The sequence below is a fragment of the Gorilla gorilla genome, chromosome 21 (assembly GCF_029281585.2).
Source record: "Gorilla gorilla gorilla isolate KB3781 chromosome 21, NHGRI_mGorGor1-v2.1_pri, whole genome shotgun sequence".
NCBI classification, from domain to species: Eukaryota; Metazoa; Chordata; class Mammalia; order Primates; family Hominidae; genus Gorilla; species Gorilla gorilla.
The window spans coordinates 64,805,223-64,877,311 of record NC_073245.2 but is presented as its reverse complement, the minus strand read 5'-3'; the positions used below and the strand labels follow the sequence as shown (position 1 = coordinate 64,877,311).

The 72,089-nt window shown below is 40.1% G+C and overlaps 1 long non-coding RNA gene across 1 annotated transcript; it reads right to left on the bottom strand.

Annotated features, from left to right (window-relative positions):
- Positions 1-11,960: 11,960 nt before the first annotated feature.
- Positions 11,961-64,498, bottom strand: LOC134757804 (uncharacterized). The gene is made up of 3 exons (XR_010132297.1): positions 64,339-64,498; positions 55,194-55,290; positions 11,961-12,133 (listed from the first exon to the last, which is right to left on the bottom strand). It is a non-coding gene; the product is annotated as an uncharacterized lncRNA (long non-coding RNA).
- Between the last annotated feature and the right edge of the window lie 7,591 nt (positions 64,499-72,089).

Below are 72,089 nucleotides of genomic sequence, written 5' to 3'. Positions count from 1 at the left end.
GAAGACATGCTGCTGGCTGAGTTCAGTTGATGTATGGCCCTGGAGACCTCATGGAACATTTCATAATACTGTTTTGTTCTGACTCCCTGTGAATAGGTACATCTGGAGACATATATATTTATGGAAAATGCTAAATATTCTTTCTCCCCTACCTTATGTCTAAGTAGGTCATGTTAGCAATATTTTGAGTAGTCATTACATTGTAGCCCATGTATTTCCAAGAACATATTGAATGTAGCTGTAGGACGCCCATGGGTGGTGACAGTGAATGCCTCCTACTTCAAAGTCCCTTAAATATGATTGTTCTCTGGGAAACCACAGCATCATGTATAAAAGCAGAAAAATGCAAAGTCAACTTAGAAATAAAAAGTTAAAAGTCATCTGATGTCCTTGGTAGATGCAAAATGGATAAAATTTAATAATTTTAAATGATTTTTTACAATAATAGGGAATTAGCAACATAGCACTGGAAAGAAGAAATTTTAGTAGGAAAAGCCCCAATAACAAACATCATTTTAAGTGGTGATCTTAGTGTGTTCAGGTTGCTACAACGAACTGTCATAGATTGGGTGACTGATAAACTACAAATGTTTATTTCTCACAGTTCTGGAGGCTGGGAAGTCCCAGATCAAGGTTCAGACAGATTTGGTGCCTGGTGAGGACCTGCATCTCTTTTGTAGATGATCATCTTCTCACATGTCCTCACATGGTGAAACGGGAAGGGAAGCTCTGGATTTTTTTTTTCTTTTTAGACGGGGTCTCCTCTGTTACCCCAAGCTGAAGTGCAGTGGTGCAACTTCAGCTCACTGCAGCCTCCACCTCCTGGGTTCAAGCAATTCTCCCACCTCAGCCTCTCTAGTAGCTGCGACCACAGGCACACACCACCGCAAGCGGCTAATTTTTTTTTTTTTTTTTTTTTTTTTTTTTGGTAGAAATGGGGCTTCACCATGTTGGCCAGGCTGGTCTCAAACTGCTGGGCTCAAGTGATCTGCCCACCTCAGCCTCCCAAAGTACTGGGATTACAGGCATGAGCCACCATGCCCAGCCTGGATCTCTTTTTTAAAGGCACTGTTCTCATTCAGGAAAGCTCTGCTCTCATGACCTAATCACCTACCACGTCTCCACCTCCTAATACCATCACCTTGGGGGTTAGGATTTCAACATATGAACTTTTGAGAGACATAAATATTCAGTTTGTAACAATTGTGAAAATTTAGAAGATTTGCTGTCAAAGCTAACAATAAAACAAGCATGCACATCACTGTTACTTTACAACACTGTTCTGAAGGTCCCAGCCAATACATCAAAAAAAGAAAAGCTAATTAGAGGGCTAAGGATTTGAAAGGAAATAAATATATCATCATTTGCAGCTGAAAAGATTATCAATAAGGAAAATAGAGTCAACAAATGACTGCAACCAAAGGGAATGTTTACCAAAGTTGATACACATGAGATGGGTGTTAAAAAAATGTTCTAGAAGCTAGATGTAATCAATTACGATATGTAAAGAAGCATCAATGTGATTCCTAAACCATCAAAGCTGCAGGTAACCAGATTGAAGGTATTAACACAGATAAGCAAATATGTAAATTTGTAGGGGACTAGGTGAGCCACGAATTCAGGGACAGTGAGAATCACAGAGGAAAATATCAGCAACACCCAGGCAAAGAGTCCTGTGACATGGATAGGTCAATACTGTGAAACCGTTAGTACCTGAAGCCATTATATTTCCTAATCTTATATAAATAGATCACCTAAGGTCACCCCATTTCTTAAGATTTTTATTAAATTTGCTTTGTGCCCCTTTAACAGTCCTTGGAAATTCAAGGTTGCCAAATGATTTATCAAGTTTAATCAAGGATGGTTCATAGTCTGGTCAGAATTTTTGAGCCCACCTTTGCAGAAAGGCAGCCTAATCCAGGGCACAAAACCTCTCCCTTCCTGAAAGTCAAGAGCAAGCTGTTCATGGATTCCCAGTGTATTTCTGGTTGCAAATCTTTCTGAGATAATTTGACTGTTTGAACCATATCCCCCTTCCCAGAAAAAAAAAATGCACATTGATGGAAATACTGCATTTATTTCCAGGGGGGTCAAAGACCTCTGGAATCCTATCCAAGAGACCTCAGTTAGAGGATCCTCGCTCTGCAGTATATGGCACATCTGTTTCTAGATGCATCAGTGCTCATCACAGCGGTTCAAAATAAAGAAGCCCTTCCCATTTGGCTGCCTGGGATTGGATCTCAGCTTAGTCCTTAATCAGCTGTGTGACCTTAGTTACATAATTTAACTTATTTGGGCCACAGTTTTATCATTTGCAAGGGGGATCATAATAGTTCCTACCTTATAGGGTAATTATGAGAATCAAATAAGGCAAAGAAGGGAAAACTGTTGGCACGGTGCCTGCTACATGACAAATGCCAAATACATTTGAGCTATTATTGTTTTATTATTAACTATCCTTATGCTTGCGTTGTGTTTTAGTTCTATTTTAGCTTTTTAAGATAAATACACTTTCTAATCTATACCAGAGTTTTTCAACCTTAGCATTATTGGCATTTGAATATTCCTTTGTTGTGGGGCTGTACTGGGCTTTGGAGTATTGTTCCGCAGCATCCCTGGCCTCTCACCACCAGAAGACAGAAGGACCCCCACCAGTTGTGACAACTATAAATGTCTCTTAGTGGGCAAAATCACCCCTCCCTGACTGAGAATCAGTGTTCTATACTGATCATATGGATGTTTTGGGAGATTTTTATGGCAGAGAGAAAAGTAATCATAATATTTAAAATATTAGCATTGCCGATGAAAGCTCCTTAAGGCCAAGAATTTTTACTCAACACGGAGAATGAATGGCTCAGAGTGAGGAAGAGAAAGTGATCAGGAGTGCAGATGGAGAATCGCAAGGCTCAGGACACATATAAAGGTGATAGATGTGCAACACAGGGGTTGTGAAGGATACAGAGGGAAAAAGACATTTTGGCAGTGGAAGAAATAAATGGGAAACTCAGCGCAGGGAAATGACTTAGCCTACAGAATACATCACATGAGTAACACCTGGGAAGGGTCAACAGAGGTTGAATATGAAAAACAGGGAGAGGAAATGAGGGGAATGGTTCTGTGATTCCATGTGAGGTCAACACCGCTGATTCGGGGTAAGACTGCCGAAGAGAACGATTTGATGTGGAATTAAAGGGTAGAGCCAGGGGATAAGAAAGAGAGGCTTAGAAACCCTGGATTCAGATCAAGGCTGAGGTTAGGCTGAAACCAGAGTATCAACCTTTTAAGAGACTCACACAGTATACTCATTCCTGCAACAAATAAAATTGGTACCTGATGTGTATTTAGTTGATATACTATGGTAAATTTGTTTTACATTCTGAGTAAATAAGCTTGTTGGGGCAGGCTTATAAAACACGAGAGAGAGAGAGAGAGAGAGAGAGAGAGAGAGAGAGAGAGAGAGAGAGAGAGAGAGACTCAGAGAAGTTAAAAAAGGCAGCCCTGGTCATAAACTGCATGGTATACAGATGAGACACATGACGTTCCCCTGAGCACTTTTGAACACTTCCCATATGTCTGGTTAAATTCTTCACTGGTCTTATCTCACTTCATCTCACAAAATCTTCTGGGGTAGTAACAGTAACGATCCCCATTTTACAGATAAGAAAACTAGGGGTTTGAGAGGTTAAATGCTTGCCCCAAGGCTGCACAGCTACAGAGTGAGGACTTAAAACCCGGTGGTCAGTCTTGAAGACTTGCTCTCTTGGATCCTCTGCTGCCTTCTCTCGAGGCTTCCGCTGCCTGGGAGGGTTGGAGTGCTGAATTCACCTCATCTCAGTGTGCTCAAGCCAGGACGAAACAGACTAAGAACTCTTGAGTAATGTGGCTCTCCTCTGCCTTGCATTTATTTTTATTGCATAAATATAACCACTTTGCAACTGAATGGTGCCTTAGCATGTTAGCTGTATCACTGAAGGTGACAGAAGGTGGAAAGAGAGGGGGTATAATCTAAGTGAGGGAGAAGTGTTGTGGTTTTCTGCATCATCAGTTTACCTCAAAATGATTTAAACCAAACTATAACAGAATATGTATTGAATAACAACTTTGTGCTGCATTATATGCTAGGTATTCCCACGTAAATTATTTTACTTACACTGACATTTAAAAAAAATCTTCCAAAATTGGCCTCATTATCCTCATTGTTCAAAGAGAAAACCAAGGAGAGGGAGCTGATACTCAAACCAAGCTAGATCTGACCCCAAATCTAAGGATTTTTTTTATCAGACCGAAACAAACATGTTAAAACCAAGGATCCTGTGTTCTGACATCTTTTCCTTCTCTCCAAAATTTTTGCCATGTGTGACCAATTAGCAAGCACAGTTGGCTAGAACATGGTGCTAATAAGGCCACGGTCAGGGGTTCAATTCCCTTATGGGCTGAAACTTGATGCTTCCTTCCTACAGACACAGACCATCTAGACCACATCTGGGCCCCTCCCAAGAGCATCATATTGGTCATAAGTGCAGTTGAGAAAGTCTTGCTAAATCACAGTAACTCCATCCGCACTATTGGAACAATTCAAACATATGCCATACTGATGGTGTGACTATAGACATAAATAAAAAACAACATTGTTATTAGTTAAATAAATTAGTAATTTTTTGCACTCCAGCCTGGGCGACAGAGCGAGACTCCATCTCAAATAAATAAATAAATAAATAAATTAGTAATTTTTGCTGACATTGTAAATTTTAAGTGTATTCTTTGTGGCCCAATAGAGCCATGACTTTATTTTTAAAAGCTCATGCATGTAGAGATACTAAAATTTCAAGATGTTGAATGACATGTGCAATAATACCTCAATTACTGAAACTTATCAGGAAATGAGTTATTTTGTATATGCAAGTTATGTTCAGATAATGGAAGTGTCTGCTTAGCACCAAGACATGTCCACATTAGAAATTTTGATGAAAACATTTCTAAATAAAATTCACATTTTTACACCTCTCAAATAGGAGAAACGAAACATAATTTACCTTAGATATTTGTTATTCTGTTATTTACCAAAAAACACAATTTTAACAAACTAATTTTTTGCAAAAATTGGGAAATAAAGATATGGGCAAAGATATACAACACAGGAAATCAATGTTAACATCAAACAAGATAGAATTTAGAATTAAATAAAAGAATAAGGAGGAATATAATGTAACAGTAAAAGACATATTTTCCAAAGAAGACACTATAATCATAAACCTACCTGCACCAAATAATATAACATCATCATTGAACTGCAACTATTTTGGACTTCTTGATATTCCTTAAATAAGTCAAAATAGTTCCAGACTCAGGGCCTTTGTGGCTATAGTCTCCTCTGCCTGAAACTCACTTCCTCTAAGTTTGCTTTCTCATCTTATTTGGTTCTCCACCCAAACATCACTTCCCCAACCCCACTCACCGTAATGAAGACTGAACATTCTATCTGATTTGTCACCTATGATCCTAAAATTTGGAGTTGTTCAATAACTGACTCTCTATATGCAGGAGATCTTATTGATATGGGAGACATTAAAGATACCCAGGGCCCTGAATCCACCTACCCTAAATTTTATTAGGTTCTCAAGTAGTGATTACCAGCATCAGAATCCTCTAAGCAAATGTACTCTTTATTCAAGAGTTTAGACCCAAAACCCCACAGGAAGATAAGTCCACAGCTTCTCTCAATCCCTTTCCTCAATAGCCAATCCTAATCTAGACCATTAATTTCTTACCATCATAAGAGTGAGAAGAATCACAGAGAAATACATGCGATGAAAAAGATATGAATTCTTTCTGTATTTGTCGCCTGTGGCTGCTGTAACAATTTCCCACACACTTCGTGTCTTAAACTAAAATAAATTTATTCTCCCATAGTTCTGAAGGAAAAGGCTGACCTGAAGGTGTTGGCAGGGTCACACTCCCTCCAGAGGCCTCAGGTAAGTATATATTCCCTACCTGCTGCAGTTCCAGAGTTTGTGACCAGATAACAAATCTCTGCCTCCATCTTCACATTGCCTTCTCGTGTGTGTGTGTGTGTGTGTGTGTGTGTGTGTGTGTGTGTGTGAAATTCCCTCTATCACTCTCTCATAAAGACACTTGCGATGGCATTTAGGGCACACCTGGGTAATCCACGGTTATCTCCCCATCTCATGATTCTTAATCACATCTGCAAAGACTCTTTTTCCAAATAAGGCAACATCTACAGGTCCCATATATTAGGATCTGGTATCTTTGGGTCAACCTCCTTAGTCTTCTCAGGCAGCCATAAAAAAAAATAACAATCACTGTGAAGGTTACACAACAGAAATGTATTTTCTGAAGGCTGGAAAGCTGAAGATCAAGGCTCCAAAAGAAGTCTGTTTCAGGTGAGGGTTGCCTTCCAGATGGTCACCTTCTTGCTCTGTCTTCACAGGGTAAAGAGAGAGAGACAGAGAGGGATCTTTGGTGTCTCTATCTCTGTCCCCAGGCTGGAGTGCAGTGGCGCGATCTCGACTCACTGCAAGCTCCGCCTCCCAGGTTCACGCCATTCTCCTGCCTCAGTCTCCCGAGTAGCTGGGACTACAGGCGCCCGCCACCACACCCGGCTAATTTTTTTGTATTTTTAGTAGAGATGGGGTTTCACCGTGTTAGCCAGGATGGTCTCGATCTCCTGACTTCGTGATCTGCCCACCTCAGCCTCCCAAAATACTGGGATTACAGGCGTGAGCCACCGCGCCCAGCCTCTATCTCTTCTTACATTGGCACCAGCCCTATCAGATTAGAGACCCACACTTACAACCTTTTTTAAACTTTATTATCTCCTGGATGAGGCAGGGGGAGTTTATGATAAGACTGACTTTGGACATACTGAGTTTGGAGATGTCTCTGAGGTATCCCAGAGCTGATGTCAAGGTGATTTAATATGAGTCTAACACTCAAAGGAGCTTGCAGGAAAGGTCTACTCCAGTGATCACAGTGTGTGAGTCATCCAGAGGATACCGGTCTGCAGCTCCTGGAGCTTATACAATTTGGAACCTCTAATTAAGCACCATAACACAAGAATATAAAATTCAGTACAGAAGTGTACATGTATTTAGAGTTAAAATAAAATCTCAACAAATTGCAAGTACTAAAAACTGAAAATACCACTAGCATCACAAGATTCAAAAAAAACCACAACAGTTTGTATTAGTTAACTGCCTGATATAACTCCATAATAGATCTCTTTTCCACATTTTAGTCCAGCTACAACTTGATAATCTTTTCTTATGATACTTTTTTATATTTTTCATAAGAAATAGTAATGAAATTCAGACCTTCCTCTAACATGGTTAATTAAAATTGGTTTCATATTATTGATAATTGGTATACGTAGAACACGTAACTTCATAGACAGATGTACTTGCCTTCCCACTGCTGCCACAGGTTCATGCCCTACGATTCAGGAATTCTGGCACATTTTCTTCGGCTTATTTTTTAAAAAACAGAAAAATATGTGGTGCTTTCATAATTGTATACACTGTACTATCAACTGTATTTCAGACAGGAAAGAAATCTTTTTTTTTACTTTTAAGTTCAGGGGTACATGTGCAGCTTTGTTATATAGGTAAACTCATGTCACAGGGGTTTATTGTACAGATGATTTCATCACTCAGGCATTACGCCTCGTACCCATTAATTATTTTTCCCGATCCTCTCCCTCCTCCCACTCTTCACGCTCTGGTAGACCCCAGTGTCTGCTGTTCCCTTGCATGTGTCCATGTGTTCTCACAGGAAAGAAATTCTATTTCGCCATGGCATCAATGGGAAATCCATCCGTCGCTTCAGTTTACACATTTGGTGAATGGAAAAACTTCCCACAAACTAGCTTCTGGCTCCATATAGTTTATTTATTATTTATTTATTTATTTATTTATTTTGAAACTGAGTCTCCCTCTGTCGCCCAGGCTGGAGTGCAGTGGCATGATCTCAGCTCACTGCAACCTCCCCCTTCTGGGTTCAAGCGATTCACCTGCACCTGCCTCCCGAGTAGCTTGGATTACAGGTGCCCACCACCACACCCAGCCAATTTTTGTATGTAGAGATAGGGTTTCACCATATTGGCCAGGCTGGTCTCGAACTCCTGACCTCAGGTGATCCACCCACCTCAGTCTTCCCAAAGTGCTGGGATTACAGGTGTGAGCCACTGTGCCCAGCCTGGCTCCCTATATTTTTAACTTTGTGTCTCCTCCACTACCCACTTACATTGAGTGTTAAGTGCCTAGAAAACACACGTAGCCCTACAGAGCCTCTGGCCTTCACCTTTGTATCACCATCCGCTGGGAGAGATGGCAAAGTGAGCATTAAGAATATTCTGGAAGTCATTCCTACACCAGTAAAGTGAGCAGTAACTTTACTGTACATAAAGTCACCTAAAACCCCATATGTGTGTTCCACATGAGACAAACCAAATAAATTCTAGGGCATCCCCTTAGACATGTCCAAAAGCTTCCTGTAGCCACCTACATTTGCAAATTGGGCAAAATCATATGGCCCCTCCCAGAGCTTTAGAAGGGCTGATGCCAATGGGTGAGACCCTAATGTTTTATGAGTGTCACAGGAAATTCATCTCCCATTTTGGGTGTGTATTAGATACCTCTAGAGCAGGCTTTCTCTTTCGGCGCTATTGACATTTGGATTTGGGGTGGGATAATTCTTTGCATGAAGGACTGTCTTGTGTACTGTAGGATGTTTAGCAACATCCCTGGCCTCCACCTACTGGATGCCACCAGTACCCCACCCCCACCTCAGCCAAAGGTCTTCAGACATTGCTAGATAACCCCTGAGGACAACACCACCGCTGTTGAAAACCACTGCTCTAGAAACACAGTTCAGAGAGAGAACAACACATTCACTTAGTGAAGGTTTATTGAATGCCTACTATGTTTAAAGCCCTAAGGAAGGTCACTTTGCAAAAGGTCACAGTGCTGTTGGGAAAGCACACAATAAATACTAAATTTCGGTATAATGCAGTAGGTACCGTAACAAAGCTATCCAAGACGCTGTGGGAATCCAAGACACACCTCTTTCCTACTTCACAGGGCTATTGGGGGCATCAGAACGATGGAGACTGTAAAGCGTGAGATGACTGCATCTAGTCCACAAAGGTATTTCTTTATGTTGGCTCGTATAAGCTGACATGAGAAAACTGCAAGGAATACTCCAATTAGCCACAACAGTCACTATTTGCAAATGTTGGCCAAGAATGACTGAGAAAGTGTGTTAATCATGACAAGGTGGAAAATTCATCTCCTTTTCTCTTTATTCTGACAGCTATGTCCTTCTACTATAGTAGTCACACTTATATTTGAAATCCACAAATACACAGATTGACTCATTCCTAGGAAAGATGGACAATTTCATTCATAGAAGATTGGCCACAGGGGTTTATTCCAGCTAAATGGAACAGAGAAGAGAGAGGTTAAATCAGTGAGAATTTAGCTTGTGAATGGCACTGTATATAATTGGAAAAATAAAAAATAAAAAAAGAAAACTACCCACCTAATTTGACACAAATCATTCCTCCAGAACTCTTGAGATAACCCTGGTATTTTTCTTACCCTATTGTGTTTTCCCCACAATCAATTATTAAACCTATTGACAACAAGATAAAAGAATTCAAGGGTATATTGAAAATCAGGGCCTATTTCATACAGGGTGTTGTCTCAAATATCAAATGTATTTGTTCACGGAAAGCCTTGGAACAGACAATGTGTTCCCTTTGCTGAGCTGTTTGCGTTTCTGTAAAATTAGTAATTGGAGAGGGAATGCCGCTAATTCCCATTTCTCCATTTGAAAGCTACTGCAGGGTCCTTTATCAAACTGAGCGCTATGTAACTGCGCTCGGCAGAAATGAGTTAACCCATTAGTTCTCCTTCGATTGCATTTAATCACGGGAGCTCCTTAGAAGTATTTTCCTTTAATCTTTTTTCTTTATCAGCACTCTTTATTTTGCTGATCTTACCTTAATTTGGCCACTCAGAACTTCTTCTAGAGAGTACTTTGCGGCCCTCACGTGGATTAACTAATCAATTATTACAATAATTTCCACTTATATAGTGCTTGATCATTAAAAACCCATTTTGAAATAGGCGAGGGGTGGCTTAACATTGTGGTGTTAAAGCAGTGATTCCTCAAAATTTATTAGAAATATAAAGTATGCTAGGGTGCTGAACCCATGATTCCAGGCCATTACTGTTGAGAGTAAGGTTAAATTTATTTAAATTTTTAAAAATCAGAAAAATAATAATGCAGGTATCTCATGGATACGCAAAAATCATTGAAGAGGGTGTGGAATAAGTGATAGTTCAGAGATCCTAGCTAAGAGGATGGGCTTTGGGGCTGAGACAGCCTAGACTGAGATATGTCTCTCTCACCTACCAGGGCTCATGTTATCTTTGACAAGTTACTGATCTTTAAACCACAGGTTATCATCTTTGAATGGGGTTAATCCCACTTACAATGTTGTAGTGAGATTAAGCCAGATCATCCACTTACAGTCAGTCCAACCTTATGCCTGATATATAAACATGCAGGACATTTCAGGATAAGGAAAAGAAGTGATTACTTTGCCATACACTATCACTGTACACATGCACACATACACACACAGGCATGCACGCTTCATGCATAAACAAACTAAACAAAGAGGCCAACTTTATAAAATGTGGTTATTTTACTCATCAATTGACTAGTTATTAATTGGGAAAAAACGAGTCAATTCAGTCAAAAGAGATCCATATCATTAATTAGTTGGTTAGTTAACTGATGAGTTGTTTATGTAACTGGCTAATTAGTTACTTAGTGTAAGGCTTATTTCTGTGAGTTCTCTGGTTCAGGATCTAAAAACCTCAACATTATTGATGTTTGGGGCCAGCTAACTCTCTGTCGTGGGCCTTCCCTGAGCATTGTAGGATGTTTAGCAGCAACCCTGACCTCAACCCACTAGTGCCAGTAGCACCCTCCTTCCCTAGTTTTGATGACCAAAAATGTGTCCAGACATTGCCATGTGTCCTCTGGGTTGAGAATCACTGCTTGGGTCCAACATACTAAACATTTATATTAACAGTCATATCATTTTCTCCCATCTGCTATTTATTTTTAATCTCGTTTTGCTCCAAGCCTGAACTTCATGACCAAACTGAGTATGAAATTTTGAGCCTGGCTAATAATTTTTTAAAATAGAATTGCCAGTTGTTCCTCATTATAATTGTTATTTTAAAATTACTACCTCAATTTCAAAATATTTGGCCGGGGAGGGGTCCCAATTGGGCTGAAAATTGAAAAATTATAAATTAGTCTCTGCCATCAAATCTCTTATGCTTTAGTTTGGGAAATGATACATAAAACTGAAAAATTTTAAACGGGGGTGATCAGTGGAGAATTAATTCTCCAGAATTCTGCATGTCTGTGTGAAGGAGGTTGTAGTGAACTCTAGCAGTGTCTACAAAAACATTCATAGTAGAAACTAGCCCACACCAGTTTAGGGTGCGCACGTAGTCAGGGGTAGGGTTTCCAGGGTTTAAAGAGTGTTAGGCCGGGGACAGAGTGAAAAACAGAGCAGCAGGACGGTGAGGGTAATGGGAGGTTCAGGGTGAGAGACAGCAACATTTTAGGGAAAATGACTTTTAGGAATCTTTGGGTATGGCACACCGTGTCATTTTGGCTGCTAGATTAGCTCCCTCAGGGAAATCTGCAGTAAGGATTTTCATAATCCCTCATGGTTTGTAGTCACATTTATGCTCTGTTTTGTTTTGAGTTGATCTGTGGATAGTGATCAGGGCTGCAGGGCCTCCCTGTTATATCAGGGTTACAGCAGAATCTAGAATTCTAAGATCCGTAACAGTAGAAACCTGTAGTGGATTTACCACGAAGCTAATGAAGCTTAGGTTTCAGAACCCCTCACTTGCAAGACCTCCTCCCTGGCCCTGAATCTAACTGTGTGTATGTAATTTAATGTTCTTTTCCTAAAGAGGACCCCCCAAATAAAGGTTTAAGTCGCCTTGAAGTTTGGCTCTTCCCTTAGTGAATACCAAGTCTCTTCAGTTCTCCTCTGTACCCTCAGAATCTCCCACAGTGCCTGGAATATAATAGACACACAATTATGTTTGCTGAGTGACTGGGTGACCAAATCAATGAACAAACAAAGGTAATAGTGATTTAAACACTTCAGGAAAGCATGGGAGGCCATAATGAACTAGAGGCCATGATTTATTACCTACTGATTTAGATAGACAGTAAAAGCCATTGAAGTTCGAAAGAGAGAGTGATCATTCCAGGTGTGATGAAATGGAAAGACATTTACAAGCCAATGGTAGACTCATCGAATTTAATGACAACACGATGAGCCACAGCAGCTGGCAAAATCGCTGACTCAGAGCTTGGATTCTGAGCTTGAGCTCCAACTCCATTGCTTACCAGATGGAAACCACCCAGCTACTCTCTCCAAAATGAGGGCAGACATGGCACCGTCAGCACAGGACACTGCTGAGGATTAGAGAGATGCCACCTGCAGAGCATGCAATGTGGAGCCAAGCACATTGTAGGTACCAGTAAACGGTTAGCTAATATTATTAGTGACTGGTATCTCTGTGCCACATACTGTGCTAAATGCTTTCCAAGCCTTAAAAAGAAAAGTGTCCATAAGTAATGGAGAAAAGTCAACATTTATTGAGCATCACTGTAATTCATCAGTGTTCAAGGTACTTCACTATGTTCCCCATTTAATAGTCACTGCAACTCAGTAAGTTTGGTGTTGTTATTATTTCAGTTTTCTAAGTGTAAACTCGAACTGAGAGAGTTACATGCAAAGATATTAAGTGAGCGAGCAGAGATGGATCACAGACTATCAGATGTCAACACCAATATTTCTATTGATTGGCTTGCTTTGATTCCATCTTGTTGGCTAAGAGCTCAGGTTTGGGGGTAGGCATAAGAGTTCAAATCTTGAGTCAGCCCTTCTTTGACCTCTGCAATGTATTTGAGTTGCAGTTGCAGTATCTGCAGAACAGCGAAGACAACAGTACTTACAGGGCCACAGAGAGAATTAAATTAGATGACACAAGTGAACTACTTGACTCAGTGTCTATTACATGATACATGTTCAGTGCATCTTCAGGTTACTATTGGCCAAAATTACAAACAAGTAGAAAGTTCTATATTGACTCACCTTCAAACCCCAACTTAATGAGTGTGATGTCTTCAAGGAGTGCCCTAAGAAAAATTTATATATTTCAAATTCAAATTATGCCCACCCAATTAACTGAAAATGTCTGCTTCCGTCACACATTAGCATGATTTACTGAGAACATTCTCATGGAGAAATTGGGAAAAGTAAGAGAAGTGAATCTGAGGAGAGAAGTGAATCTCACGGAGGTTGGAGGGAGATGCAATTCCTGTGCCACAGAGTCACGTGACCTTAGATCTTTGAGGAGAAAATTGTGGTTTTGGCATAGGCGGTTCAGGATCATGTAGAGGACAGAAAGCTCCCTGGAATAGCAACAGTGACCTCTAAGATGGCAGCCAAATCTTTAGTTTTAAAAGTTATTAATCTTTACATGAAATTCCTTGTCAGTAGCAGGAGGAATATTAGTATTATTTAATTTCATTCAAATTACACTACAAAAAAACAATTAAGGTGAATAATTATGAAAGTGAGGTCAACTCAATTTTCCATAATAATGTTTTTTTGTTCCCAGGCTCATTATTGCTAATTCCTTTCATAATCTTTGCCATCTAACCTCATTTGTTTCATTTATAAGTGGCAAGAAACGCACATCACAAAACAGCAATGAAATCAAGACAGCAGCATGTCACTTTGGTGATCTCTGGAGAAAGTAATTATTGTCTCTAGTTAACCTTTTAGGGAAAAACTTGTCTGCATATTCCCAATGTAGGTATTATATTTGTCAAAGTAAAATTTTCCTTTTTTGATTTTTTTTAGTCAAGCAGCCTAGCTGGAGAGGGTAGAGGCTTCCCTAAACCTGAGGCTTTATTCTGATGTTCTGAATACTTATAAACTAAATGAAAAAGCACTCAAGTAGGTTTTAAATGGGCTTTTAGTGGAACACAAAACACATACACACACTCGTTTTTAAACTTTCAAAATCATCTTGCTTATGCAGCTTCAAAAAAAAAGGATTTTTCATGTTCATTACCAGGGCCCTCATATTTGAGATCCTCAGAATTTAATTTGATGCCATGCCTGCACTTTAAACCTGTACTGTTTGGGTTTATGAAGATTCTCGAAAATGTAACTAACAAAGGCATGCCCTGCTTTAAAAGCATTGTGTCTTAGACACAGCAATTTTACTTCCAGAAACTTACCACAAAGCAGGATGGGTGAACTTTTGGATGATTGACAACCCTGCCCTTCAGGTGCTTAAATACTTTGATTATCACCTTTTTGCTGATCACTAAAGAAACACTCAAGAACACTCAAAGAAACACTCAGGAACATTCAAACATCGCTCTGTTCCCTTAGACCCTACAAATAGGTATGTATTAATTTAGCAAATACACAAATACATAGTGGCTCATGCCTGTAATCCCAGCACTTTGGGAGGCTGAGGTAGAAGAACTGCTTGAGCCTGGGAGTCCCAGACCAGCCTGCACAACATAACGAGACCTTGTCTCTACAAAAAATATAAAAAATCAGCCAGGTATGGTGGGGTATACCTGTAGTCCTAGCTACTTGGGAGGCTGATGTGGGAGGATCACCTGAGCCCAGGAGGTTGAGGCTGCAGTGACCTATGATTGCACCATTGCACTCCAGCCTGGGGAACAGAGTGAGACCCTGTCTCAAAAAACAAACAAACAAAAACAGCATCAACAAAATAAATTTAAAAAAATACACAAACCAAGAAGGGTATGATTCACAATTGTAGTAAGTGCTTTCAAGGCCATGGACAGGATGAAGGAACAGAGATCAATGGAGGACTCTAGAGGACAGTCAGCTCCCTGCACATATTCCCTTGTCACACCCATGGCGCCCAAGTGGCACCCTGCTGGACAGTTCCCTTGCGCTTCGAGAGCTTCCTACCCCTAGCACCTGCATCTCTCTGCCATAGAGCCTTCTGTAATGCAGCGAGATTCACGCTCAATCTGTACGAGCAGAGGCTGGAAATGCTAAATAATAAGCCCCTCCAGGAGTGCCCCTCCACATGCAGAGGACGGGAATTGGTGGAAAACCATCACGGCTTCCCAGCCCCTTATAGCACAACTCGGAGGAGGTTTCACACTGTCTCCCAGAAACTCCCTGCAGAATTGAGTTCCAGTTGTCTGCAGTGATCAATTTCTCATCAATATCACCTTGACTTAACTCTCCTTCCTTCTCTATTCCTCTGATTCCTGGGATCACCTTCTAAATAAACTACTCAAGTCTGCCTCTGGGAAATTATGTGAGAAAGTCCAATTTAACCTGGTTCATAAATGAAGAGAAGGAGCCCACCCTTGAGCATCTGGGGAGAAGTATTTCATGGAAGAGGAAGTAACGTCATGGCCAAAGGCCTTGAGGTGGGAAGCAGCTGTCATTACACTGCAGAGTTGGAAAGGAGACCAACGTGGTGGAAGCCCAGGGTTCCAGGAAAGCCGGGAAGGCACTGGAGGCCTGAGACCAAGGTGGGACCAGATCGTGGGAACCTGGTAGGCCATGGTATGGACTTAAGGTTGTGTTCTAAATGTACCTCCACCTTACAAATGAAGAAACTGAAGAAGAGAGAGGCTATAAAACAAGGGCAGGTGGCTAGCGGGTATGAGTTAGAATCTAAAAATGATGTGTATTAGTCAGGGTTCTCTAAAAGGACAGGACTAATAGGACAGCTGTACATATAAAAGGGAGCGTGTTAGGGAATATTGACTCACACAATCACAACGTCAAGTCCCACAATAGGCTGCCTGCAAGCAGAGGAGCCAGGAAGCCAGTCCAAGTCCCAAAACCTCCAAAGTAGTGAAGCTGACAGTACAGCCTTCAATCTGTGGCCAAAGGCCTGAGAGTGCCTGGCAAACCAGTGGTGTAGATCTGAGAGTCCAAAAGCTGAAGAACTTGGAGTCTGATGTCGAGGGCAGGAAGCATCCAGCATAAGAGGAAGATGGAGGTCAGAAGCCTCAGCCAGTCTAGTCCTTCCATGTTCCTCTGCCTGCTTTTATCCTAGCCATGCTGGCAGCTGATTAGATGGTGCCCACCCAGATTGAGGGTGGGTCTGCCTCTCCCAGTCCACTGACTCAAATGTTAATCTCCTTTGGCAACACCTTCACAGACACACCCAGGAACAATACTTTGCATCCTTCAATCCAATCAAGCTGACACTCAATATTAATCATCGCACAGGTCAATGTGAATACTGATCCCACCTTTTTAGCCACTCTTCTATTAAACCAGATCTAAAATAGCTTAAACCTGTATTTCCCCTCCTGATTTACACCAGGCTGGCTACTCATTCCCTTTTCACACCTTCCTGCCAAAGGTCTTGTTTCTGTCCTACTACCAATATGACAGATTGTCCTACTAACAATATGACAGATAATGAACTCCGTTCCTTACATCAGCTGGAAGAGCTGAGCACCGGCATTCCTAGCCAATCTCTGGCACATCCTTTTGCAAACATCAAGATATATGGCCTTCGTAAATTTTCTGAGACATATTAATGTTCACCTCCATAATGCCTTAATTGTACAGAAACCATTAGACAATAATGTTAAGGTGACAAAGGGACCCATGCAAATGGTAAAGAAAGAGAGCAAGACGCCTAAATTAAAAGGGGTGAAGGGTCCAGGACAGTCTTTCATGGGGGAAAAGATTCATGGAGATTTGCTGTCTTAACAAGAATGGACTACCTCATAAATTATCTCAATATGATGCCAGTAAGTCAAGGGGAACTTTTGTAAAGTAGGAATTTACAAAAGGTTAAATTAAAATGAAGACTGAACAATTATTTTTGTCCTCCTGCCTAGCAGGGCTTCTGCTAATGTTTGTGTACAGAAGTGATAACGGCAGGATACTTCAAAGCCTTTTCAGGGAAAATCATATCGTTGGTGATAAAGGATTTGATTTTGTAAAAAGCTTACATTGTAAGTGATATTGAAAATAAAAAGACAAGATTGCATGAGCTAAGTGCTTTATTTTTGTTAGTGTTCATGGGGTTCCATGGATCCTCATTGTGCCCATAATTGGGGTTTTAAAAATGAGAATAAAGGAGAATATATTTTCCTTTGTCTGTGAAGATGGCATTCCTGACCCACCAGTGCAGGGCCACACACTTTGAATTTTGTTTCTGGGGAAGAAGACATATTTGCTTCAAGGGCTCCTGATTCTCTTGGCAAGGCCAGAGCATTTGATCAGGGACCACTTTGAGAGTAACATATTGAGTTTGCCCTCATGTTTTCCTTGATCCAGTCCCCTTGGGTACTTTGGTTAACTTCACAGAGAGAAAGAAGTAGAATAAAGTGGGAAAAAATAACAATTTCCAGCTGATTAAAATGGAAGCATCATATGAACAGAGGGCATACATCCTACGATTTCTTATCCTCAATGCCTGGCCCTGGACCTGTCATTTATAGGAAGTGCATTTGTTGCAAATAACCCAAAAGCCCAATGTAACTCAAAATATAGAAATAATTTTCTTATACAACTAGAAATCTAGAGGTACGGTCATGTCTAGAGTCATTAATTTCCTCAGCAACATTATCCAAGAACCCATGCTATTTCAACATTTATCTCATGTAGAGTAGGTCTACGAGTTAGCTCCCTTTGAGGACCCCTAACTGTATTTTTTTTTTAAGAGCAAGAATAACCTTCCTGGAAGCTTTCTGGTGACTTCATATTTTCATTGCCTCAAATTCTACTTATGTTTATGCCTTAAACAAATCAACAGCAAAGGAAATGGCACTAAGAGGATTGGCTTAGATAGTCAAGACTTGCCCTTGGGTTTGGAAATGGAGCAGCCTTCTCTCAAATACAGCCACTTCAAGGGGGGATAGTTGAACAAAGTCAATGGTTCTGATTTAAAAAAAAAGATAAAAAAAGGAATGGAAGGTGGGAGTAGATATTGGCAATCAACAGCCTCCACTAAAATAACAAATTTCGGTAAATGTTTATTGAAGAAAACATTGAATGAAACAAACGAGTCTGTCTGGTGTCATTCATTATTTTCTTCCTCGGGGATGTTGATTTTGGTTTGTTTCTAGTGAGTGTCTGTTGTTTTTTGCCTTTCCAGCTTTACTCCTCCTTCTTCTCATAATAACATTCCTATTTCTCCTTAAAAACCCCAAAGACTCCATCATCAATCCATGTGGATTGGTTGGTGCTAACCTCCTCCCAGATACATGAGACACATATTCAAAATCTGACCCATTAGTATCTTCCATTCCTCTTGCCACAGCAACTGATTCACCTGAAAGATTAATCTAATGAGAGTTAATTCAGAGGAGCTATGGGAAAGGTTGATATCTCTTCCCAATAGAATTAGAAGGTGTTTGGAGCTACAATACTGTAATCCTGGACAGTTTTTGTTTATACTGGGGAGAAAGGGAGAGCATGAAAATGAATCCAACATTGAGAAAGGAAAAACCAGGAAATGGAGCGAGACTAAATCTTGAAGACACTGTTTAGACTCTAGGTCCAAGCATGCCTGAATGAACGAAGAATGTGCTTAATTCTGAACTTTTTTTTTCGAGACAGAGTCTCACTCTGTCACCCAGGCTGGAGTGCAGTAGCATAATTTTGGCTCACTGCAACCTCTGCCACCTGGGTTCAAGCAATTCTCCTGTCTCAGCCTTCTGAGTAGCTGGGATTACAGGCACCTGCCACCAAGCCGGGCTAATTTTTGTATTTTTAGCAGAGACGGGGTTTCACCATCTTGGCCAGGCTGGTCTTGAACTCCTGACCTCATGATCACCTGCCTTGGCCTCCCAAAGTGCTGGGATTATAGGTTTGAGCCACTGTGCCCAGCCCAATTCCGAACCTTTAGACAAATAATTCAGTACATTCTTTGTTTTCCCTTAAGTCAGTTTAAATTGAGTTTCTATCACTTGCAACCAAGAGAGTCCTACCTAATTCATATTTTTTATCCCTACTGTGCTGTCAGTTTTCTAAAAATTGAGGCTCTGACATATTCATCTCACCATTTCCATAGCCCCCAGTACCTAGCAAATTTTTTTCCAACCTTTTTGTCATATGAGAATTTTTGAATATAAAAAATAGTAAGACTTTTTCACAATAGTGCTTATGCTTTTGAGTATCTCTTGAGTGAGAAAATGTATAACAGAGAGCTACTCTGAAACTAGGGGTACTTTTGTTAAATGAATTTCTATTTTGTGACTCACAAAGGCCTCCACCTACATTTTAAAACAGTCATATATAATGTGCAAACACATTACCTATTTAGCCTAAACAAATTTTGATTTGCATGTTGATTTGTGGTTTCTCAATTTAATAACTGCACAAGGAGAGCCACAGACCACAGTCTGGAATACCAGAAGAAAGTGAGTGGTAAATGAATATTTGTAGAATGCTATAGAATAAATGAATCAATGGCTGACCCCTTGAAATACACTTTTCAAATGACTAGCTCATGTGAGAAGCATTATCCAAAGAGGATGTCAAAAGCTCAAGGTCCATAGATGATTGTTCTAGGAAATTCTGAAGTTGAATACTTGTAGGTAGGGTGTGTACTCTCAACTTCATCATAATTCCTACCAGTTTCTGGTGTCTCCAGTGGCATAAAGCACCCATTTAAATCTCCTGCCATCCTTGTAGGCATTTGGATTTGTGAGTCCCTGGTGTGGAAGATGTTTGTAGTTGCCTACTTATTATCCATTTTCACCTTCTCATCTAACTTAAAAGAGCAATGTGGGGTCCAGGAACAGTGGCTCATGCCTGCAATCCCAGCATTTTGGGAGGCTGAGGCAGGAGGATCACTTGAGCTCAGGAGTTTGAGACCAGCCTGGGCAACATAGTGAGACCTCGTCTCTACAAAACACCAAAAAATTAGCTGAGTGTGGTGGTGCATGCCTGTGGTCCCAGCTACTCTGGAGGCTGAGGTGAGAGGGTTCCTTGAGTCCAAGAGTTTGAGGCTACAGTGAGCCATGATCATGCCACTGTGCTTCAGCCTGGGCAACAAAGAAAGACCCGGTCTCAAAACAATAACAAAAACAAAAACAAAAACAAAACAATGAACAATGTACAAAAGAACAATGTGGAAATCCAAAAACATCAGTTCCCCAGGCTCCAGTATAGCTAGTTCCAGCCATGTGAGTTAAGACTTGTTCATGGGAAGTTAATATAAGTAATAAGACCATAGGTGCTGAGGACAGGGCCTCTGTAAAATACCGCTAAGGTGGTGTTTGACAATTCCTACCATTTGTTTTGAGAAAAATGCGCCTGATAACAGGTATTCCACAGTAGCAAGATCTCCCACAGAGACATCAAGATAAGGGTGGAGCACATTCACTTTGTAAAAATTGCCCATCCACTCCCTCTTTTCTGTGTTATTCTTCAGAGTTTACTTACAGTGGATGTTCCCTCTCTTCCCCCTCCACTCTTTGCCCCTTCCACTGCATAACACCTATGAAATCTGTACCCAAGTCACTTCCCTGATTGGTCCTAGCACCTTGGCACAGTGCTTGGCTCAACTTTGCTCCTATCAGAGTGAAGCTCAGGACCTTTGCTCAGAGAAGTGACTCTTTCTCCCTTCCTGGATGTGAATAATGAAATATACAGTCTAGTTCCTAAGGCATCCTTGAAGGAACCCAGTCTCAGGATAAAGCCATCCTAGGAAGGAGGGCAGAACAAAGGTCATCTCAAAGAAATGAAACTGGAGTTCTGAATTAGCTCTGTTTGAAAACTGTTCACCTCTATTTTTTTAACTCTATAAGTCAGTAAATTCCCTTTCTGATTAAACCAAAGGTCAGCAAACTACAGCCTGTGGGTAAAATTCAGCCCACTGTATTTTTTATGGCCCTCAAGCTAACGGTGGTTTTTATAGGTGAATGTTCGCAATTGATTTGATGATAGAGAATACTAACTGAGCTTCAATTAAGAAAAATTATTTATCTCTCTCAAAATAAGAATTTTTTTTTAGAGATGAGCTCTCATTATATTGCTTGGGATGGAATGCAATGGCTATTCATAGGTGCAATTATAGCACACTACAGCCTCTAACTCCTGGCCTCAGTCAGTCCTCCTGCCTCAGCCTCCTGAGTAGCTGGGATTACAGGACCTTGCCACCATGCCTGGTTTTCTCAAAATTAAGAATTCTATTTTTTTTTCTCGTTAGTAGACCTGTATTACAAAAACTTGAACTCGATTATTATATTTTGAATTTTGTCATTGAAAAATGTATGAAAATTTGTTTTCTTTCTTGTTGCATAAGTGCCCACTTAGTATTCTCTATTTTCCCTCTTGGCTCTTGAGGCTTAAAATATGTATTCTCTGTCCCTTTACTGAAACAGTTTGTGCACTGCTATGTTAAGCTATTATATTTCACTTATCTGCAGTATGCCAATAAAATTGTGGTAAGTAGTACACTATTGTTTTAAGGGAAGAAATGAAATGTGACCACTTTTGCTTAAGTTTCTGCCATATGAAAACTCAACCATACTCATTGAATCAACTGCCTGAAAGGGCCTCCCCTCCAGCCATCACCACCCACTCCAGCTTTCCCTGTCCTTCAACAAGTAAATACTGTCCTCTTAGATGTGGTTTTTCTGTCCTTTGAATCTTTGATGGTATGCTTCCCTGTCATATTCTATAATCCTATTACAAAACAATAAAAATTTGGCCTGGAGTGGTGGCTCATGCCTGTAATCCCAGTACTTTGGGAGGCTGAGGCAGGCAGATCACCTGAGCTCAGGAGTTGGAGACAAGCCTGGGTAACATAACAAAACCCCATCTCTACCCAAAATACAAAAAAAATTTAGCCGGGCATAGTGGTGTGAGCCTGTAGTCCCAGCTACTTGGAAGGCTGAGGTGAGAGGATCGCTTGAGCCCAGGAGGTCAAGGCTGCAGTGAGCTGAGATTGTTCCACTGCACTCCAGCCTGGGTGACAGAGGAAGATCCTGTCTCAAAAACAAACAAACAAACAAACAAACAAACAAACAAAACATGGAATGATTTATGCACTATAAAACAATTATTTTATGGTTCTTAAGAGTTTTTACTTCTTTTCTATATCTAAGCATATCCAGTAATAGTGAGGCATTTATGACTTATATTTTTGTTGAAATTAAATGGAACTAATATATTTTTTTTTCTCAGAAGATAGCACTTTTTTTTTTCCTCAGAGGAAAGTACGAAGAGTCAGATGGTGTAGGTGACAATCTGAACAGTGTTGATTCTCCCTTTTCTGTAAAAAACCCAACATCTTCCCTCGATAATGACTGCCATCCAGTTTTACTCCTTGTGACTGGGTGCAGCCAACCAGACCACCAGCTTCCTGGGTGGTCTTTATGGCCCAAATCTGTCCATTTATACCTCACTGAGCACAGTGATTGGTTCAAAGGTAAGCACCTGATGCAGTCAGAGCCAATCAGATCCAATCTCAGGATTACCTGGAGTTTCCTGGAGGGAGATGCTTTCTTTTCCATTTGACTTGAATTGAGGATCATGTGTGCTGCTGGAAAGATAGTCTGCCTGAGAAGAACTCAACACAGAGGAAATCAGAGCAGAGAGGTGGAAAGAGAGAAATCAAGCACTGGTAACATCGTTTAAAGAAATAGATTCAATCATGCCTGAAGCTAGAGCTATTAGACTGGACTGTTCAATTACATGAACCAGTAAATTCTTTTTCTGCTGGAGCCAGCTTAAGCTGGGGTTTCTGTCACTTACAGTGGAAATATACAACCACTATGTGATGCTGTGGCTGTCTTAAGTTGGGTTCTCCCAAAAACAAGCCCTAAGACAAAGATCTGAGTGCAAGTCATTTATTTGGGAGCTGCTCCCAGGAAGTGCTGGTAGTGGGACAAGGAATTAAGACAGGGAGGGAAAGACACCTGAAAGGGTGCCTGATCAAGCATGCAGACACTGAGAACAGCTGAGGAGCTGAGAGACACAGGCTAGAGCACACGCCTCAGAAGTATTATTCTCCTTCTTTGCTCCAGGAGCAAGGAAGCTGGGGTATTTAACCTCCAATTCACATTCATCATTGGTCCAGAGACTGTTTCTAGGGGCCTTAATGGCTCAGCATTTCTAGCCTGCCCCTGGCATGAGAAGGCACACAGAAGGAGAGTTACACGGGGAGAGAATTCAGACGCATGTACTGCAAGGCAGACTGGGAAGTAAGCAAGGCACTCATGGAATCAAGCAATTGACTGAATATTTCTGAGCTTCACTTGCTTCACTTGTAAAATGGGGGGACATTCACATCTGTGATGCTTATTTTACAGAATCATTGCAAGAATCAACTGAGACTGAGTGTGTAAAAGGACTTCTATAATATGCAAAGCGCTTCTATAATATACAAGGACGCAGTATTATTATTGTATTGTGTTATTTTCTTTTACTTATCTAATGCAAAGAAGAAAGAATAGGCTCAGATGACATAAACAAAGCCTAACTCGTATACATACAATGTGTCCTTTATGCATTAAAGATCCCCAGCAAAGTGGCCCAGGAGTCACAGAGACCCCCAACTTCTTGCTGTCACCACTTGGATTTCACACCTGTAGTGGCCATATGTTGTTCTGTCCTGTCGGGCATCGGTTGCTCCTCCTAGGACAGTACCTTGATTTCCCTTTGGAAACCACCCTCTTCCACTGCCATCCCTGTGAGCAAGGTGGGTTGACCCCAACTCCTGCCTCTGGAGGTGAAAGTATGACTCAAACCTGGCCGATGAGCAAGAGGCTGAGGCTGACAGGGACATGAGAGTAAAGCCACCATACGCTCTGTCCAGCACCTCATGAGCCAGCTCTCACCTTGGACATCTACTTCTCTGTCCCTATGTCCATAGTCATATCAGGTTAAGAAATAACGCTGGATTGAGGACAGAAGACCTGACACCAAGTCAATAAGTTGACCCTGATTCGCTGGGTCTTAAACTTCCTTTGGCCTCATTTTCCTCCAGGGTAGAAGCTAAATGGGTTGAACCAGAGCCAGTACTTCATGTCACCCACTGTTGCTGGGTCAGATACTCCAAGAGAGCCAACACCTGGACACGTGCCTTGAGAGGCACAGGGGCCACGCAGTGTTAGCAGAGATGCAATGTCCAGAGAGAAGACAAGCAAGTTAGGCAAAAGATGCTTGTCTACATCCAACAAGCAGAGTATGAAAAGGGAAAAAGAGAAATGCTCCAGTGGAGAAACCTGCAAACACCACCTCAACCAAGAGATCAAGGCTAACATCCCAGTGATGTCACGTGGACATCATGTGGCCCAAGAGGATATGATGAGAAGGCACTTCACCTCTGCCGTTTTCCTCCCTAAAACCCCAAATCTCACTCTAATTGCACAAAAGAAGATAACCCCAAACTGGAGTGACGTTCTGCAAGATATCCAACTGGCACTCTTCAAAATTGCCAGGGTCATGAAAAAACAAGGAAAGACTGAAACTATCACAGATCAGGGGAGATTAAAGAGACATGGTTATATGAAAAGTGGTATCTGGGCTAATTCCTGGAACAGAAGTGAGACATTAAAGAAAAACTGGAGAAACCCAAATACAGCCTGAAGTTTAGTTGACAGTAATGTACCAATGTTGGTTTCTTAATTTCAACAAATGTATCCTGTTAATGTGAGAAGAAAGCCTTACAGGAACTGGGTGAGGGTTATAGAAACTGTACCATTTTTGCAACTTTTCTGTAAATCTAAAATTATTTTTTAATAAGTTTATTTTTTTAAAATTATCCCTTTTATTTTTAGCATTTCTTCCATAAAGCAATCTGAGCAAATGGAGCCAGATGAGAGGCACAAGCAGCTCATGGCAGGTTCGGTTCCTGAGAAATAGACTGAGACAGAGATGAGTATCCTGGGAAACAGCTATGGACTGACTAGTGTCCCCACCAAAACTTCTGTGTTTAAACCCTAACCACCAATATGGCCGTATTTGGAGACAGAGCCTTTAAGAAGGCAGTTAAGGTTAAATGACCTTAACTACGAGGCTGAGGCCCTGAGCCAATAACACTGGTGTCCTTGTAAGAAAAGGAAGAAACACCAGAGCTCCCTCTCTCTTCTCCCCTGCGTATAGGAAACCCATGTGTGATGGTTAATGTTGAGTGTCAACTCGATTGGATCGAAGGATGCAAAGTATTGTTCCTGGGTGTGTCTGTGAGAGTCTTGCCAAAGGAGATTAACATTTGAGTCAGTGGACTGGGAGAGGCAGATCCACCCTCAGTCTGGGTGGGCACCATCTAATCAGCTGCCAGCACAGCTGGGAAAAAGGCAGAGGAAAATGGAAGGACAAGACTGGCCAAGTCTTCTGGCCACTGTCTTTCTCCCATGCTGGATGCTTCCTGCCCTCAAACATCGTACTTAAAGTTCTTCAGCTGTGGGACTCTTGGATGTACACCAGTGGTGTAGGCCACAGAATGAAGGCTGCACTGTCAGCCTCCCTACTTTTGAGGTTTTGAGACTTGGACTGGCTTCGTTGCTCCTCATCTTGCAGATGGTCTATTATGGGACTTCACCTTGTGATCTTGTGAGTTAATAGTCCATAATAAACTCACTTTTATATATACGTCTATCCTATTAGTCTTGTCCCTCTAGAGAACCTTGACTAATACACCACGTAAGGACACAGCTTGAAGGCAGCCATCTGCAAACCAGGAAGGGAGGCCCCACCAAAAACCACGCTTACTGGCACCTTGATCTTGGACTTCTAGCCTCCAGGATTATAAGAAAATAAATTTCTGTTTTTTAAGCCACCCAGCCTGTGGCATTTTATTATAGCAGCTCAAGAAGACTAAGAGAGGAACCACGCCAGTGGAAGGGAAGTGAGGGAGTGAGAATGAGCAGAGGGAGAAGCTGAGCTATGATGCCGTGACAGTGCAAGTCTCAGCCAACTCTGCAGGGAGTTCTGAAGCTGGGGTGACCTTCAGAGCTATCCGGAATTGGGGTTAGAGGATCAATTGGTCAATGGATGCAGACCATCCCAGGAAATAGGTGGAGTGTCTCTCTTCAGCTGCAGGACCCCTGAAAGTGGGATGACCACGGAGGAACATCTGCCTGCGTCACTCTCAGCAAGTCCTTTGTCCAGAAGGGGATCTGGGAGGTGCCCTATAGCATCCGCCACACAACCTGTGGCCCACTCCACTCCAAGGGTTTAAGAGAGTGAGAGAAGTAAGTACATAGATCATAACTTGGTCCCCAGCTTTACATTTCTGTAGCCACAAGCCTGCCTGTCCGTAACTGAAGGGAATGTTCACCGTGAACAAATGATTAAAATTTTAAACCAGATAGGATTTTAGCAGCTAAAAGGGAACGAAAAGTTATGCAATCTGTCCAAGACATCATGAAGGGATGTGCTACCCAAAGGGGAGAGAAGATTCACCTGAACATACGCAGGAGCAGTAATCAAAGAAAAACGGAATAACTTCATGGATGAACACCCCTAAGGGGAAATTTGGTTTGCTAAGCCAGCCACAGGAGTCTCATGTACAGTTGACCTTTGAACAACATTGATTTAAACTGTGTAGGTCCACTACATACAGATTTTTTTCAACCAAACAAGCAAAACCTGCTTCTATGGAGGGTCAACTTTTCCTATAAACAGGTTCCACACAGTGGACAGCGGAATTGGAGTATGTCCGGGAACCCCGTGTATACGGAGGGTTGACTGTACTAGGATTCTACAATAAAATGCTCTTAGAATAAATTTCAAAATCCTCCTTCTACAAAGCCCTGTATTATCTGGTCCCCTCACCAGCTGCTGCTTCATCTCAACACCAAATTTATCCCAACCTCAGTCAGGGCCTTTGCAGGTGCCAATCCCTCTACTTGGGATTCCTTTCCCCTCTCTCTTCACCCAACCAATTCCTGCTCACCCTTTGGGACTTAGCTTGAAAGCCACTTGCTTGGGGAGACCTTCTTGATGTCTCAGAAGCCCCATTGCATATACTGCTCTGTGTCTCAACACACTCTAGGTCTGCACCATGTCCCAGTGATTACAGGTTTATTTTTTGGAACTCTTTGTGTAGTGCGGGCGTTCTCCCCACCTCTATCATTTAACTATTGCCATAAACATGCTATGCAATGGCAAAACTCAGCGACTTAGAATGACATGGATATATATTCTCTCTTAGGGTTCTGTGGGTTGGCTGGGACAGCTATAATGCTGCAGGTCCTTGGAGCAGCTGGGGTGTGGGCAGCACATATGTGAATTCCAGGCTCAGGGTAAAGGGCATAAACACCCGGAGGAAGCACTCCTCACAGCCATGGCACAGGGCAAGCTCAACTGCTCAGGCATTTGGCAAAATCTAGCTTGCAGCATCTGCTAACACCTCATTGGCCAAAAGCAAGTCACACAGTCAACCCCACAGCCAAGGAAAGGGGAAGTACGGTCAGTCTGTATACAAGAAAATGAAAGTCAGGGGGCTCAGGGCAGGGATGTCCAAAGAGGAGTGAAGAGCTGAGACCTGTAATTCAATGCACCACATTCATCCCATTTAAACTCTCAAAAAACAAGGACCCTATTTGTTTTTTTTAATTGTTTTATCTACACAGCCAAGCGCAAGATAGTCACATAATAGGTGCTTTATAAGGATGTGCAAAACATTCTGAATATCAAAGAATATAGTTCAGATGAACTTTTGTAACCCAATCCATTTTGAAGTCAGCAACTCCTTGTAATGTGAGGACGCATGAAATATATCTCCCAAGAAAGGTAATGGCACATGCGCTAGACTCTAAATCAGCCATCAACGAGCTACTATCATAGTATCTTCAATGGATTATACAAATGATGGCTTTGAAGAATGTGTTTGCCTTGCCAGAATTATGATTTGTTATTCATCTTGTGGATTTTTAAACAGAACCTTGTACTTAGTATTCAAATTAATGACTCCAATGTATTTGCCTGGATTTAAAAAAAGAACCATTTTGCACAATACACGCAATAGTTACATTTCTGTGATAAACTTACTTGGTAAAAGCTTTCTCGATTTTATCATTTAGACAAGTAGATTTCAGTAAATCAAATTTGAAAGCCACAATGGTAGAAGGAGCGAGAGGCTTGCAAGCGTGGATATGAGGCGAGCCTTCAGTTCAATGAGGACGGTGGCAGGAAAAGCGAGGAAGGAAAAGCCTAAATGAATACAAAGGAGGCTAAGAACGTTTCAGGATAAGCCTCCAATCAGAATCTCATTCTGTATTTCCTGATCTGATTCATTAAAAGCTCATTCAGCCTGAGAACAATTTGATAGAAAGAGCAAGAACTTTGAGGACAGTCTAGGTTTAAATTCTGAATCCATCATTTCCTAACTGTGCAACCCAGGAAAAACTGACTTACATTTCCTATGTCTCAATTCCATCACCTGCAAAATGGGATAGTAAGTCTTGGGCATGAACTTCATAAAGTTGTGAAGATTTTTTAAATCACACATGTCATTCATCCCAAATGCCTGTCCATAGGCCCATGCTAGTCTCTAAAAATGTTTTCATATGTCCATTATAGAATGAGAAAAATGCAGTGTTACAGGTTGAATTATGTTTCCCAAAAGATATGTTGAAATTCTAGCCACTGATATTGATGAATGTGGTCTTATTTGAAAATAAGGCCTTTGCAGATGTAGTCAAGATGATGTCATGGGCAGGGTGGGGAGATGGGGGAAGATCTAATCCAACATGATGGTGTCCTTGTAAGAGGAGGGAAATGCCACCTGAAAACCAAGACACACAGGGAGAACACTGTGTGAAGACGGAGGCAAATTGGAGTGATGTGGCTGCAAGCCAAGGAATGCCAGAGGTAAAGCATCACCACCAGGAGCTGGGAAGAGGCAAGAAAAGATTCCATCCAGAATTTCAGTGGGCACATGGCTCTACACCTTGATTTTGGACTTCTGACCTCCAGAACTGTGAGACAATAAAATGCTATTGCTTTAAGTCAACCCATTTGTGGTCCTTTATGATGAAAAACATAAGAAACTAATACATATGGCAACAATGAATTTTTAATTAAACAAAATGTATTTGATTTAAAAGAATGGTCCTTTTTAAATTTTTCTTTTATGTTCTTATTCTCATGTAACAAGAAGTGTGAAGACAGCGGGACAGGGCAGGAAGCAGGCAGCTACCTCTGCCTCCCACTCACCATCCTTGATGTACATCCTTGTCCTCAAGGCTCCTCCTGTAAGCTCCGAGTTACATACATGGAGGAAAGAGGGGGAAAAGACAGAGCACAAAAGGCAAATGTAACCGCTCCTTTCTTTAAATCAACTTTATTAATTATAGAGTAGTTTAGATTTACAGAAAAATTGTAAGATATCTTAGAAAATTCCCATATACCCTCCATCCAGTATTTCCTCTTACTAACATCTTAGTGTGCCACATGTTACATTTAATGAAATAATATTAATACATTGTTACAAACTAAAATCTATAATTTACTTAGACTTACTTATTTTTTTACCTAATGTCCTTTTTGTGTTCTAGGGTTCCATTGATGAGACCACATTAAATCTAGGAGTCACGTCTCCTTAGGATCTTCTTGACTGTGACAGTTTCTCAGTCTTTCCTTATTTTGGAAAATCTTGTTCATTTTGAGGACTGATCAGCTATTTTGTAGGATGCTCCTCTATTGGTGCTTTTTTGAGATAAAATGTATGTAATAGAAAATTACCATTTTAAAGTGTATAATTTAGGGGCATTCAACATATTCACATATCGCATATTTTGTTTATCCATTTATCTGTCGATGGACATCTGGGTTGTTTCCACCATTTGGCAATTGTGGATAATGCTGCTATGAATATTTGTGTACAAGTATTTGTTTGAGTGTCTGTTTTCAGTTTTGTGGTATACACCAAGGAGTGGAATTGCTGAGTCTTGTGGTAATTCTATGTTCAAGGTTTTGGGGAGCTCAGAAACTGTTTCATATAGTGACTGTGCCATTTGACATACTTTTTTTAAATTAGTAGACTTTATTTTTTTTCGGGACAGTTTTAGGTTTACAGAAAAATTGATCCAAAAGCACAGGGAAGTCCCACCTTCCTCCCACCAGATGCTCAGTTTCCCCTATTAGTTATTTCTATTGCAGTAGAGTGATACGTTTGCTACATGCCCTTTTAAGTGGGATATTTTCCTCACTATTTTTGATGGTAAAAAACTTTTAAATGGGCTGGGTGTGGTGGCTCACACCTGTAATCCCAGTGCTTTGGGAGGCCTAGGCGGGCAGATCGCCTGAGCTCAGGAGTTCAAGACAAGCCTGGGCAACATGGTGAAACCCTGTCTCTACTAAAGTACAAAAAATTAGCCAGGCATGGGGGCACATGCCTGTAGTCCCAGCTACTCAGGAGGCTGAGGCACAAGAATCGCTTGAGCCCAGGAGGCGGAGGTTGCAGTGAGCCAAAATCACACCACTGCACTCCAGCCTGGGCAACAGAGTGAGACTCCATCTCAAAAATAAATAAATAAATAAATAAATAAATAAATAAATAAATAAATAAGCTACATGCCCTTTTAAGTGAGAATGGAATAGCAGTGATATTGGATGATGGGAGTGTGTGACTGTGTGTGTGTGTCTGTTTGTGTGCACATATATGTGTGTCTAAGGAACTTACATGGCAATCCAAGTCAATACCTTGTTTTTGTTCTAACAGTGTATGAAATAATAAAAAATTAAAAATCAAGGGTAACTATGTGAGGTGATAGATGTGTTAATTAGCTTGATTGTAGCCAGTGTCTCACAATATATATGTATATCAAAACATGTTGAACACCTTTATACAATTTGTATTCATCAATTAATATGGTTAGGCTTTGTGTCCCCACCCAAATCTCATGTTGAATTGTAATCTCCATAATCTCCAGGTGTTGAGGGAAAAACCTGGTGGGAGGTGATGGGATCATGGAGGCGGTTTCCCCTCCATGCTGTTCTCATGATAGTGAGTGAGTTCTCACAAGATCTGATGGTTTTATAAGTGTTTGGCAAGTTCCTCCTTCACTCATTCTCTCTCTCCTGCCGCCATGTGAAGAAGGTCCTTGCTTCCCCTTCACTGTCTGCCATGTTTCCTGAGGCCTCCCCAGCTGTGTGGAACTGTGAATCAATTCAACCTCTTCTCTTATAAGTTACCCAGTTTCGGGTATTTCTTTATAGCAGTGTGACAGCAAACTAATAAACCAATTATACCTCAATAAAACTGAAAAAAATACATTAATAAAAATCAGGGAATCAAGGACAGAGATAAAACATCTAGACTTGAAGCCTTATATACAGTACCCGTAAGTGCTGATGCTGGGTTCTGTGGGACCAGGCATGGTTAGAAAAGAGAAGTCAGCATCTTTATCTGCTAAGGTTCCCTGGACTTTGGGATGCACTGGAGACATATGCCTTCCAGCCTCTTCCCTGTTCCAGCTAGAAGTCATCAGCATGTGCTAGCACTAATGATGTATCTCCAGAATTCCTCAATTCCAGTGATTTTTCCTGCACAGGACATGTGCTGAAGTAGAAGACAAAATGGAACTTTGAGATGTATCTGCTTTAAGTTTGATAAAAGTAAGGGAAAGTCAATCAAGGCTTATCTTTCTCGTGGGGAATAGAGAAAGCCCCATATTTTAAAATGTGCTGCCTCCACCTCACTGATATGTTCAGAGGACTTAAGAAATGAAAAAAGAGAAGCGGGATGACCTCTTAGAATCTGCTCGCAGTTTTGTTTTTTTTTTTTTTTTTGAGATGGAGTCTCCCTCTGTCACCCAGTCTGGAGTGCAGTGGCATGATCTCGGCTCACTGCAACCTCTGCCTCCTGGGTTCAAGCGATTCGCCTGCCTCAGCCTCCTGAGTAGCTGGGATTACAGGTGCGTGCCACCATGCCCAGATCATTTTTTTATTTTTAGTAGAGACAGGGTTTCACTATGTTGGTCAGGCTGCTCTCAAACTCCTGACCTCATGATCTGCCCACCTCAGCCTCCCAAAGTGCTGGGATTACAGACATGAGCCACCGTGCCTGGCCTGTTTGCACTTTTTATAGAGGATTGAAAGTGCTTAATACCAGTACAACTGCATTATCATTTTTTTTAGCACAACTCTTGGCATTAACGTTTTTCTAATATGAATCCTTTAGTGTCAGAGTTTCATCTGGACATTTCCCCTGCTTTTTAAAGTTCAAGAACCAGAATGATGGCCCAACTAACTCTTCTTAACAGTGCTCCAGGAAGAATAAACTTTTGTGTTCATATAACCACTTTTCACAAAGCAGCCTGTCTTCATCTGTTTCACACTACTTTAACAGAATAACAGAGACTAGGTTACTTATAAGAAAATAAACTTATTTTTTTATTTCTCACAGCTCTTAAGGCTGGAAAGTCCAATACTGAGGCAACAGCCTCTGGCAAGGGCCTGCTTGCTGAGTCATCCCTTGGCAGAAGGCAAGAGGGTGAGAGGGGGATGGCAAGGAGTAGGGGAGCACTGAATTCGCTTTTTTATAATGAACCAACTTTGAAGATAAATAACCTATTCCCATGACAATGACGTTAATCCGTTCATGAGGACAGAACCCTCCTGTCCTAATCACCTCCTATTAGGCCCCACCTCCCAACCCTATTGCACTGGAGATTAAGTTTCTAACACATGCTTTTCGTGAGGACACATTCAAATCCTAACACAGCCCTAGTCCTTCAACAACTTAATCCAGACAAGCCATTAAATGGTGAAAACAGAAAGGCATATTTAAATATCATCTGGTTGGATTTATATTCTCTTAAAAAGACCCTTCACTATAACTCAAATTATTTCCTTATTAATTCTTTAATTTTGATTACTATTTCTGATTTAGTATAATCCCCATCAAAACTCAACAACTAGTTAGTCATTTTAGAAATATCTTTTGGCCTGGCACGGTGGCTCACACGTGTAAATCCCAGCACTTTTGGAGGCCGAGGCAGGAGGATCACCTGTCAGGAGTTCGAGACCAGCTTGGCCAACATGGTGAAACCCTGTCTCTACTATAAATACAGAAGTTAGCCGGGCGTGGTGGTGGTGCGCCTGTAATCCCAGCTACTAGGGAGGCTGAGGCAGGAGAACCACTTGAACCCAGGAGGCAGAGGTTGCAGTGAGCAAGATCACGCCACTGCACTCCAGCCTGGGCAACAGAGTGAGACTCTGTCTCAAAAATAAACAAACAAACAAACAAACAAACAAATAAATAAATAAATAAAATTTTTTTAAAAGTAGAAATATCTTTAAACTGTTTTTGTTTTACTTTGTTTGTAAAGCCTAAATTTTCAAGCAGGTTGAGTTCCTTTTCCAGATAAAGGCAGTGGACATCTAAGAAGCCAGAACTACAAAAGTTCACCTTCTCACTTTCATTTTATTATCCTCCCCTCAAGTTTTTATTTCCTTCTAGCATATAATATCACAGTTTTAAAATGCTGTACAATAATAGAATTACCCAGGATAGGCCATTCCTCCCTTTTTTATTCAAATGTTCTACCTGTCAATTTTCTCTTTTACTTCCTTTCTGTTGAAACACATATGCATCCCTTCTGAGGAGCAGACACATAGAGGCAAATAATCACTCCTGTACACCCACATATAGAGGACACGCATCAGACGAGTTATTTTTTTGTTTGTTTGATAGGGGCCTTTTTGTTCTGCTATTCCTGACTCTTTTAAAAGTATGCTAAACAACCTTTTAGTTACCTTGAAATCCACTGCTATGGATGTTTAACTGAGTGTAGAAGAGAGAAAATTAAAATAATCAATGAATGTAGTTTGCTGCCTGGTCAATGTCATCAGCATTTAATTTACTTGTTCCCTCAAGCGATTGGTGTTAGCTTCACTCTTTCCACTACTCGTTAGCTATAATGCAATTATCTTCATACCCATTTCTACTGGAGCCTGGGATGGCTAAGCCATAGAAGGACTTTTACCTGTTCATTTCATTAAAAAAAAAAAAAAGAAGAAGAAGACGAAGAAGTTTGACTCTTCATTGATCATATTTTCTTAAACAACAAATATCTAATTTTTCAAATGCTTCTCTAATTCCATTAAACCTGGTTCCAAATGGCAGGAATGGAAAACGTAGAAGCTGAAGGTGCTCCATCCCTATCCCTAGGCAAGCATCATGCCCGTGCAGCCTGACATGGCAGGTTCTAGCTACAAGCCTCTGGAAGCCCTTGCAAGAGGGATTTTGCAGGCTGCCAGAGACCATTAGCCCCTCACATGAGGCAGACTGGAAATGCTGGGGCCTTAGTGTTGTTGGGAGCAGGCTTTCACCAACAACCGGTGGGACTGGGTGGACAAATACACTAGCTTCCTGGACCCTCTGTTGGAATAACTCCATAGAACTCTGTTCTTCACTCTTTCCATGAGTCGCCCAGTGGGGGTGAGCCCCAGTTTTCCACAGTCATGACTTACTAGATAATTCACTCTTTATTTGTTTCTACCTTTTCCTGTCTCACATCTTGACTCTCCTACCAGTGCTTCCTGGGCTCACCTTCTACACACACCACTGGCATTCACATCCTTGCCTCAGTAGTCACAGTGTCCTCAGTTTGAATCCGAAGGACAGCTTTAGATTCTAGTAAAAGGACTAGTTTTGATAAGGAGAAAAATCTGTTTATTCTCCTCAATGTGTCAGAGTTGCTAGAATTTCAAAGGTGATTGTGACAACTATTATAAATAACATCACAGTTCACCCAATGATACCCAAGTAATATAAAGATTTTTTTTAACATCCTCCTAAGCCTCTAATTTTCAATTAGAAAATTCAAGCCCCGGATGACTTAGGTTTAAAATATTTTTATTCTTAGGTGATACAGAAACTACTTTTAAATCTGAGTTTTTTTCTAGGTTTGGTTGTTTAATGTTATACTATTTACATATAATTATATTATACTAGGTTACATTAATTATATTACATAACTAATTACATTATATTAATTACATTAAACATATAATGCTTAATGTTACAATGTTAATACTTATTCAGTGTTAAATAAACATTTAACAAGTATTGCCTGTACACTAAGTGTAGTGCCAGTCTTCTAGGAATCCCAACAAGAAATTCTTCTCTGCCTGGCCCAACAAAAAGAGTTGTAGGTTTCAGCCTAACATGCCCAGGGAAGGCCATTTTAAAATGGGTTCTCTGTGACTTCGCAAATATAACTAAGAGTTTATATGTCTATCGACCCATTTTTCAGGTACAGTAACAGAACTGAGCTTATCAAGACATCAGTTTTATGTTTGATCTTAGATTTCATTTTACTATAAAAAACACATGGTCTTAACTTTTATTTTACTATAAAGAACATTATTGGGAAAATTAGAAAAATTTGAATGAAGTCTTTATATTAGATAGTAACATTATATTAATTTTAATTTTCTAGTTATGATACTTGTGTTTTCATTATGTAAGAAAATTTGAGAACTTGTTTTTAGTAAATAAACATTGTATTTAGGGATAAAGGGACATCCTGTCTGTAACTTACTCTTAAATGGTTCTGAAAAATCATCATCTATATCTGATGCAAACACATATCTATCTGTATGTATATTTCTCTTCCTAGACATACAGATATAGATGCAGACTATATGTTTATGATATAGAGAAAGAGCCAGAGGTAGAGAGAGAGATAGAGGTAGAGACAGAGACAGAGATACAGATAGAGACAGATTAAAGAGAAAGAGGCCAGGCCTGGTGGCTCATGCCTGTAATCTCAGCACTTTGGGAAGTCAAGGCGGGAAGATCACTTGAGACCAGGAGTTTGAGACCAGCCTGGGCAACATAGTGATACCTTGTCTACAAAAAATTTAAAAATTAGCCCTGTGTGATGGTGTGCGCCCATGGTCTCAGCTACTAGGACTGAGTGGGGAGGACTGCTTGAGCCCAGGAGGTCCGGGTTGCAGTGAGTCATCATCATGTCACTGCACTCCAGCCTGGGAAACAGAGCAAGAGCCTGTCTTGAAAGGAAAAAGGAAAGGAGGGAAGGGAAGGGGAAATGGAAGGGGAAGGGGAAGGAAAGGAGAAAGGAATGAAAGAGATAAAGTGGGAGTCCGAGGCAGGCAAATCACTTGAGGTCAGGAGTTTGAGACCAGCCTGGCCAATATGGTGAAATCCTGTCTCTACTAAAAATACAAAACTTAGCCAACTGTGGTGGCATGTGCCTGTAATCCTAGCTACTTGGTAGGCTGAGGCAAGAGAATTGCTTGAACCTGGGAGACAGAGGTTGCAGTAAGCTGAGATCTTGTCACTGCACTCCAGCCTGGGCAACAGAGTGAGACTCCGTCTCAAAAAAGGAGAAAAAAAAAAGACAAAAGAAAAGGAAGGAAGGAAGGAAGGAAGGAGGGAGGGAGAGAGGGAGGGAGGGAGGGAGGGAGGGAGGAAGGAAGGGGAAAAAAGCAAATATTGTAAACATTTAACATCTGAGCAATCTGGGTAAATATTATTTCTGCATTTTTGCAACTTTTCTTTAAGTCAGAAATTATGTCAAAATAGTATCTGTAAAAAGACACACAATCTTACCTTGGTCCCTTTTTAGCTAACAGAACTGTGTGAACCACACATAACTGATTGTATATTCTGGATGCTTTTCATAAAATAAACGATCCCTTCTAGGGGTCTAACTCATGTCCATTTAAGCTTCTTTAACTAACCAAAGAAAACTACCTATACTTTGGTTGGAAAAGAATCCCTTTATCTCAGTCTCTGCATCTACGCAACCTTTAAAAAGGTTTAAAAAGGTTTCTTCCCATTAAAAAAAAAAAGTATTTAATCATTCTGCAGCTAGAACTTTATCCCTGCCTAATGTGAGTACTGTTTGTTTCTGACACACTTCATTTGGATTCTTATGTGAGCAACTTGTCTTTTTCCACTCTGGGGGAGATGGCATGGGGCACCCTGACTGTCTCTCTACTCCAGGTAATTGTGGAGTATGCGGCCATGGAGTTTCATAATGATTTGGAGCGCTTCTTCTGCAAATGTATTATGGTAATGAACTTTCAATACTTCCATTGGCTATCTCGATTAAGCTTTTCATAATGGAACACTTCCACTGTTTCACATACCTACAGTCTATTGAAAAATGACCTGAAGTATCATTAACTCTTTAGACATTTCTGTTAGTGAAAACAACATATTTCCCCTTCACCTCAGTTGACCCCCATTTCTCAATTCTTACCACTTGTCATTCTGGACTAGTCGTGGAATATGTCCTGCTGATTTCTTGCACAAAACACATGACACCAGGGACATGCAGTGTTTTGGGAGGCGTTCTCTTCCTTTCTAGCTGTGACAGATTATAATTTCTAAAAAGGGTCACAATAGTATTTCCTGTCCTACATGCTCTTCCAGAACTTCTCACTCCCCCATTAAGATGTGGAGTCGCTTGAACCTGGATGGGGCTTTTTGTCTGCATCAAATAATAGAATACAGCATAAGTAATGCTATGTGCCTTCTAAAGCTAAGTCATACAAGGCAACATGGCTTTCAGCTAGTTTAGAACATTTGCCCCTGGAATCCAACCATCATGTTGTAAGGAAGCCCAGGCCATGTAAAGAGGAGCCAAAGCCCCCTGGACTCCTAGCTGATTGCCAACATCAATTCACCAGCCACGGGAGTGAGCATAGAGGATTTAGATCCTCCAGCCCTAAGTCAATCCCCACAACCAATGCTACGTGGAGTGGATTCAAGTCTTCTCCACGGAGCCCTATTCAAATTACAGACTTGTGCACAGGATAAATGTTTGTCACTGTTTTGAGTCATTAAGTCTTTAAGTGGTTTGTTATGCAGAAATAGATGACAAGGACACTATCACAGGACATGCCAAGAAATCTAAGCCTTAACATGGTGTTCATAGCTGTTATCCTTTTCTCTCATGTTTTAAGACGTGGGCAGTGCCTCTATGGATGCATTTCTTACTATCCATGTGGACCATCAGTAGAAAGAAAAGCAGACATGTATTTTATAGATTTTGTTGTTGCAGCAGGTTTCATATGTGTTTAGAAATAATACCTAGCCACAGAGTGACTGGAGGATTGAGTGCTTCCAGGCACAGCTGCAATCTATTAATAATTTTTAAAAAACAGCTAATTATGTCGTATATCTTCTGTTTGCCCCTCCAGATCCCTCCCATTCTTCTCCAAGAGGTGTGGAAGGCTAACCTGTAAAGACTATAACAAAGGGCTTTCCTCTGGCTTCTGGAAGAACAGCCTTATCAGGAATATGGAGAAAAGAGAGTGAGTCAGGGGATAAAGATCTTTTGAAGAAAGGTGTGGAGGTAGGTGGTAGCATGCTAGTGTAAGTTTAACAACTGGCTCTCAAGGAAAAAAAAAAAAGGATGTATATATACACATAGATGTTTGCTACAAATTTTACTGATATAAAGGATATGTTGCACACAATTTGCAAATAATAATAAGATATTCAGTATTTATTATAAATTCCATAGAGTTAATTGATTCTCACATAATACTTTCATTGATTTCCTTCTCAGCCCTTGTCCCCACAGTCAACCTATGGTTACAACTGATAAATAAGTATAGTTGAGACATGATTATTGGTTAACATTTTTGTTTACAGTAAAGAGTAAAATTAAAGTGAAGATACAAAAATATGGAAATTATACTTATTCACTGATGATATGAGCTGCTTTATTGCTGAATCATGTCATAGCTTTCAAATACTCAAAGAATATGACCTCAGTTCTTTTGCTCTTCACAACAGCTACAGACATGAAACGTATTCAAGTTTAATCTGCATTATTAACAGGACTTCTGTCATTTTCTCAAGCCTAGACAATCAGCAAAACAATAAATAAAGCCTTGACTTGTATCGTTTGCCAATGTCTGTGGTGTAAATACTCCCACCATGAACTATTTCAAGCTACTAACATGATGTCACTGAACGTGGAAGTGGGAAATGATTCACCATAGTACATGATTATATAGCATTGTCATACTATGTAACAGAGATGCAATAGATGCAAATAACCTAAAGTGTAGGTAACAGTAAAATGCAAAATAATTAGGAATTACTTAGTTTTGAGACTTTATTATCTTTGCTGTTAATCAAATTTATTTAATTGAAAGTTCATATAATTTTTTTTAATAATGACCATTCTTAATAACTGGTTTGTAAAGTTTCTGAAATTTCAATAATGGGCTGTCACAAACCAGTATAGGCCAGCTAGCTCCAGCTCATTCTGGAGATAGAAAATGACATGATACTGATTTACAGTGAGAACAAGCAATGACTCTCATGCCTAGCTGCATGTTAGAATCACCTGGGTAGCTTTAAAAAATTCCAACACCTAGGACACACCCCAGGCCAATTAAATCAGGATCTCCGGGAATAGGGTTTGGGCATCATTATCTTTTTATGTTCTGCCAAATGATTCCAATATGCAGCCAAGGTTGAGAACCACTGGGATAGAGGGAGAGGATGACTAGCCTGCTCCTGGAGAGATGAGATGAAAGTCACATGGGCTGGGAGTGCCCAGTGACTCAACGGAGCTCAGAGGAGGTTGGAACAGTATCTGGAACCCAGTTGTAGGCAGGGCCACCTGGAAGAGGCAGTTAGCCCTGAGAGAGTTCAAAGCACCATCTCTTGCTCACAGCAGGAAGCCTGGTGCCAGGTGAGCCCTTGTCTCCTTTCCCTGGCTATTCACTTCTCAGGCAGGTAGGGGCTGTCCCTTGCCAGCCACCTCACCCTTGTACTGTCCTGCAGAAGACTCTCCCACACGTGTCCAAAGAATTTTCTGATCCCCATCAGGACTGCTCCTAAATGGCTAGTCCTCTTTTTTGACAGCTCAGGACACTCATAAGCCTCTCAAAAGAGAAAAGGTGACAGTGTGGAAGTCTTATAGTCCTATAGTCCCATAGTGGTTGTGATTCCACAAAATGCCTATGTTGAAATCTTAATCCCCAAGGTGATGATACTAGGATGTGGGGCCTTTGGAAGGTATTAGGCCATGAAGATGGAGTCCTCATGAATGGGATTAATGCCTTTGTCAAAGAGACCCCAGAGAGCTCATTTCACCATGTGAGGACACACAGCAAGATGGCTGTCTATGAGCCAAAAAGTAGGTCCTCATCAGACACCGAATATGTTGCAGCCTTGATCATGGACTTCCCAGTCTCAAGAACTGACACATAAATTTCTGTTGTTGATAAGCCATCCAATCTATAGCATTATGGGTACAGCAGCCCCAGTGGACTAAGACAGGAAGGAAGGGTCCTATGGTCAGCACTTGGTGCTGCACAGTGGTGAAACTTCCCCATTAATGATTTCAAGTACTTCAAATCCTCACCACCACCCAAGATGTGCAACTGTTATTCACCTTCATCTACAGGTTCAGAGAGGTTGACCAATGTGCTCAAAGTCACACAGCTAGAAAAAGGCAGAGCTGGGCATAGGCCGCAGGCCAGTGTAGCAGAAGCACACCGAACAGTTCCAGACGCCTTCTCTCACAGAGGCCCCACGCAACCTTCATTTCAGTTCCAGACTCTCAGCATATTTACCATGAAATGTTGATCCTTATCCTTCCATCTGCTTTGGGTGAAGACAACAGCCTGTGTGGCTAAGAGAAAGAAAGCCTATCCCTGGGGCCATTAACAGCCATTTTTAAACACTCTTTAGTAAAGACTATTTCTCAGTCTGGATAATCATGTAGACAGCATGAATTTGTTTCTTGCTTTGGCAGTCAGTGCAGCAGTGGCTTTGGAACCAAATGGACCTGGGTTCAAATCCTGATGCTGCTACCCACAAGTCACTGGACTGCTTTGAAACCTCATTAATCCTTGTGGTTCTTGTTGGTTAGTCTGTGAAAGGTGATAACAGTAATTGCTTCATATGGTTGTTACGTAGTCACAGAAAATGTATTTACAATGTCATGTGCCTTACCCATAGTAGTTTCTTAAAAGTGCTTATTCTTATGTACATGGTGTCCTAACTTTTAGATATTCTCATTGTTTGTTTGTGTAAACAAAAGATCCTGGTTTGCTGAAAAATGTGTGAGTATATTTGGGGATTTTTTTGTTGTTGTTGTTGTTGATGGAATCTCACTCTGTAACCCAGGCTGGAGTGCAACGGCACAATCTTGGCTCACTGCAACCTCTGCCTCCTGGGTTCAAGTGATTCTCCTGCCTCAGCCTCCCGAGTAGCTGGGATTACAGGCATGTGCCACCGCACCCAGCTAATTTTTGTATTTTTAGTAAAGACAGGGTTTCGCCGTGTTGGCCAGGCTGGTCTCGAACTCCTGACCTCAGGTGATCTGCCAGCCGTGGCCTCCCAAAGTGCTCGGATTACAGGCATGAGCCTGTAAGCACACAAAGACTTGTCCTCCTGGAGGACACTACGTTAAGCGCCTGGCCTGGGATTTATGCTAAATGAGAATATACTCAAAAAAAGCAGGACAATTGCTGGTAGAAATGTAAAATGGTACAGACACTTTGGAAAACAGTTTGAAAGGGAGTTTGAAAATTGTTTTAAAGTTAAATGCAGAAATGACCAATGAAAAAATGCTCAGCGTCACTAATCATCAGAGAAATGCAAATCAAAACCACAATAAGATATCATCTCACCCCAGCTATGATAGCTATTATCGGAAAAACAAAAAAATAACAAACGCTAGCAAGGATTCAGAGAAAAGGCAATTCTTATACACTGTTGGTGGGAATGTAAACTAGTACAACCACTATGGAGAACAGTAGGGAGATACCTCAAAAAAACTACAAATAAGACTACCATATGATCGAGCAATCGCACTACTGGGCATTTATCAAAAGGCAGGAAAATCATTATATTGAAAAGACATTGGCATTCCCACAATAGTCAAGATATAGAATCAACCTAAGTATTCAACAACAGATGAATGGATAAAGAATATGTGGTATATATACACAACGGAATACTATTCATTCATAAAAAATAATGAAATCTTATCACTTGAGACAACATGAATGGAACTGGAGGACATTATGTTAAGTGAAATAAGCCAGAAAGTTAAACACCGCATGTTTTTATTCATGTGTGGAAGCTAAAAACAGTTGATCTCATAGAAGTAAAAAGTAGAATGGATGATACTAGAAGCTGGGAAGAGTAGGCGGATGAGGAGGTAGGGAGAGAATTGTTAAAGATTACAAAATTACAGCTAGATAGGAGGAATAACTTCTACAATTCTTTAACACTGTAGGATGTCTATATTTAACAATGCTATATAGTTTCAAATAGCTAGAAGGAGGATATTGAATGTCCTCAATATAAAGAAGTGATAAATGTTTATAATAGATATGCTAATTACCCTGATCTGATCACGATACATTATATGTATTGCAACATCACTATGCATCCCATAAATAGGTACAATTTTAAAACTGTTAATTTTTAAAATTTTTTTTAAAGTTCTTAAATAAATTTTTAAATAAATAAATAAAGTTAAATATAAATTACCATACAATCCAGTAATTCCATTCCTAGGTATATATCCTAGAGAACTGAAAATTTATATCCACACAAAGACCAATTCATGCATATATATAGCAACATTATTTATAATAGCCAAAAATTGGGAACAATACAAATGTCCATCAATAGATGAATGAGTAAACTAAATATATATGTCCACACAGTGGAATACTACTTGGTAATCAAAAGGAAAAAGTACTGATACATGGTAGGACATAGATGAATCTCAAAAACACTACATTAAGTGAAAAAAACTAGATGCAAATGATTACGTATTATATGATTCCATCTATATGAAACGTATGGAAAAGGCAAACCTTTAGAGACAGAAAGTAGATTACTGGTTGCCTAGAGTTGAAAGTAGGAACACAGAGTAACTGCAAATGGGTCTGAGAGAACTTTTTTGGTGTGATGGAATGGCTCACAAATTGAATTGTGGTGATAACTGCACATCTCTATAAATTTACTAAAAATCATTTAATTTTACATGTAAACAGGTGAATTTTATGGTATGTAAATTATATCTCAATAAAGCTATGCAAAATTAAAAAGAAAAGCCAGGTATAGGATTACTTAAAAATAATTACATTTTTAACTGCTTGGTCAAATAACTCAAGGCCTCTGTCACTTCTCCTGCCTCATTTCCAGAAGAGACATCTAACATTTAACCTGCTTTAAGATAGAATCTAGAATAAATAATAACAACAAAGTCTATTGTGTATGGGTACTCCTAGTATATTGTACGCCGTGATACACAATTGATATTCTTTGTCCATGTAATCCTAACATCTGATCTGCAAAATCTTATATAATATTATCTCCCACAAATTTATAGATGAGAAAGTTGAGGCTCTTATAAGTCAAAAAAAAGTGTCCAAGGTTACTGAGCAAACAAATGCCAAAGCTGGGGTTTTTCTAGCAAGAGTTAAACCATCCTTTTATTCTCTCTTGTAAGGAAACTTTCATACCCATTCTGCACATATCTGCAGCCTCTTTTAATCCAAAATGAAGACTTGTACATCATCTCACAACATATCAGCAAATAGGAAAGATACAAGCATACTCATTTAATTGACAGAATTTAATGTATATTATAAAAGTGAACATATATAATAACTTGCATTGATTTAAGACACAATCAAAAAGCTTCTTGCAGGTTGAATCTTTGTGAGTTATTTCTTTAAAAGCCCATTTACCTAACTTTGACATTCTAATAAAAAGATAAGATTAGATTCTTGAGAACTATATAGATGATAAACACAGAATAGCTAAAAGACAGAGAAAATGCAATAAATAAAATACCACATTGCAAAAAAACAGAACAATCATTATGTCTAACCATACATAAATAATGGTATATCAATAAAATCAAATATAATGTAACCTTTAAAAAATCATGTTTCAAAGATTGACATCAGCAAGGTGGCTGACTGGAGAGGCCTAGTGTTCATCCCCCAAGAAAGGACAATGGCAATGAATGGCTAAGATTTTCTGGAGTGCTGAAGAGAGAGTACTGGAGTGCAGTGGGGGAGTGGAGACACATCTGTAGTGACTGGAAGTCCAGGAGGGCAGCATGGAGGAATGTGGCCTCTGCAGCCTCATTTTCCCCACTTGGATCAGATCTGCCCAGATTCAGAAGGGATTTCCCCTTGCAGGAAAAAGGTAAGAAGAAGATCCCCACCAGCCCCTATCACCACCACAAACACCTACAGTTCTCACTGCAGAGGAATCTCACAGTCCTGAGTCTGGCTTGGAGAGCTGCTGGGAATTCATGCAGCTGCATTGCCCCAGAGTAGGAGCACAATGTGTATGCACTTCCACACTTCCCACCCCCACCCCACCCCCATGAACCAAACTGCTGCAGCATGGTGCCATCTTGAGACCAGAGCTGCCTCTGGAGTGCACACTGCTCTGGGGTCCAGTAGCCTCTCCAGCAGTGGGGATCCATCTTCACTCCACCAATGCTACAGTGGTTGCTGGACACCACAACTCCAGCCACATGGAGCATGGGCCCAAGATTGGCTGTGAGTCTGGTCCTCCACATCAGGGAAACCAACCTTCTGCTGTTATACTACCAGCCAGAGAAACAGCCTGGCCATTCCACCCAGGGCAAACCCACTCTTGAGCCAGCCAAACTGCTGTGTGCCCTCTCCTGAGCAGGAGAGATCCCTCAGCCACCAAGCAGCTAACATGCCCCTAAGCCAGTCAAGAAGCTATGTGCCCCCATCTTGGGCCTGAGAAACAGCCCTGTTGGCTGCCCCTGACAGGCATAACCCCATGTCAGCCATGCAACTGTGCGCCTACATCCTGAGCTGCAAAAGCATCCCTGTGAGCTTCCCCAAAAAGACACTCCCCAGGCTGGTCAGGTAGCCTTGCACCTGCATCCCAGACCTGAGAAACAACCCTGGGAAGGAAGACACACTGACAGGCAAGCCAAGCAGCCTTGCAACTGTGTCCAGAGCCTGAGAAAAAGCCCTATGGTCTGCCCCTAGCAGGCATGCTCCCACATTGGCCAAGCAACTGTGCATCCATGCCCATAGCCAGAGTAACAGTCCCATGACTGCAACCCTAGCAAGGCAGGTCCTAGGTTGAGCACTCACACGCCCCTGACCTGAGAAACAGTCCAGCAATCCCCCCACCAGCAAAGCCCCACAATCACACCACATATTTCCTCAGCATATGTCACTGAGACACTCACAAACATCACTAGCATGGATTACAGCTGAAGAAACTACATGGAGACTGCACTACTGCATTCACATAAAACCAAAGCCAACAAACCCCACCAAACTGACCCTCCAAGACCCATCATTATGAATAAATCTTTCTCTTCAAACTCTATGCCATAAAATTGAAAGAGGTGACTTTTCCCCTGGATACATGGAAATTAACATGACATATCAAACATAAAAAATGCAAGGAAATGACACCTGCAAAGGAACACAATAATTCTCCAGTAACAGACCCCAATCATAATGAAATATGTGAAATGCCAGAAAAAGAATGCAAAATAATAATCAAGAAAACTCAGTAAGATATAAGAATACAGACAATTCAGTGACATTAGGAAACAACTCATGATATGAATGAGAAATTCAGTGGAGATTGCTATCATGAAAAAAGAGCCAAACAGAAACCCTAGAGCTAAGAATTCAATGAATGAAATTAAAAATATAATCAAGAGTTTCAGTAAAAGACTAGATCAAGCAGAGGAGTAAATTTCTGAACTTGAAGAAAGGTCTTTTGAAATAACACAGGCAGACACAAGAAAAAAAATTAAGAAAGCCTACAGGATTTATGGGACATCATTAAGTAACAAATATCACATTATGGGTGTTCCAGGAGAAGAGAAGAGACAGAGTATAGAAAACATATTTTATGAAATAATAGCTAACATTTTTCCAAGTATTAGGAGAGAGATAGATATCCAGGCCCAGGAAGCTCAAAGATCCCCAAATAGAATCAACCTAAAAAGGTCTACCCTGAGCCATATTACAGTCAAATTGTCAAAAGTCAAAGACAAAAAGAGAACTCTAAAAACAACAATGGAAAAGCATCAGGTCATGTATAAAGGAATCCCTATTAGACTAATAATGCATTTCTCTACAGAAACCTTACAGGCCAGGAGAAAACAGGATGATATATTCAAAGTACTGGGGGAAAAATATTGTTAGCCAAGAATATTATAATCAGCAAAGCTATCCTTCAGAAATGAAAGAGAAATAAAATCTTTCACAGACAAGCAAAAACTAAGGGGATTCTTCACCACCATACCAGCCACACAAGAAATGCTCAACAGAGTCTTACATTAAAAAGTGAAAAGATTCTAACCACCATGAAAACATGCAAAACTATAAAACTCACTGGGAGAACCAGTACACAAAAGACAAAGAGGAAAGAAATTAAACATTATCACTATAAAAAACCACCCAACCACAAAAATTAACAATAAGAGAGGAAGTAAGTAATGAAGGATATACAAAACTAAAAAACAATCAGTAAAATAACAAGAGTATGCCCTCATCTATCAATAATAATCTTGAATGTAAACAGATTACATTCCCCATTTAAAATATAAAGACTGACTGAATGGATAAAAGACATGACCCCACTATATGCTGCCTAGAAGAAACTCACCTCACATGTAAAGACACACGTAGACTGAAAATAAAGGAATGGAAAAATATATTCCACCCAAATGGAAACCAAAAGTAAGCAGAGGTAGCTATACTTATAACAGAAAAAACAGACTCCATGTCAAAAACTGTAAAAAGAAACAAAGAAGTCTATTAAATAATAATAAAGGGATCAAGTCAGCAAGAGAATATAACAATTATAAATATATATGCGCCCAACACTGGAGTACCCAGATATATAAAGCAAATATTATTAGATCTAAAGGGAGAAATAGATACCAATACAATAATATTTGGTGACTACAACACTCCATTCTTCAGGATTGACCATATGTTAGGATACAAAACAAGTCTCAAAAAGAATTTAAAAACTTAAAATCATATCAAATATTTTATCTGATTACAATGTAATAAAACTAGGGACTAATAACAAGATGAAAATTCAAAACTATATGAATACATGGAAATTAAACAACGTGCTCCTGAATGACAAATGGGTGAAGGATGCAATAAAGAATGAAATTTAAAAATTATTTGAAATAAATAAAAATAGAACACAGTATCCCCAAACCTATGAGATACAGCAAAAGCAGTATTAAGAGGCAAATTTATAGCAAAGAATGCCTACATAAAAAACTAGAACTATTTCAAATAAACCACTTGATGCATCTCAAGGAACTAAAAATGCAAGAACAAACCTAACCTAAAATTAGCAGAATAAAAAAATAATAAATATCAAAACAAAAATAAACAAAACTGAAACTAAAAAACTTACAAAAGATTAACAAAACAAGAAGTCAGTTTTTTAAAAAGATAAATAAAATAAACAATTTGCTAGACTATGAAAAAAGGGAATACCAAAATAAAATCAAAAGCAAGAAAAGATGTCACAACAGATACAACAGAAATATAAAGGATCCCTAGAGACTACTATGTACGACTATACACTAACATATTTGAAAACTTAGAGGAAATAGATAAATTCCTGGACACATATAACCTAGCAAGATAGAACCAAGAAGAAATAGAAAACCTGAACACACCAATAACAAGTAACGAGATTGAACCAGTAATAATAAGTCTTCCAACAAAAAAGTCCAGGACCAGATGGCTTAACCACTGAATTCTACTGAAACTTTAAAGAATTAACACCAGTTCTCAAACTATTCTATAAAATGAAGCAGAAGAAACTCTTCCTAACTCATCCTACAAGGCCAGCATAACCCTGATATCAAAACCAGACAAGAACACAAACTTAAAAATGCAAACTACAGTCCAATATTCCTGATAAACACAGATGAACAAGCCCTCAAAAAAATACTAGCAAACCTAATCTAACAGTACATCAAAAAGATATCACACCATGATCAAGTGGGATTTATCCTAGGAAGCAAGGATGGTTCAACATATACAAGTCAATAAACATTGTACATCACATCAGTAGAAAAAAGAACTAAAACCATATGATCCTCTCAATAGATGAAGAAAAATCTTTTGATAAAATTCAAACATCCCTTAATGATAAAAATGTTTAATAAATTAGGTATAAATGGATACATGAAAAACCTATAGCTAATATGTTTCTGAATAGGGAAATGCTGAAAGCTTCTTTTTTAAGAACTACAACAAGACAAGATGCCCACTCTCACCAGTCTTTCAACACAGCATGGAAGTTATAACCAGGGCAATTAGGCAAGCGAAAAAAAGAAAGGACATCCAAATTAGGAAAAAAGAAACCAAATTATTCTTGTTTGAAGATACGATCTTATATTTGAAAAAACTAAAAACTCCACCAAAAAAACTACTAGAACTGATAAACAAATTCAGTAAAGTTGCAGTATATAAAATTATTGTACAAAATGTAGATGATGGGTTGATCGGTGCAGCAAACCACCATGGCATGTGTATACCTATGTAACAAACCTGCATGTTCTTCACATGTATCCCAGAACTTAAAGTATAATAAAAAAAATCAGTAGCATTTCTATACACAAACAACTAGCTGAAAAAGAAATCAAGAAAGTAACCCCATTTAAAATAGCTACTAAAAAATTAAATACCTAGGAAATTAAATACCAATGAGGTAAAAGACCTCTACAATGAAAACTGTAAAATATTGATGAAAGAAATTAAAGATGATACAAACGGAAAAATATTCCATGCTCATTTATCAAAAGAGTTAATATTGTTAAAATGACACAAAGCAATCTATAGATTCAATGTAATCTCTATCAAAATACCAATGATATTCTTCACTGAAATAGAAAAAAAAAATCTAAAATTTGGATGTAACCACAAAATATCCTGAATATCCAAAGGAATCCTGAGCAAAAAGAACAAAGCTGGAGGTATCACACTACCAGACCTAAAGATATACTACAAAATAGCATGGTACTGACATAAAAATAGATCCATAGGCTAATGGGACAGAACAGAGAACCCAGAAATTAATCCACATATCTACAGCCAACTGATTTTTTACAAAAGTACCGAAACACTCATTTGGGGGAAAGGACAGTCTCTTCAACAAGTGGTGCTGGGAAAACCAGAGATCCATGTGCAAAAGAATAAAATTAGACCCCCATCTCTCACTCTATACAGAAATGGACTCAAAATGGATCAAAGTCCTAAATATAAAGTTCAAAACAATAAAACTACTGAAAGAAAACAACAGGGGAAACACTTCAAGACATTGGTCAGAAAAAATATTTTATGAATTAAGACCTCAAAAGCACAGAGAGCAAAAGCAAAAATAAACAAATGGGATTATATCAAGCTAAAAAGCTTCCAAAAGAAGAGAAAACAACATAGTGAAAAAACAACGTCTAAAATAGGAGAAAACATTTGCAAACTTCTCATCTCACAGCGAATTAATGTCCAGAATTTACAAGGGATCCAAACATCTCAACAGCAAGAAAAAACAAACAATCCAATTTAAAAATGAGCAAATGATCCGAACAGACATTTCTCAAAAGAAAATACACAGATGACAAACAAATGTATTTTAAAATGCTCAACATCATTAATTATCAGGGAAATGCAAACCAAAACCACCATGAGGTATTATCTCACCCCTGGTAGGATAGCTATTATCAAAAAGAGAAAAAAAATAACAAATACTGGCAAAGATTCAGAGTAAAAAAGAACTCCTATACACTGCTGGTGGGAATGTAAACTAGTACAGCCATTATGGAAAACAGTGTGGAGCTTCCTCAAAAATCACAAATAGAACTACCATATGATTCCACTACTTGGAATCTATCCAAAGGAAAGAAAATCATTAAATCAAAGAGATAGCTGCACTCCAATGTTTATGGCAGCACTGCTCAAAATAGCCAAGATAGGGAATCAACCTGTGTCTAACAACAGATGAATGGATAAAGAAAATGTGGTATATATACACAATGGAATACTATTCATTCATAAAAAAGAATGAAATCCTGTCATTTGCAGCAACATGGATAGAACTGGAGGACATTATGTTAAGTGAAATAAGCCAGAAACGGAAAGTTAAACACCACATGTTCTCATTCATGTATGGAAGCTAAAAAAGGAAATTGATCTCATAGAAGTAAAAAGTAGAACAGAAGATACAAGAGGCTGTGAAGGGTAGGGGGATGAGGGAATAGGGAGAGAATTGTTAAATGATACAAAAGTATAGCTAGATGGGAGGAATACATTCTAGTGTTCTATAGCACTACAGGATGACTATAGGTAACAATAATATATTATAGTTTCAAATAGCTGGAAGGAGGATATTGAACATCCCCAATGCAAAGAAGTGATAAATGTTTAAGATGATGGATATGCCAATTACCCAGATCTGATCACTATCCATTATACATAACGAAACATCACTATGTGCCCTATGAACATGTATAATCACTATGTGCCCTATGAATATGTATAATTATTCCTTGTCAATTAAAAAATAAAATTTAAAAAATCAAAAAGAATGTGAACATTTGAAGTAAAAAAAAATCATGTTTCCCAGAATACTTAATGGCATAAAAAATAATTTAAGATATAATTTAGTGAGAAAAGCAGGATATGAAATTCCATAAAGAATATAATACCAAAATTGTAAATAATACTACAATTTATGCACATATATACACACACACACACACATATATATACTCAAATAGGCCAGGTGTGGTGGCTCACGCCTGTAATCCCAACACTTTGGGAGGCCAAGGTGGGTGGATTCCTTGAGGTCAGGAGTTCGAGACCAGCCTGGTCAACATAGTGAAACCCCATCTCTATTAAAAATACAAAATCAGCCAGGTGTGGTGGCACACACCTGTAATTCCAGCTACTCAGGAGGCTGAGGCAGGAGAATCACTTGAACTGGGGAGGTGGAGCTTGCAGTGAGCCGAGATCGTGCCATTGCACTCCAGCCTGGGCAAAAAGAGCGAAACTCTGTCTCAAAAAATATATATATATATAAAATATATATTATATATAATTATGTTATATATTATATATTATAATATATAACATATATTATATATTATAATATATTATATTTATATTTATATTTATAACATACATTATATTTATATATATTATAATATATATTATATTTATATTTATAACATATATTATAATATATATTTATATATTATATAATTATATGTTATATATTTTATTATATATATTATATATAAAAACTGTCTCAAAATATATAAATGTGCATATATACATTGTGTGTGTAAAAACGTGTATGTGACTAAAAAATGCATCCAAAATAACAGTATTAATGGTTACTTCTGTGTAATGCAATAATATGTGATTTTTACTTTCCACCTTACACTTTTCTGTATTCGGCAAATAAATACGATTCACTCTTAAGATTAAAATTAGAAAAAACTATATACATAACTATGTTTAAAGGAAAACATAATCATAAGAAAAAATGAATTTTATTTTTACAGACACACTTGCTCTAAATAAACTCTTACCTAATTATGGTACTGATAGGTGCATGTGTAACATATAACGTGAAGGACTGAAGTCTAGTTTCTCAAATGAATTTTTTTCTTTGTTCCATTTGAAACCAATTTGAGAGGCACTCCCAGGGTGCCATCTGTCCTTTCCCAGTCATATCCTCACCGCCAGCCTTGGACAACTTTGTTCAGATGAAATGGGGACCTTTTTTGTGTCCATTCCTTGACGGCTTTGAAAATTATTTAGCTTCTATCATGATGGATACTCTCTGCGTAAAATGACAGATGGGCAGCCTCAGAAAATGGACGACATGAAATTTGAAAAATGATACGACTGCTGGTGGACAGACTTTTTTTTAAAAGAACTTGACATGAGTTTGAAATATAGCATGGAGGCCTGTTCTATCATTTTTCTCCCTCTGAAGAAATCAGTAGCTGTCCTTTATCCATATGCTCTTCAGGAAAGAAAACCTATACTCGAGTTAAAATGGATTCTTTTTCCCTCCTTAAAAAGTACGTGAGGTAAACTGTAGGAGTGAATTTGCTCATTTACTCACGCAACAATTTATTGAATGCCTACTATATGGAGGCCATTGGTTAGTGGCTGGGGATATCAAGACGTATTAAACATAGTCCCTGCCTCCAGGGATCCCATAGCCCAGTGAAGAGAGATGAGTAAATAGATGAGTACCATCCAATGCAGTATGATCAAAGAGAGAAGTGCATCAGGAGTGTTAGGGGCCCTGGAGGAATGGGATGACACTAGGTCTTGCGCAGGGAAGAAGGGTGTTAGAAGAGTCTTCCCGTGAGAAGGTGATGCCTGAGATGAGTCCTTTGCAATGCTCATATATTTCTCTTATTGTCTTGGCTAAATCTTGATGAATTACGAATCATCTGCCTGTTGACACAGAGGCAAACCTTTTCCTATGAACCATTTTACTTAGTCACACAATTCCAGACCACGTCTCAGCTGTGGGTTGGCATGTGCCCAGAGAATTCCAGTTCCTTTAACAGATTAACTTTTAAATGTTTTACCCACCTCAGCAAAGCAAGGATTTTCCCCAAAAAGTGAGCTAATATCTCTCCTTTTTCCCTTCTCTTCTTCCCCACAATTATATAATACAACCTGACGTCATCGAGGTATTTATTTTCTTGGTAGGAGGCACAGGTATGTGCTTGTGTTACCTGAGGTATTCGAGTTTATTGTAAGAATACAAAGGGAAGGAAGGAAACAGAAGTTGCCTCACACCCCTGATCAAAGGAGATGCAACTTATCCAACAGGAGCCCTATGGATGCTGTAATGGCTCTGGGACCTGTGTCTCCAAAGCCGGCATGCTCTGTGCTCTCCCCTGTGCTCCTGGCTTTGTGATGACTCAGTTACTCTCAGCCTCTACTGAATTACTGCACTTTTTACCCTTTTTGCGGCTAATTTCAGGCTTTCACTGCCTCATTGCACCTGCTCTTTCTCTTCTCTCTGCATTCATATATTAGCATAATTTAAGCTCAGAGCACCTTCTCTCAAGAAAGGAAGAAGGAAGGCCAAATAGAACTCTCCAGCGATCATCCCGCCTCTCCCCAGAGGAAAACCAAATTGAACAACTATCCACATAAGAAAACACCTTCATAAGGACTGAAACTCATCTGAGTAATCGCGGTGCCCAATTTTAATATCAGATCAAGGAAAGAGGCACTGAAGATGGTAGGAGAGACAGTTTTGAATTGCCTACACCACCCCACCTGTATCCCCCCACAGTGGCCACATGGCATTGAGAGAGAATGTGTGTGTGCTCGAGGAGGCAGAGTGCAGTGATGATGGGATTTTGCACTGGAACTCAGTGTAGCCCTGTCACAGCGGAAAGCAACATTGGACAGAAACTCACCCAACATAGATGAAGGGGCCATTTAGATGAGCCCTAGCCAGAGGCAAACTGTTCATCCCAGGGTCAGAACTTAAATTCTGGCTAGCCTCACCACCACGGGCTAAAGTGCTCTGGGTCCTAAATAAACTTGAAAGGCAGTCTAAGCTACAAAGGTTGCAATTCCTGGGCAACTCCTGGTGCTGTCCTGGGCTTGGAGCCAGTGGACTTGGGGTACACATGACCTAGTAGTTTTACTCCCAGAGGATATTTGACAACATCCAAAGACATTTTTGATTTTCAAGACCAGGGGAATGCTATTGGCATCTAGTAAGTAGAGGCCAGGGATGCTGTTAAATATTGTACAATTCCCAGGACAGTCCCCACAACAAAAAAAGTATTCTAGGCCGGGCGTGGTGGCTCACGCCTATAATCCCAGCACTTTGGGAGGCTGAGGCGGGTGGATCACGAGGTCAGGAGATCGAGACCATCCTGGCTAACAAAGTGAAACCCCATCTCTACTAAAAATACAAAACATTAGCCGGGCGTGGTGGTGGGCGCCTGTAGTCCCAGCTACTCAGGAGGCTGAGGCAGGAGAATGGCGTGAAACCGGGAGGCGGAGCTTGCAGTGAGCCGAGATCGCCCCACTGCACTCCAGCCTGGGCGACAGAGCGAGACTCCGTCTCAAAAAAAAAAAAAAAGTATTCTACCCTAAATGTTAATAGTGCCCAAACTGAGAACTCCTGCTCTATTATAAAGGGCTTGATACTATTTGTGCTTCAGTCTGCTCTGCCAGGACGTGAAATTTTAAAGAGTTGGGATCATTTCTTACTTATCCCTCCACCCCATCCCACAGTTACAGAGCAGGCCCTAATACACATTTGCACAGGAGAATCATTAAACATTATTAAATAAAGAGATTCCTGATGCCTTCACTGGAGGATGCCACATAGAGTTGCCCACGAAGAAGGAGCTCAACTGCAGATCAGCTCCTGGCCTCCCCGCATCCGCCCTTGTGGCTTTTGAATCAGAGCTTGCCTTGAAAACACTGTTTGTTACTCTGACCATGTCACCCTGATATGAACCATCCCTCCTCTGATTGACAGTCACACAGGCTTCCTCTTGAACCTGTTTTAGCCACACTGGAATTATCACAATCCATCTCTCTCAGGTCCCTGCCACCACCACAAAATGAATTTCATCAACTCTACAGAAACTAGATGACCAAATATTCCAAACTATACCCTCTAAATTTGATGAATACCCATCTAGCTTTTATTGTTTAATGCTGTAACCAGCAAATAGAAAATTCAGTTTATTTCCACAGATTAAGTGATTTTGGAAAGAGGCAGGAAACCACTGGAAATGAAGAAATTAAAGATGGGGAAGAAAGGATACAGAAAGGGAAGAAAAAGGGACATGCAAGGAAGAAGCATGCAGGGAGGAACAACACAGACTCCTTCAGTCTTGATCTCAGGGATTTTCGAGCTTCAGGGTTACCGGGGCAATCCTGAGTGGTCTTGGGACACATTTGGGTCTCACTGTTAAATAGATCTTACTATAGCTCTGATACTTACCTCATGGAGGACCATATGAGGGAACACAAACTGCTTTGAAGGTTGCTAACATGTAATGAATGTTGAGAGAATACTTACTAGGTCTGTTGTTCTGACTTCGGTCTAAGAACACCAACGGACTTGTTCTTGACATTTTTTTCATAATCACAAATAGGAAACCTTCATCTTGAGATGCCTGCAAAAAGTTTGATTGATTGATTTATTATTTTTTGGGTGGATTGAACCTTTTTTTATTTTTCATTTTTAATTTCTGTGGGTACACACTAGGTGTATATATTTATGGGTTACATGAGATGTTTTGATATGGGCATGCAATGTGTAATCACATCAGGGTAAATGGGGTTTCCATCACCTCAAGCATTTATCCTTTGTGTTGCAAACAATTCAATTATACTTTTTGCTATTTTTAAATGTACAGTTCAATTATTACTGACTATAGTTACCCTCTTGTGCTATCAAATACTAGGCTTTATTCATTCTATTTTTTATACCCACTAACCATCCCCACCTCCCCCACCCCGGCCTCCTACTATACTTCCCATCCCCTGGTAACCTTCCTTCTACTTTCTATCTCCATGACTTAAATTGTTTTGATTTTTAGATCCCACAAGTAAGTGAGAACAAGTGACGTGTATCTTTCCGTACCTGGCTTATTTCACTTAACATAATGACCTCCAGTGCCACCCATGTCCTTGCAAATGATGGGATCTCATTCTTTTTGATGGCTGAATAGTACTCCATTTTGTACGTGAATAAAAATAATTTTCTTTTATTATTATTATTATACTTTAAGTTCTAGGGTACATGTGCATAACGTGCAGGTTTGTTACATATGTATACATGTGCCATGTTGGTGTGCTGCACCCATTAACTCGTCATTTACATTAGGTATATCTCCTAGGGCTATCCTTCCCCCTCCCCCCCTCCCCCTCCCCCCACCCTATGACAGGCCCTGGTGTGTGATATTCCCCTTCCTGTGTCCATGTGTTCTCATTGTTCATTTCCCACCTATGAGTGAGAACATGTGGTGTTTGGTTTTCTGTCCTCGCGATAGTTTGCTCAGAATGATGGTTTCCACCTTCATCCATGTCCCTACAAAGGACATGAACTCGTCCTTTTTTACAGCTGCATAGTATTCCATGGTGTATATGTGCCACATTTTCTTAATCCAGTCTACCATTGATGGACATTTGGGTTGGTTCCAAGTCTTTGCTATTGTGAATAGTGCCACAATAAACATATGTGTGCATGTGTCTTTCTAGCAGCATGATTTATAATCCTTTGGGTATATACCCAGTAATGGGATGGCTGGGTCAAATGGTATTTCTAGTTCTAGATCCTTGAGGAATTGCCACACTGTCTTCCACAATGGTTGAACTAGTTTACAGTCCCACTAACGTGTAAAAGTGTTCCTATTTCTCCACATCCTCTCCAGCACCTGTTGTTTCCTGACTTTTTAGTGATCGCCATTCTAACTGGTATGAGATGGTAATTCACTGTGGTTTTTATCTGCATTTCTCTGATGGCCAGTGATGATGAGCATTTTTTCATGTGTTTCTTGGCTGCATAAATGTCTTCTTTTGAGAAGAGTCTGTTCATATCCTTCACCCACTTGTTGATAGGGTTGTTTGATTTTCTCTTGTAAATTTGTTTAAGTTCTTTGTAGATTCTGGATATTAGCCCTTTGTCAGATGGGTAGATTGCAAAAATGTTCTCCCATTCTATAGGTTGCTTGTTCACTCTGATGGTAGTTTCTTTTGCTGTGCAGAAGCTCTTTAGTTTAATTAGATACCATTTGTCAATTTTGGCTTTTGTTGCCATTGCTTTTGGTGTTTCAGACATGAAGTCCTTGCCCATGCCTATGTCCTGAATGGTATTGCCTAGGATTTTTCTAGGGTTTTTATGGTTTTAGGTCTAACATTTAAGTCTCTAATCCGTCTTGAATTAATTTTTGTATAAGGTGTAAAGAAGGGATCCAGTTTCAGCTTTCTACATATGGCTAGCCAGTTTTCCCAGCACCATTTATTAAATAGGGAATCCTTTCCCCATTTCTTGTTTTTGTCAGGTTTGTCAAAGATCAGATGGTTGTAGATGTGTGGTATTATTTCTGAGGGCTCTGTTCTGTTCCATTGGTCTACATCTCTGTTTTGGTACCAGTACCATGTTGTGTTGGTTACTGTAGCCTTGTAGTATAGTTTGAAGTCAGGTAGTGTGATGCCTCCAGCTTTGTTCTTTTGGCTTAGGATTGTCTTGGCAATGCGGGCTCTTTTTTGGTTCCACATGAACTTTAAAGTAGTTTTTTTCCAATTCTGTGAAGAAAGTCATTGGTAGCTTGATGGGGATGGCACTGAATCTATAAATTACCTTGGGCAGTATGGTCATTTTCACGATATTGATTCTTCCTATCCACGAGCATGGAATGTTCTTCCATTTGTTTGTGTCCTCTTTTATTTCACTGAGCAGTGATTTGTAGTTCCCCTTGAAGAGGTCCTTCACATCCCTTGTAAGTTGGATTTCTAGGTATTTTATTCTCTTTGAAGTGATTGTGAATGGGAGTTCACTCATGATTTGGCTCTCTGTTTGTCTGTTATTGGTGTATAGGAATGCTTGTGATTTTTGTACATTGATTTTGTATCCTGAGACTTTGCTGAAGTTGCTTATCAGCTTAAGGAAATTTTGGGCTGAGACGATGGGGTTTTCTGAACATACAATCATGTCTTCTGCAAACAGGGACAATTTGACTTCTTCTTTTCCTAATTGAATACCCTTTCTTTCTTTCTTCTGCCTGAATGCCCTGGCCAGAATTTCCAACACTATGTTGAATAGGAGTGGTGAGGGAGGGCATCCCTGTCTTGTGCCAGTTTTCAAAGGGAATGCTTCCAGTTTTTGCCCATTCAGTATGATACTGGCTGTGGGTTTGTCATAAATATCTCTTATTATTTTGAGATACGTCCCATCAATACCTAATTTATTGAGAGTTTTTAGCATGAAGGGCTGTTGAATTTTGTCAAAGGCCTCTTCTGCATCTATCAAGATAATCATGTGGTTTTTGTCTTTGGTTCTGTTTATATGCTGGATTACATTTATTGATTTGCGTATGTTGAACCAGCCTTGCATCCCAGGGATGAAGCCCACTTGATCATGGTGGATAAGCTTTTTGATGTGCTGCTGGATTCGGTTTGCCAGAATTTTACTGAGGATTTTTGCATCAATGCTCATCAGGGATATTGGTCTAAAATTCTCTTTTTTTGTTGTGTCTCTGCCAGACTGTGGTATCAGGATGATGCTGGCCTCATAAAATGAGTTAGGGAGGATTCCCTATTTTTCTATTGATTGGAATCGTTTCAGAAGGAATAGCACCAGCTCCTCTTTGTACCTCTGGTAAAATGCAGCTGTGAATCTGTCTGGTCCTGGACTTTTTTTGGTTGGTAGGCTATTAATTATTGCCTCAATTTCAGAGCCTGTTATTGGTCTATTCAGGGATTCAACTTCTTCCTGGTTTAGTCTTGGGAGAGTGTATGTGTCCAGGAATTTATCCATTTCTTCTAGATTTTCTAGTTTATTTGCATAGAGGTGTTCATAGTATTCTCTGATGGTAGTTTGTATTTCTGTGGGATTGGTGGTGATAGCCCCTTTATCATTTTTTATTGCATCTATTTGATTCTTCTCTCTTTTCTTCTTTATTAGTCTTGCTAGCAGTCTATCAATTTTGTCGGTCTTTTCAAAAAACCAGCTCCTGGATCCACTGATTTTTTGAAGAGTTTTTTGTGTCTCTATCTCCTTCAGTTCTGCTCTGATCTTAGTTATTTCTTGCCTTCGGCTAGCTTTTGAGTGTGCTTGCTCTTGCTTCTCTAGTTCTTTTAATTGTGTTGTTAGGATGTCAATTTTAGATCTTTCCTGCTTTCTCTTGTGAGCATTTAGTACTATAAATTTCCCTCTACATCCTGCTTTAAATGTGTCCCAGAGATTCTGGTATGTTGTGTCTTTGTTCTTATTGGTTTCAAAGAACATCTTTATCTCTGCCTTCATTTCATTATGTACCCAGTAGTCATTCAGGAGCAGGTGGTTCAGTTTCCATGTAGTTGAGCAGTTTTGAGTGAGTTTCTTAATCCTGAGTTCTAATTTGATTGCACTGTGGTCTGAGGGACAGTTTGCTATAATTTCTGTTCTTTTACATTTGCTGAGGAGTGCTTTACTTCCAACTATGTGGTCAATTTTGGAATAAGTGTGATGTGGTACTGAGAAGAATGTACATTCTGTTGATTTGGGGTGGAGAGTTCTGTAAATGTCTATTAGGTCCGCTTGGTGCAGAGCTGAGTTCAGTTCCTGGATATCCTTGTTAACTTTCTGTCTCGTTGATCTGTCTAATGTTGACAGTGGCGTGTTAAAGTCTCCCATTATTATTGTGTGGGAGTCTAAGTCTCTTTGTAGGTCTCTAAGGACTTGCTTTATGAATCTGGGTGCTCCTGTATTGGGTGCATATATATTTAGGATAGTTAGCTCTTCTTGTTGAATTGATCCCTTTACCATTATGTAATGGCCTTCTTTGTCTCTTCTGATTTTTGTTGGTTTAAAGTCTGTTTTGTCAAAGACCAGGATTGCAACTCCTGCTTTTTTTTTGTTTTCCATTGGCTTGGTAGATCTTCCTCCATCCCTTTATTTTGAGCCTATGTGTGTCTCTGCAAGTGAGATAGGTCTCCTGAATACAGCACACTGATAGGTCTTGACTCTTTATCCAATTTGCCAGTCTGTCTTTCAATTGGAGCATTTAACCCATTTACATTTAAGGTTAATACTTTCATGTGTGAATCTGATCCTGTCATTATGATGTTAGTTGGTTATTTTGCTCATTAGTTGATGCAGTTTCTGCCTAGCATCAATTTGGCATGGTTTTGCAGTGGCTGGTACCAGTTGTTCCTTTCCATGTTTAGTGCTTCCTTCAGGAGCTCTTGTAAGGCAGGCCTGGTGGTGACAAAATCTCTCAGCATTTGCTTGTCTGTAAAGGATTTTATTTCTCCTTCACTTATGAAGCTTAGTTTGGTTGGATATGAAATTCTAGGTTGAAAATTCTTCTCTTTAAGAATGTTGAGGCCAGATGTGGTGGCTCATGCCTGTAATCCCAGCACTTTGGGAGTCCAAGGTGGACAGATCATGAAGTCAGGAGATCGAGACCATCCTGGCTAGCATGGTGAAATCCTGTCTCTACTAAAAATACAAAAAAATAGCCGGGCGTGGGGGCAGGCACCTGTAGTTCCAGCTACTCAGGAGGCTGAGGCAGGAGAATGGCGTGAACATGGGAGGCAGAGCTTGCGGTGAGCCAAGATCATGCCACTGCACTCCAGCCTGGGCAATAGAGCGAGACTCCATCTCAAAAAAAAAAAAAATAGAATGTTGAATATTGGCCCCCACTCTCTTCTGCTTTGTAGAGTTTCTGCCAAGAGATCCGCTGTTAGTCTGATGGGCTTCCCTTTGAGGGTAACCCGACCTTTCTCTCTGGCTGCCCTTAACATTTTTTCCTTCATTTCAACTTTGGTGAATCTGACAATTATGTGTCTTTGAGTTGCTCTTCTTGAGGAGTATCTTTGTGGCATTCTCTGTATTTCCTGAATTTGAATGTTGGCCTGCCTTGCTAGATTGGGGAAGTTCTCCTGGATAATATCCTGCAGACTGTTTTCCAACTTGGTTCCATTCTCCCCGTCACTTTCAGGTACACCAATCAGACGTAGATTTGGTCTCTTCACATAGTCCCATATTTCTTGGAGGCTTTGTTCATTTCTTTTTACTCTTTTTTCTCTAAACTTCTCTTCTCACTTCATTTCATTCATTTGATCTTCAATCACTGATATCCTTTCTTCCAGTTGATCGAATTGGTTACTGAAGCTTGTGCATGCATCACATAGTTCTCATGCCATGGTTTTCAGCTCCATCAGGTCATTTAAGGTCTTCTCTACGCTGTTTATTCTAGTTAGCCATTCATCTAATCTTTTTTTCAAGGTTTTTAGCTTCTTTGCAATGTGTTCGAACATTCTCCTTTAGCTTGGAGAAGTTTGTTATTACCGATCATCTGAAGCCTTCTTCTCTCAACTCGTCAAAGTCATTCTCTGTCCAGCTTTGTTCCGTTGCTGGCAAGGAGCTGCAGTCCTTTGGAGGAGAAGAGGCACTCTGATTTTTAGAATTTTCAGTTTTTCTGCTCTGGTTTCTCCCCATCTTTGTGGTTTTATCTACCTTTGGTCTTCGATGATGGTGACATACAGATGGGGTTTTGGTGTGGATGTTCTTTCTGTTTGTTAGTTTTCCTTCTAACAGTCATGTCCCTCAGCTGCAGGTCTGTTGGAGTTTGCTGGAGATCCACTCCGACACTGTTTGCCTAGGTATCATCAGCGGAGGCTGCAGAACAGCAAATATTGCAGAACAGCAAATGTTGCTGCCTGATCATTCCTCTGGAAGCTTGGTCTCAGAGGGGCACCCAGCCATATGAGGGGTCAGTCAGCCCCTACTGGGAGGTGTCTCCCAGTTAGGCTACTCGGGGGTCAGGGACCCACTTGAGGAAGCAGTCCGTCCATTCTCAGATCTCAAACTCCATGCTGGGAGAACCACTACTTTCTTCAAAGCTGTCAGACAGGGACGTTTAAGTCTGCAGAAGTTTCTGCTGCCTTTTGTTCAGCTATGCCCTGCCCCCAGGGGTGGAGTCTACAGAGGCAGGCAGGCCTCTTTGAGCTGCAGTAGGCTCCACCCAGCTTGAGCTTCCCTGCTGCTTTGTTTACCTACTCAAGCCTCAGCAATGGCAGGTGCCCCTCCCCCAGCCTTGCTGCCGCCTTGCAGTTAGATCTCAGACTGCCATGCTAGCAGTGATCGAGGCTCCATGGGGGTAGGACCCTCCAAGCCATGTGCAGGATATAATCTCCTGGTGTGCCATTTGCTACGACTGTTGGAAAAGTGCAGTATAAGGGTGGGAGTGACCTGATTTTCCAGGTCTGTCATGGCTTCCCTTGGCTAGGAAAGGGAATTCCCCAACCCCTTGTGCTTCCCAGGTAAGGTGATGCCTTGCCCTGCTTTGGCTCACATTCCGTGGGCTGCACACACTGTCCTGCAGCCACTGTCTGGCAAGCCTCAGTGAGATGAACCCAGTACCATAGTTGGAAATGCAGAAATCACCCATTTTCTGCGTCGCTCATGCTGGGAGCTGTAGACTAGAGCTGTTCCTATTCGGCCATCTTGGAACCCCACTCATTTATTGAAGACAGACTCTTGCTCTGTCACCCAGGCTGGAGTGCAGTGGCACGATCTTGGCTCACTGCAACCTCTGCCTCCCAGGTTCAAGCAATTATCCTGCCTCAGCCTCCCGAGTAGCTGGGATTACAGGCATGCCCAACCATGCCCTGTTAATTTTTGTGCAAAAAGTTTTAAATCCTCCTGGTGGTTCTCAGCCAAAGTGAATCGGGTCCCCCAAAGGTTACATTCAGAACTGGGGTAGGTGTACTTTTACTTGTCACAGTGACTGGGAGGCATCAACTGGCATGTAATGTCAGGGGTCTAGGGACAACCAACATCTTGCCCTGGATGGGACGCAATAAAGAACTGGCCTGCTCCATGTGCCAACTGTGTTCCCCAACATGAGAAACCTGGAGCCAAATGTCCCTGGGAATCCATCTGGAATATTCCATATGCTTTTGGAGTTGCCAGCCTCCTAAATGGTGTCAAATCAAGTGTTAGCTGTTGAGTGTACCAGGCTTCTTTGTGGGTGGCAATGTAGTTAGTTAGGAGTGCCAGGGTAAAACGAAATTTGCAGGGAGAGGAATGGGATTGGAAGTGAGTACATACAATTAAAAATAGCCTCACATTTTTATAGGACCCTGATCTGATTTCTCCCTTGTATAACAGCACGCACTATAAATTAGGATTGCAAAGGCTGGCCCGAGCTTGGAGGCATTCCTATTTTCCCAGTGCATTTTCGGCTTGGTGTAGTATCATTTAGAAATAAAAGCAAAAAGATTTATGTCTCATTGCATTTTGTAAAGACAAAAAATAGTTCCCAGCATGAAGAGGCAAAGGGATGCCAAATTTCAGTCTCAAATGAAATTTTGTTCCTTGCTAAAATTTGCTGAAAATGGCCATTTATATTGGAAACTATAATTTACACTTCATACGGATGTGACAGAGGAAACCTAGAAAGATTTTTGGAAAAGACAGGAGATGAGGGGGCAAAAAAAAAAGAGAGAGAGAGAAATACACTGATTCCATTTTTCCTCCTGGTTCCTTTTTTCTTCTCTTTTTCTTTTTTAACCAAGATGCTCACATATTTCTTTCAATGAATTTATTGGATCATAGAAACTGTTGTCCTAACTTGTCTTATGATCCATTTCCCCTTTTTATACACCCCATGGCCAGTCTCCAATGCCCAATCCAATGCCATGCACTGTCTTAATCCTAGGAGCCAAGGTTTTGTGAGGGCTACTATAATTCAGTCAACAGCTATGTATCACATTAACATCCACTTTGTTCCTACAATGTGAATGCTCTTGGTATAACATATTTCACAGAAACAGATGATGCATGGCTGTCCTTTTAGCCCTCACGATCCAGTTTAGACGTGGACATATAACCTGCAATCCCATCTAAACCCACTCGACAAATATGTCCCATGCTGTTGTGCTGGGCCCTGTGACGAATGCTAGGAATGTGGCTATGGACGTGATAGGTGTGTTCCTGTCCCCATGGAGCTTACAATCTAGACAGGGAAACAGATCATCAATACATAAACAAATCACTCCTCAATATATATGGGCAGATCTAGGAAGGAAAGAGTTGCAGTAGTAGAGAATTGAAGAAAGAGGGAGAAACTTGAGGCAGGAACAATGATAAGCAAATTGACTGTGTAAAGACAAGAATGGGTACAGGAAAGTTAAGGGCTGCAAGTTCCAGGCAGAGAGCAAAGTTTATGGTGTGAAGTTTCTAAGTTAGAAAATAATTCACCTGGTTCAGGGGAGGCCAGTGAGGCAGAGACAACAGCACGACAAAATGTCATGAGGGAGGCAGGAGTCAGAGAAAGTACAAATGGAAGCGAACCACAGGGATAAATGAGGGCTGTCAATGGCAGTCCCAGCTCGTGCTTATAAGTGCTTCTGCTCCTGCATAGAGCCCAAAGGACAGGTGGCTGGGAGCATTTGCAGAGCCTGATCTCTAGCAGTGCAGGAGAGAGATGGCAGTGGCTTACAGTACCCACCTTCTGGAAGGTAAAGTGAAATGCAGATGGGTGTAAGATGCCTCTTAGAGGTGGCATAGGCAGGACTTGCTAGTTAGAAAGAGAAGGAATCAAACGTGACTCTCGGGCTTCTGGCTCAAAGATGTGCTAGCACAGCTGAGATTCCAAAGGACAAGGTCAGAAGTGAGCTGGGTGAATCAGGAAAGACAACTTTGCAGATAACTTGTGGTCTAGAGGGCATGGTGAGGTAACAAAGGCAGGCAGTGCTGCCAGGGTAGCAGGGTGTGTCAGAAGGCTCTGTGAACTGGGAGGGGAAGGAGAGCAAAAAAGGCCTGAAGGTGACAAGAGCTCCTCAGTCATGAAAACTGTCTGCCAAATGCTAAACCCACATTTCAATCCACTCAACCCCTTATGTGCACACAGCACGAGCTGCAGCATCTAGACCAACAACAGTTAAAAGCATGAGCTCTTAAGACACAGTAAGACTGTGGACTGTACTGAGTACTGGCCATGCTGAACTTCTCCCTGCCTCGGTTTCCTCATCTATACAACGGTGATAATCCTAGTTTTTGCCATAGAGGGCAGTAACAAGGATTCTATGTCATAATGTATGAAATAAACTTAACCCAGTGACTGGCACATAGAGTTCAGCAAACTTCAGTAACTTATTTTTAACTATCATTATTATGATTATTATTACAAATACTGCACCTTTCAAATGGCCAGATCTATTTTTTTATAGCTGGTACCTGTCAGGGTTTATTCTGAAGAACCTTGAGTAGCAGGGACTCACTAATGTTTTATGATATTTTACCTCACTTTATGGTAGTCATTTATGACAAGACCAGGATGACATAAACTGCCATAAAGCAAAGCAGTGCAATCACACAAATGACCATAAATCAAGGGGGCGCAACTGAAAAGGGTCATAAAGGGAAGGAAATGGAGGGAAACAGAGGAGAGGCAGAGAGTGAAGTTGGGAGCCCGCAGCACAAACTTCCAGAGAGTGGAATTTCAATTGAGGAGCAAATTCAAAAGAAATTAGATGGATGTCTTCAAGGGTTGTTTAAATTTCACATACATATTTCCAGACAAATATGGTGCAATTTCATGGTTTCAAAGAGAAATACCTTATTTCATGTCCTACTGTGTTATGCATTTTTTATTGGAAATGCTATTTCTAATCCTATCAGTATATTTGGGATCTATATTGGACTTCAGAGATGTTTAGAATTCACAAGAGTAGGAAATACTTTACCAGTTCAGGAACTATTGATGTCCCTGGATTCTTCTGGTGCCCCGCTGGCTAAAAGGGATTTCTTAACCAGCAGAACTTTTTTCTTTGCCCTTCTTTTCTTTCTTTAATATTTCTTTTATATTATTTTTTCTGGAGCTTACTATAATGAACAGAGACTAAGAGAGGATATATAGATTCAATGCGCTAGGAATAATTCTGTTCAGGTATATGCAGATGAACAGGAGTGATGGATGGAAAACACAAGTAACAATGTTTCCAAGACCCTTGTTGAGCAGATTTTGCTCAGCTTTTAGACAAAGTCACAAAAACAAACTAGGACGACAAATTTGGACCTAGCTCTGATTATAACTTTCTTAGTTGTTTTAAGATGACTCAAGTAAGAAATAGAAACTAGATGGGAAAAGGACACCAACATATATAACATTTTATCCTCCATTTTTCTTGCTGAGAGAATATTTGTGGCTAAATATTACTCCCAGCCAAAGTGGTATATTTGAAAATATATACAATAGACCTAGTTCAAGGGACTTTAAAATCAAATACTCTTTTAGACAGGTTAAGGATCTGCCTGGCTGAAAGAACACTTCCATTTATACACCCCAACGGTGAACAGTCCTTTTATAACACTCTCCTTCCAAACATGTACCTTTTATTCAAGTTAGACTTCATATGCTTGGAGTTTTCACAAAGCAGAGCCCATCTGTTTTTCAAATTACATCGACCTTCTTGAGCGTGATCTGTCCCATGCACCAGTGTAGTCCTAACACAAGATGCCAGGATGTTCCCCGGAACACACTTCTACCAGCATACAGGCTGGCAGCACGAGGCAACGAGGACTGGGAAGTCAAAGCTGCAGGACAGTGAATTTGGTGCCTCCCTCACAGATGTTTCCAAAACCTGGTGAAAGCTGAGGCCACTCTGCCATCAGCGTCTCACCTCCACATTTTCAGATCCTCCTTTAACGAAAAAAAAAGTTTTGGGTTACATATTTTTAATTTTGTTTTTATCATTTTCTGGCACTCTTACATTTTTTTTTTATCCAAGACAGGATCTCACTGTGCCACCCAGGCTGCAGTACAGTGACATGTTTGTAGCTCACTGCAGCCCCAAACTCCTGGGCTCAAATGATCCTCCTGCCTCAGCCTCCCAGGAAGCTGAGGCCATAGGTTCACACCATCACACCCAGCTAATTTGTTAAACGTTCTGTAGAGATCTTTAAATTTTTTGTAGAGACAGGATCTCACTGTGTTGCCCAGACTGGTCTTGAACTGGCTGCAATTGATCCTCCCACCTCAGCCTCCCAAAGTGCTGGGATTACAGGCATGAGATACTGTGCCCATTTTTTATTCTAATTCTCCCACAGAACTTCCAGATATTAAGAGTCTTGATTTTTTTGGTTGTTTTGTTTTATTTTTATATATATCTTGGATACTTAATTACTCAATATGGTCTCCCTCCTACTTGGCTAGAAATGGCAACTTTTGACCCACAGATAGCAGTATATCTTAAGGAAATATTTGGACAGCTATGCAAAATTGATTTATAATTATAAAGAAAAAACTGGAAACTCCCTGAATGTCCACTGAAGGAGAATTTTAATTGCATTACGATACATTCATTCAATACAATACTATGCTGAAGCTGTAAAAGACATGAAAGAGTATTGATATTTGTATGGAAAAGTATATACTCACACACACCTATCTTAAAAATCTGGAAGGATTTATGCCAAACTGAAATCAATGACTCTCTCTGAAGAGGTGAAATTTCTGAGAAAATTTTCATTTTCTGCTTCTTACATTTCTTTATTGGGTGAACTCACATAATTGGCACAGAGCATATGGGTATTAAAGTAAAGATACTTTTATTTTGAGAATATTGAGTAAGGTTCCATTTTTGTTGCACAAACAAGTGTGGGCATACATTATTTTATTTTCCAAGACAGAGTCTCACTCTGTCGCCCAGGCTGGGGTGCAGTGACATGATCTCGGCTCACTGCAACCTCCACCTCCCGGATTCAAGTGATCCTCCTGCCTCAGCCTCCCGAACAGCTGGGACTAGAGGCATGTGCCACCACGCTCAGCAAATTTTTTATTTTTTGTATTTTTTTTAGTAGAAATGGGGTTTCACCACATTGGCCAGGCTGATCTTGAACTCGTGATCCCATGATCCACCTGCCTTGGCCTCCCAAAGTGCTGGGATTACAGGCGTGAGCCACAGTGCCCGGCCTGGGCATACAATATTAATAGCAGTTATCTGTGAGAAGTGAGAATGTGAGAGAGTATTCTTTTCTTCTTCACTACTTTTTCTGTTTTCCAGGTTTCCCACAATGAATACATATTACTTTTGTAATATGAGAAAGTTAATATTTTTTAGAAATGCCCCCCTTAAAATGAAATATAATAAAATGCAAGAGAGAAGGAAAGGCCAACTTCCCTACTTATGTCTCCTCAATCCTGGAAACCACAGGGCCAGAAGCTCAGCATATCTGTTTTCCACAACATACCACAATCTAAACAACTGTGAGAAAAAGGGGAAGAGTGAGCCTGTGCCTGTACAGTGCATTTGGAGCTGCAGATGAACAGTCCTCCGGTTGTAGGTGCACTTGGGAGTGTTTCTCAGGCCGCCTTCCCTGCAAACATCCTCCCGCCTTGGTCTCTGGCAGCCATGTCTGTGGTGTGTGACTCGACTTCACAGATGCAGCACGTGGCACCAATAACAAACAGCTAGCACAGGAGGGAGGGGTCCACTGACTCAACAGCAACCCATCTGATTCTCCCTCAAGAATGTCGTCTTAAGAGTCAGATGGCACTGAGCTCAAGAACTACACGGTCACATCAAGTCAAGGCTGGAGGGGATGTTTTCTGCCAAGTATACACTTGATAGAAGAATCAAAAAAATGCTGATCTTCAGAAAGAAGAAAAATACTGCAGCAGACACATATTAAAAGGAGAAGTCCAAAAACAACATGGCCCTAGAGAACACTAAAGAGTGGGTTTATACCTAACAGAATAGCAGTTTCTGGCCCCAAATACCATGAGGAATTACCATTTCCAATGATGGCTTCCTATCACTTTTCAATACAATACCTTTCACTTGCATGGGCTTTGGAGAGCTTCTTCTCCTGCCAACTCCCACTAAATTGCCAGTTTCACGGCGTCTTGTCAGTCTTGGACATTGTGTCCCCAGATCCTAGAACAGTGCCTTGGATATTGCAAGTACTCAATATGTATTTACTGAATCAACTGATGAGCCAAGGGACTAGATGAAAATAGTCCAGAAGCTCCTAAATAGGTCAGATCCTTGGGCAGAAAGATAAGGGATTTTATTATTAAAAATCCACCAGATGACATGACAGGAATGGCCAGGACTTCTTAGACTAGAGTGTGTGTGATTGAAATGCAGAGCATTCTTGAAAATTTTAAATAGACTTTGAAATCTTCATAACTGACATCACTCATACCTAAATCACATCCTTGCATTTGGGTGGCTGATGACGACATTGAATTTTGAATGAAATTGCTCTGCCCAGTGCAGAAAGTCAAAGGGAGCCCTTGAATTGAGTGTGTGATACACAAACACATAAGCAGTCCAGAAGCCCATGTATAAGCAACAAAACTGAGAGTTACTCTTTTTTTCAATGAAGTAGGCTACATTACCCAAGAAGCAGAGCCACAGATGATTTCTTGAAGGAGCAGGAAAACAGAATGTGCTCAAAGAGTATTGCAATTTAACTCACTCCAACAGATAAAACATCATATTAAAAAAAATCTAAACTTATCTTTCTTTCTACATCCCGGTAGGTATGTTTGAGATGATCCAATTTTATACTGAACAACCTTAATTGAGAGGAAACATAAAGTTATGAGTCTGGGGCAGAACTGCCTTGCAAGGCAAAAAAGACAGAAATAAAGGCTCAATAGTAGCATGCAATATTATAGAGATGGTTTTACATCTGTTTTGCGTAATGTTCTTTTGGTCCTTTCTTCCCCAGCAATGAAGATTTTTTCTTTTTTTTTTTTTTGGTCCTTCAAAATAAATTCTAGAGAAGGAACAGCAGGTATGGAGAAAAATAATAACAAGCGCTATACGCTATACTGTTTCTTGGCTCAACTAGTAACGATCATTTTCTAAGGTGAAAGGGCCTTAGGAAACTTTAAAAAATGTTAGCAGTGGCACAGCTTTAAGGGTGACAAAGTTGTTTACTAATCATAGTCTTTAAATTTGCTTAATTATTGGAGCATTAATTTTCTGGGTTCATTTCAGAAGGGACCACCCTTGGAGGAGGTCGGGGGGAAACGTATTGTCTACTTAGAAAGGCAACTTTCATAATTTGGTTGTATTTCCCCATTGGTTAACCTTTTAAAGGAAGGGAAAGATTATAGATTAAAACACTCTACACTAGCAGATCTTAAGGTGAGTCATTCTATTTTGTTTTGTATTTAGATGAGAAATTGTGGTTCATGTTTACACTTTTTTTTTTTTTAGTGCGTATTGCTCATTATCTTAAGGGAGAGACCAAGAATGTTACAATGATTATTAGTGAGGCTGGTGATGAGATTACCGAACCATTTGGAGTTGGCTTTTCTTGTGCGATATATAATTATAGGGGTCTATTTACAGTCTTATTTATTTATTTGTTTTGCTTTTTAATGATTCACATTTTAATTTTTGTTCTCTCCCCACGAAGGGTCTGATTTCTCCATCTTGAGTGTGCATTATTATTTGGAGTGCTACTTTATTCCCTGGAATGCTAGAATTAAAGAAAATTTTTCAAAACTAACTAAATAAAGAGCCAACCTCAGTACCGTAATGTCAGAGATCTGGATAAAGCATACCACAAAAGGAAAGCAAGGAGCCATAATTCAACTAACACATTTCCCACTTGTATGGCAATCCTGGGGCATATTATGTTGTAAAACATCTTATTCTCCTTCTAACTTCTTAAATTGTTCCAGATGCTCTTTAGCCATAAAGAAATGTAATGATAATTTTTTTTAAAGCTGCATCATCTGTTTCCATAACTGACTTCCCTGCAATGTGCCAGTTAGTTTAGGAAGTTCGAATCAGAAACAAGTTTATATATATGGTTCATTTGCACATAAATAGGGAAAGATCAGAGTTGAACAGCACAGTAATAGAGAGACACTAACCAATCTCACTTTAACAGAGAACCATCTAAGTGCTCTGTGACATGATATCCTCATCTTCAAAGTAATGATAATACTGCCTACCTGATGGATTTTTGTAAAGATTAAATTAGCTCATGCACATAATTTTAGAATCCAGTAATTGGCACAAAAGTATTTAGCAAAAGTAAACTATTATTTCCCAAAATCTGTTAATCATCCCTTTTATGGATATAAGACAGCTAGAGGTGATTCATAGAGAATTTTTTAATGTTTAATGTGTATCAATTATGATGACCATGGCTATGAATAGTAGATATTATTTGGGAACAGTAATTTTCAACCAATAAAAAGTTTAAAATAAAAATTACTTTAAAACAGGGCATGGCAAACGATAGCCTACAAGTGAATTCTGGCCCATTGCCTGTTTCTATATGGTCTGCCAATCAAGAATAGTTTTTACATATGAGTATTTTCAGTTTGGTGATAGTGAGCACTAAAAGGAAAATAATCCCTTTTTTATTAATAAACCTTTATTACAAAAATTATACTCTCATTAAATTTTGAATTTCATCAGTAAAAAATTGGACAAAATTTGTTTTCCCTGTTGTTACATAAATACCAACATAATATCCTTGATTTTGCCTCTTGGGCTGTAAAGCCTAAAATATTAACTCTCTGGCCCTTTACTTTCTTTCATAGAGTAAGAAGTCCAGAGGCAGAGCAACTCTCTACAGTCATTTAAGGGAACAGGTCTGTGATTCATCAACATCAAGATTCTTTCCACATGTCCATTCTGCCATCGTTAATGTACTAGCATCACCTGCAAGCTAGCTGTTTTCCTGGTGGGAAGATGAGCTACTGCAGCTACAGAATGCAGAAAAGTCCTCTCTGGTGTCTCCTTAAGGAGAAAACTTTTCCCAGAAATCCCTGGGCAGATCTTTCCTTACTTCTCATTGGCCAGAGCTGGATCATATGACCTCTCCTGAGCCAATCACTGGAAAGGAAAACAAGATTTTGATACCTGTCTTAGACAGTAAGTTCTATTTTCTTGAGGTGGGAATAGGGTCAGCTTTCCTTGAAGCACAAGATTGCATGGAGGATGGGTGGGTAACTTCATACATTGGCGTTCTGTTAGAAGAGGAAGGGAGAAAATGGACATTGGATAGGCAAGCTATAGGATGTTCATTTCTTTAAATGTGCATTAGAAACAAACCTTTAAAAAAAACTGAGCCTTAAGCAACAAGAGCTATGAAAACATGGGTTCGTGTGCTAATTTTAGTTTGTTTTCTAATACACATTTAAAGAAATGAACATGCAATAGCTCATGTTTTCATAGTTCTTGTTGCTTTGGTTAAGGCTAAGTTTTAAGTCTACTGAAATAC